The sequence below is a fragment of the Magnolia sinica genome, chromosome 1, assembly GCF_029962835.1.
Source record: "Magnolia sinica isolate HGM2019 chromosome 1, MsV1, whole genome shotgun sequence".
Classification (NCBI taxonomy): domain Eukaryota; kingdom Viridiplantae; phylum Streptophyta; class Magnoliopsida; order Magnoliales; family Magnoliaceae; genus Magnolia; species Magnolia sinica.
The window spans coordinates 139,370,990-139,433,167 of NC_080573.1; the positions used below are offsets into that span (position 1 = coordinate 139,370,990).

At 39.9% G+C, this 62,178-nt stretch overlaps 3 protein-coding genes across 4 annotated transcripts; 2 read left to right on the forward strand and 1 right to left on the reverse strand.

The window, feature by feature from the left end:
* Positions 1–16,322: 16,322 nt before the first annotated feature.
* On the reverse strand, positions 16,323–26,190 carry LOC131220976 (carboxyl-terminal-processing peptidase 3, chloroplastic). Its single transcript, XM_058216017.1, has 12 exons — positions 25,713–26,190; positions 25,524–25,605; positions 25,121–25,251; positions 22,545–22,631; positions 21,816–21,894; positions 21,617–21,705; positions 20,105–20,140; positions 19,768–19,887; positions 18,427–18,513; positions 18,187–18,336; positions 17,424–17,531; positions 16,323–16,733 (listed from the first exon to the last, which is right to left on the reverse strand). Exons 1-12 carry the CDS (start codon positions 26,088–26,090, stop codon positions 16,485–16,487), a joined length of 1,596 nt encoding a protein of 531 aa, XP_058072000.1. The 5' UTR covers positions 26,091–26,190; the 3' UTR covers positions 16,323–16,484.
* A 5,946-nt stretch (positions 26,191–32,136) lies between these two features.
* LOC131220981 (thylakoid lumenal 19 kDa protein, chloroplastic) lies at positions 32,137–33,109 on the forward strand. Its single transcript, XM_058216029.1, has one exon. The coding sequence runs from the start codon at positions 32,206–32,208 to the stop codon at positions 32,923–32,925; it is 720 nt and encodes a 239-aa protein (XP_058072012.1). The 5' UTR covers positions 32,137–32,205; the 3' UTR covers positions 32,926–33,109.
* Positions 33,110–38,521: 5,412 nt separating this feature from the next.
* LOC131220988 (zinc transporter ZTP29-like) lies at positions 38,522–58,952 on the forward strand. 2 transcript variants are annotated; one of them, XM_058216041.1, is made up of 12 exons: positions 38,522–38,671; positions 47,478–47,536; positions 47,612–47,704; positions 47,839–47,928; positions 48,051–48,132; positions 51,418–51,473; positions 54,494–54,550; positions 55,781–55,821; positions 56,045–56,112; positions 57,544–57,600; positions 57,716–57,833; positions 58,276–58,952. In XM_058216041.1, the coding sequence occupies exons 1-12, from the start codon at positions 38,608–38,610 to the stop codon at positions 58,319–58,321; spliced, it is 831 nt and encodes a 276-aa protein (XP_058072024.1). In that variant the 5' UTR covers positions 38,522–38,607; the 3' UTR covers positions 58,322–58,952. The 2 variants fall into 2 exon arrangements, with proteins under 2 accessions (XP_058072024.1, XP_058072030.1); XM_058216047.1 differs by having other exon boundaries at positions 38,580–38,688.
* Positions 58,953–62,178: the final 3,226 nt, after the last annotated feature.

Here is a 62,178-nt window from a genome sequence, read left to right on the forward strand (position 1 = left end):
GAAATGATCCGGACTATCGGACCTTAGATCAGGCGTATCTCGCAATCCGGAACGAGTTACCTGACGTAAAATATATGATTTTGGGGTAGAACGAGCTACTTTAGCCAACCAACCCTGCTACGCTGGGTTATGCAGCTCGAAATTGCGAAAAACTACTGGATCGACAATCGTTTCCTTGTTTTAATTTCGTTTTTACTATAAATAGTAAGTTTTAGTTTGATTATAACCCTTCATCTGTCGAGCTTTAGGAGTTGCGCCCAACATGAAAAGAGCTTAGAATAATTAGGAGAACAGTTTGGTGAAGCCAAATAGGACACTTACTATTTTTGGCCGAACACCTTGCGCACTAGTAGACATCACGACCGTCTATAAATAGTAATTTTACTATTTATAGTAAGTCATGGATTCTAGGAGTTTGAGTTGTAGTTTGATTCTGATTTCTTTTCCATTGCTTGGTACCCCTATTTAAAGGGTTGTAACTCGTTTTTATTCATCAATTAATTAATTTCGAATTTCTTAGAATTTATTTTTATTTTCTGCTTTCTTTCCTCGTGGATTCGAGAAGTCTCTGTGAGGAGTCCAGAAAAGCTCCATGGATTCGGAGTAGTTACCCTCATCATATTCATCCCTGCGTCATTCTTTGAAATTTCTTCCTCTATGCCTTGATCATACGGACGGTTGGAATTCAATGGACGGTCCGGAGCAGACGGTTGATCCGATATGGTGGCCCATCTGAGACATCCGTAATCCCTCTGTTTCTCTTTCACAGCGGGAACACCGGATTTTGAATTTCCTTTGAAATTGCGGATCAAATGGCGTTTGACCGATTTGTTGGCTCGGTACACAGCGAATGTACTACCGCTGTGTACACCGACCACGTCAATTGGGGCCAACCTTGATGTTTCAGGACAATCTGCTCCGTTCATTCACTTTCTCCTCTGATCTAAGTGGTTAGACCCAAAGTGGAAGCATATACAAAGATCAGGTGGCCCCAGATCAATGGTTCCTAGATGATCTTTACCATTAGGTCAGTTTTACGATAATCCAAGGGGTTTAAGTTTACATGTATAGTTAATTTATGATATAAGGATATGGTATAAAGTTCTAGATTAACAGGTTGTGGGAACCATGTGATCTTGAATTCAGGGATTTATGTCAATGGCAGTTTCGTAATTATCACTGATATAAGAGTTTTGTAAAATCTAATAGTTCTAAATGGTTGTAGGCATGTTTCCTAGTACTTCCTATAAAAGAACTTACATATAAATTCTTATGGATGAGGAGTTATTCACTGATTCATTTGAAGGCAGGTACGCATGTCTAACCACATGATGGATGGTCTTGTCTCCAAGATCAACGATCAGATGGCTTGATCTATGAATGGAGATCATCCCCAATGGTTAGGTTAGTGTCAGGGCAAGGATGTAAGGCTGGAGTAGCCAGATTGGTATCGTACACACGTTAAATCTTATGGTAATGCTCAAGGACTTTGGATGCTCGAGTATCGAAAAGTTTGGAGCATTACAACACGTGATTAAACGGAAAATCTTGAATTCGGAACAATGAACATAGGATATATAACATGTGCGTGTATAGAGAGAGAGAGTGTGTCTCAAGTCTAACTAGTTAGATGACAAGTTATGGTCCACCCAGCTAATAAATTCTAGCCTATTATGTGAATGTGACATCCAACCCATGCAATAAGTTGGCCCATCATGAGGAGCACAGTGAAAAAATCAGGCCACACTTACTCATCAGGTGGGCCACACCATAGAAAACAATGTCTAGCCATTGGTAAATGTAAAAATATAAGTGTTGTCTAGTCAATGAGCGGATGTGGCTGATTTGGTATAAGGCAATCATCATGGTGGGTTAAACCTATTGAACAGACTGGATATCTCACGCACACAAACAATTGGAAGTTATCCTCTGGCTGGACTGTGACATGTGGTCCAACAGGTTTGACTTGAGGCCTCTCAAACACACACATATATGTTGAATTTACCAAACTGTTTCAGAGTCATTCGATCGTGTCGACTCGGATTCTGTCCGACCCAATACAATTCAAATGCAAAAAGAGTCGGTCCAAGCCCCAGAGTCTTAATTAAATCCGTGGTTTTAAATTGTACATGAGCCACAGACAAACGGTAGATACTGTTGTATTTGATGCTTTTGGATTGCTATCATAGATTCATTGTGCTTCCCCCCAACAGATACATAAAAAATTTCCGCCTCAAACCCAAAATTGGGAGGCAGATCAAAAGATCACACATGGAACTCTACTGCAGGTTCTGTCGGAGGTACCTCAAAAAAAAAAAATTTAATAAATAAATAAAATAAAATCATGGGGCCCGAATAATCATCATAACTTGAGGAGTCGTGCGCATCAATACCCAGCTGCATTAGTAGACATGCCATCTCCAGTGTTAGGCTGGCATAACCTACATATTCATAGTAAGAATCCTCCAAATCCACTTAAAGAGATGTGAGAGAGAGTGGCAACTTGAACAGTATCTGAACACAGATGTAGACAAACACTCTACGATGAAGATGAGACAGAAGCCTGTGGATGAGAAGATTTAATGTGAACTACAAGAAGAGTACACCCGTTTCTGATATAAATGATGAGGACAAAAGCATTCTGATTAGAAGGAGGAACCCAATCTTTTTACTGTTTTCAAATGCACTAACACTCAAACATGGACAACCCATTTTAGTTAGTACACTCCACTGATAACTGATTGAATTTGTCGGGCCATTTGTTGTCCAGTCACACAGTGAAAATCGAATCAAGTAGGCTTGATTTTTTATGCCAGAGTTGAACTGATAACTCCAGCTCTGTCAAGCCAGGCCAGGCCAGACCTCCTTGAAATTTTTGAGAAATAACAGTCATCTTGGAATACAACAAAAGCTACGAGAATTTCTATAGGAGGTCTATAATACATGCTGCATTATCAATTTTGTAGTACGAAGTTGCTAGATTCAACTTTCAAAAAAATACAAATAAAATAATGTTGCTAGACTCAGGAAATTACCTTTTGTATCTTTCCGAGAACAAGGTGCCTATCCTTTTTCCTGAGTTGAAGTATTTCCTTTTAACTCTTAAAGAATGAGGCATCCAATTCAATTCACCCATCTTCATGCCCAATGTTGTCAAAATCGTTATCACAAATCGTAATAGGGGTTGAATTGTATTGTATCATAAATTGTATTGTAAATTGAAATATTTTTTTTGGATTTTCTTAAAATTATAAATAATATAAATAAATTAGAAAATTTTAAAACTTTAACATTATCATGAGATGGTATTAATTAAAAATTAAATAATTTTATCTTTTTTTTTTTTTCCTTTTGTCTTTCAAGAAAATTTTCTTTAAAAATTGTAAGAATTATTTAATAATATATGTTCTCATTACCTTTCTTGAATGTATTGAAAAGCAACATATTATTCCATAGACCAATGTAAATAGATATTTTGATTTCTAACCATCATTCCACAATATATATAAGTTAACATGATCATAACCATGCATAAAAATATTCCAGATAAGTCATACATCAACTTGGTATTCCGACTAGTTAAGAAGTAAAAAAGTATGGAAAAAGCTATACAATTTAACATTGAAGAGAATATATATTATTTAATCTCTTATAAAGAATAGAATTAAATAATTTACCTTTTCTAAATAATTCTTTTTATTGTAAAAGAATTTTCTTTTCTATAAAATTCTTAAAACCCCCGCTAATTTAAAATAAAATAAAATGAAAGACAAGTGAAGCTTAAAATATAAGAAAGTAATTATAATTTAAATCCTAAATTAGGATTTGAATCATAAATTGTAGTATTCAAATCACAAAATCATGGGATTCATATAAAAATAGATTCAAAGGTAAGATTCAAATCATTTTTTTAAAGATTCAACTCAAATCATGAATAGTAAATCGCAGGATTTTGACAACACTGTTCATGCCATTTATTATATTAATTTACTCTTAAGTGTTCAATAGAAATCTATGGCCCTATTTGGTTGCCACGTTAAAAATGATTTCATCTTACTTTAGTTTTTAGTAATAATTCATTAGAGACCATAGTTTATAGAAACTAGGGGACATGGCATGCGTAATGCATGTGAAGGGAGGAGTGTGCACTACACCCAGAGAGAGGCGCAGAATGTTTTAATCAGCAGGAGACCCATCCTTGATGTCCTATGCTATGGCCTGCTCGAATCTCCAAGCTACCTTCTTTTCAGCTGACAGCCTAACAGGAGCCGATGCAACAAATCTACGGTTTGGATGTCACACGTTCCTACCATTGGGTCTCACGGAGCCTTTATCTTACAGGTTTCCTAATGATACACATGGTGTGAGCTACAGGCAAAGATTTAGGGTGGGTGCGTACTTGCAAGAAGGAATTGAAAGAAAAACCAAAGCTTATGTTTCTTTGTATTTTACTATTGCAGCCGTAGAATTGGCCAAACCCTCCTAAACGGTACTGTATATTGGACACCAACCGCATTTTTCAGCTCTCGAATGTATCCCTAACTTCATTTGATATGTCATCCAATGTCTTTTGAATATTTAAAGTCCTCTGCCCTCGGGTAACTAACAGCTCACTACTCCCCTTATCTTAAGCGTAGATCATGGGTTACCAAGATTATATTTAAACTTCACCTAATCTCTGATACACAATTGCAGTTAACTAAAAGGAGATTAAAATATTTTAAATGGCCACCAAATTGCACCTAAATGAATCGTGTTTAGTGCCCGGTTTGATCATACGCAATGCATCTAATCCGTGAATAAGGTGCAACTCATAGGGGAAGATCATCTAGAGAACATATCACACTGATCTACTCATCAGGTAAACTATCCATGTATGAAACTAGTGGACGACTTAAAATAGGTAGCCAACGGTCCATATCAATGAACAGGTTCTAGAGTGTATTTCGACAGATCATTTTTTTTTTTTTGGCCAGGCAAAATTGGGGTCCACTTTATGAACGGTTTTGGACGTCCTGCTGAAGTACGACGTTGGAGGTACGTTGATCAGTTGCAGCATTTGTGTAGTTTCAAGCAGCAGAGATGCATCCTGACCGTCCAAATGAGAGCCAGCCCAACTACACGAATCAGCATGGGCATAGAGCATCTAAGAACCGTCCAGATGATTGTGCAGAGCCCTAACCTCCAAATGAACTCATTAGAAGAAGAGTCCTAACCTCCAAAAATTACCTGATTAGTGCACTAGAAAGTTGACAGAATAAACAGTTGATCTTTTGAACATTCGATCACGCACCGCTTCATCTTGACATCCGGTATCAGTAGCGGTCGGTTTGAATCAGGCTGCAAATTAGTTTTGACACGCTGGCAAATCTCACATGTACATCACGTGGGCAAATTTTATATCAACACCATTTTAACACGCCCGATGGGACACATGCAATTTTAATCTTTTGATTGGTAACAGGCAAGTAGATGGTTAAGAAACAAACTGTCCTACCATTAGCCATGATCCTCCAATTTTTTTGGATTTCACCATCCACCATTGGATTCAACAAATCAATGACTTAGATTATTGAAACCATGTTTGGATAGGGAGAATCCAAAGCAGAGAAATGAAAGCCCACCATGGAAAACTAAAACTCAAGTGGAAAGCTAGGTGGGCCGGGCTCACGACGATGTTTGTTACAATTGACTCTGTCCATCTGTTTTTATAAATCATGTCAGGACATGTGCCCAAAAATGTAGCAAATCCAAAACTCAGGTGAACTGGGCGGCAAAGGATTGAACATCCACCCTTGAAACATTGTAGAGTCACATAAGTAGTTTTCGATCAGGCTAAATTTTTTTATTTTTCAATTCATCCCAGCAGGACGTACCTTGTAAATGGTATGGATGGTATATAAACATCAGGGTGGACACCAAGAAGATTTGTTGGAAGGTATTTACCTACCTCGTTTTCCTGTCAGGCGGCCCACCTGAGTTTTGGGGCCATGTCATAATATATCTGAAAAAAATTAGATGTACAGGTGGATTTTCCACAAACATCACGGTGGACCCCACCTAGCTCCCCCCGAAGGAATCCTGCGAAGATTTGTCTTGTTTCGTTTTTCGATTTTTTTATTTTTAACTTTTTTTCAAGATCACGGGGGAAACGGATTGGCTACTCGCCTGCTCCCCTGCTACCAGCCAATGGCTAGCGGTCAGTGCAATGTGGACCAACATGATGTATGTGTATCATCTATGCGGTTCATCCAGTTTTTCAGATAATTCTATTTTATGAATCTAAAACTGTGGTAGATCAAAATCTCAAGTAGACCACACAATATTGATTGAACTCTCACTGTTAAAAACTTCATGGGGCTACAAAAGTTTTGGATGAAGGTGATATTTATTTTTTGCCTTCATCCAAGCGTTTATTACTTAATCTACAGTTTGGATGTCAAATAAATATTACAGTGGGCTTTAGGAAGTTTTTAATGGTACACATTCAATCACTACTGTTTCCCCATGGTGTGGTCCTTAGGAAGTTTTTAATGGTACACATTCAATCACTACTGTTTTCCCATGGTGTGGTCCACCTGAGATTTTTTTTTCTACCTCACTTTTGAAATAGATTATGAAAATGATGTGTAAAAATAGATGGATGATGTGGATAAAACACATAGATTATGGTGAGGCCCACATAGCAGCGACCACTAGCCACCTGGCTAGTGGCAGCGTCACTAGTCAAACCGAGTCGCCGTATCCACAATCATGTGTAGAATCCCAGGACGCGGTTTGACTAGTGACGCGGCCACTTGCCATGTTGCTACCATGATGTATGTGTTTTATCCACGCCGACCATCCATTTTGAAAGATAATTTTAGAGCTTGATCCCAAAAATGAGGCAGAAAAAAATATCATGTGGACCACATCATGGGAAAACAATAGTGATTGAATGTCTACCATTAAAAATATCTTAGGGCCAATGGTTATTTGACATCTAACCTGTTGATTAGGTCGTACAGATTTGGATGAAGGGAAAAAATATATATCAGTTTGATCCAAAACTATTATGGCCCCTAAGAAGTTTTAATGGTGGGCGTTCAATCAACACTGTGCGGTCCATTTGAGATTTGGATCAACCTCATTTTTGGGATCATACCATAAAATGATCTGGAAGAATGGGTGGATGGCATGGATGAAATACATACATTACGGTGGGCCCAAGAGCACCGACCACTAGCCAATTGCTTGTGGCAGGGAGAGTAGCCAATCCCTTTCCAGAATCCCAGGGCTTAAGTATGAACAAGTCGAGACCGTGAATCCGAGTAAACCATTCATCAGTTGGGAACCTCACATTTTTTTCCGATCCAATCGTTCATCTGGTCCACACCACCTTGTATGTGCCCTAGCCCATAGATCATCAGGAGGCGGCAACAGCTTGCACTGAATGTACACGTGTGACCCACCTAACCGACAAACGTACTTGATCTTTTAGCCACAGAGCATAACGAGTTGGCCCACCTGATAAACAGACTTTTAGCCGCACAGCATAATTAATTGGCCCACCTGATAAACAGCCCGAAATCACAATAATCAGATAATAACTGTCTTATTTGGACCATTGAATTTGGACTCAGTCACGTCCAAGAGGGATCCAATTTCTGATGATATTCAGCCCCTTCATGAAAATAAGGCCGATCCACTTATCGGGTAGGCCAGATCCGCATGTTGGGTCAGGTGTCCTTCCACTAATTTCATAGTCTAGCTTGCTACCTGACCATTTCTCTTTTCCTTTACTGTTTAACCACCATTTATTTGATCATAACTGGTTGGATGGTTGGGATCATCTAACTGGAGTTATTTCAGCCTCTGATCCATTACATTGCCATCCCCAATTTCTATAGTCGGAATTCACTGAATCATGGACCCCAAACGCAAGCATTTGCCATCCATTGGAAATGTTTCTTTCTTTTCTATCAGCTAAGTCATTTTTGTAGCTATCAATGTACCATTCCTCTTCCTCGCCAGGTTGGAAGACGAGATCAATTTTTAACGGTTTGAGATTTGGTGCCCTGTTCAAAAACCACTTAAGAGGTATTTTAAAATACCTTCTCTTTTTCCCTGATTAATTCCCAGGTCGGAAAAGAATGTTAGCAAAACCTATATTTGAAATTTATACTTATTGAATAATTTACTCTCACCAAACCATGTTTTATATATTGAATAAATCATATGTTTTAAATATTAGATATTAAATAAATATTTTCTAGGTAGATATTTCAGAAATTTCCAAGCCAAGAAAATGTCTGAGATTTTGTCAGAATACATATCACAAAGTTTCTCTTTATGTTTTTGACCTTTTATTTGAAGGCTACCCAGGAGGACAAGATCTACCAGCATCAGAAACAAGATTTAACAGCATTAAATTAATGATACGGATGCATCCATGTGGTAAACATGATATCTTTACGATGCGCCAAATATACAGATGACGGCTCATAAATAAGAAAATCTTCAAAGAGACTTGGCGCTCGAGTAACCTCTAACTAAGGGCAAGTAACCATTGGGACTCACCAAGGCATGTTTGATGATCTATCAATGTTATAAGGTCGTGTTTGACAAAGGTATGGCACACTCGAGTCAAGTCAACCGCCATCTTATAGTTGGCAAAATACAACATCGCCATGTAGATGGCGGTTATTCTCATGACGCCGCTACAGAACCTATAAATAGCAAATAAGATTATGAAGCAAAAGATCACTTAATCAATCCAAAACCTAACAATTAATCAATCCAACGCCTCATTGTTTATCCAGTCATCTAAAGGAAGATCATAGTATTAGAAACCATCTACTAATGCTCATATGTTGGGTTGACAATATCTTATAACATCGTCATTGCCCATTCCTTACTCATTAGTGCGTTGCTTGGTTATGTACTATGCTGCTCTCAGTCAGGTTGATGATCCCATGTTAATTGAAGTTTCATTTTTTCGCCTCCATCTTCAGTTTTTGCTTGACCACGCACTTGTTGCACCTTCGAAAGTTCTTAATTTTTTAATGCAAAATGAACTCATTAGAGGAAGAGCCCTAACCTTCACAAATTACCTAATTAGCGCACTAGAAAGTTGACAAAATAGACACTTGATCTTCCGATTATTCGATCACGCACCACTCTATCTTGACATCCGGTGTCAATAGCATTCGTTTTGAATCAAGCCACAAATCAATTTTGACACACCAAAAAATCTCACATGTATACCATGTATCCGAATTTCATATCAACACCATTTTAACACGCCCAATGGGATAGGTATGCAATTTTAATCTTTTGATTGGTAATAGGCAAGTAGATGGTTAAGAAGAAATATAGCGACAATCCGTGTTCAATTGAAAACTGTCCTATTATTAGCAGCTCAGAGCCTCCAATTTTTCAAGATTTCACCATCCACCATCAGATTCAACAAATCAATGACCTAGATTATTGAAACCATGTTTGGATAGGGAGAATCCAAAGCATAGAAATGAAACCCCACTATGAAAAACAAAAACTCAAGTACCGGAAAGCTAGGTGGGGTTCACTGCAATGTTTGTTGCAATTGGCTCTGTTCATCCATTTTTCCCCATCATGTTAGGGCATGCGCCCAAAAATGTTGCAAATCCAAAACTCAAGTAGGCTGGGTGACTGGGGATTGAACATCCACCATATTTTTGACCCGGATTAGCCCAGCCAAGATCCAATTTGGATTGAGTCAGGCCCACTAGACTCGGTCCTGAATCGGATCAAGTTCGGGTCAAAAGTATCACAATACCGGATCGAGTCAAGTGGGACCTGCGCACCTCTATCCACTATGATGTGTAGAATACCAGGGTTTCAAGTATGAATAAGTCGGGACCATGAATCCGAATAAACCATTCATCAGATGGGAACCTCGCATTTGTGCTAGATCCAAACGTTCATCTGGTCCGCACCACCTTTTATGTGCCCTACCCCAAAGATCATCAGAGGGGGCAACAGTTTGCACTGAATGTACACGTGTGACCCACCTAACCGTCAAACGTACTTGATCTTTTAGTCACCAAGCATACCTAATTGGCCCACCTGATAAACAGCCTTTTAGCCACAAAGCATACTTAATTGGCCCACTTGATAAACAGCCCAAAATCATAATGATCAGACAATAACTGTCTGATTTGGACCATTGAATTCGGACTCAGTCACGTCCAAGAGGGATCCAATTTGTGATAATATTCAGCCCCTTCATGAAAATCAGGCCGATCCACTGATCAGATATGCCAGATCTGCATGTTGAGTCTGGTGCCGTTTCACTAATTTCATAGTCTAGCTTGCTACCTGATCATTTCTCTGTTCCTTTACTGTTTAACCACTGTGTATTTGATTATAACTGTTTGGATGGTTAGGATCATCTCACTGGAGTTATTTCAGCCTATGGTCCATTACATTGCCAACCACAATTTCTATAGTCGAAATTCACTGAATCATGGACCCCATACGCAAGCATTTGGAAATGGTTTCTTTCTTTCAGCTTGCTTACTTTTTGTAGCTAATTAATTTACCCGTTCCCTACTTTGTCAGGTTGGTTGGCCTTATCAATTTCTAACCCATAAGTCTAATGTTTGAGCCTTGGTGCAACTCAAAACCAATATAAAAGTATTTTAAAATACCTTCTTTTTTCGTTTTTTTCCTCAAAACCAATATTAAAGGTGAGCATGCCCCTTTCTCTATGTATATAATAAATCTTATGTTTTAAATATTAGATGTTGATGCAAAAATCTGGTCTACCTTCTTTAGACCTTCGAATACCTGCAAAGGAAGAAGACAAAGGAGACCCTGGCTAAAGCAGGGGACTCTCCGATGCCAAAGTCAGGATAGGAATCTGAGTCTTACAGTATTAAAGGGTTAGGGGAGAGAGTTTTTGCGTACCTTTCACCCTTGAAGCATCTCCTATTTATAGGAGAGGGAGGATCCCGCTGTACAGGGATTCTCTCCTGATTTCTAGGAAATTTGATTTAGTTCTAATCTTCTTACGGATGTTTCTTGATCCTGAGATCCTTGGGATAGAAAATCCTTTCACAAGATTTTCGGAACGGTATTTAAGCTTACACTGTTTCTTCCTCGCTCGGCTTGGCCTTAACCGACTCAAGTAACAGACGAGTCTCGGCTAGCTACAAAGATAAAGTTTTTTGCCTCTTATTGAACGGAACAGGATCAACTTATGGCCGACGTTCTTCCTTAATCCGATAACCGATACTGTAACCGGCCTTGTATGGGTCGGCTTTATGGTCGTTCAGGTTGCTTTTAGCTTTAGGGCCCTTATCAGCCTCTTTAGACATTGTTGCCTCGTTAACCGAGTCAACTTTATGTGTCTTATTTTGCCTATGGCTCCTAACTATTAAGGTCTCAGTCGGAATTCGTTTCCCAGGAATCCGAGCTAAGTCTCTCCTTTAAGCTTTGTCTCGTCTCGGTCCAATATATTGTCTCGGACTCTCGGGCGGTGCCGATAGAGTTAGTCCATTCCATGACCAGGTCTCCAGACTTAGTTATTTTTCCTCAACATTAGATATTAAATAAATATTTTCAAGGTAGATATTATGGAAATTTCCAAGCCAAGAAATCGTATGAGATTTTGTCACAATGCTCGTGACAAAGTTTCTCTTTATGTTTTTGACCTTTTAAAGGCTACCCAAGAAGTAAGGCTTGTCCTATTGCTGTGGGATTTTTACCATAGGTTCATCCGAAGTAGCACTCTGTGTGTGGAGTGGACTGTCAGGATTCATCAATCATTATGGTTGCATGTAAGCTGGACGGTCAGGATGAACCTACTGAATGACCAACCGACTTGGAAGTAAAGAAATTCCATCATACGTGTTTTAAACTGTCGTCATGAGCAAGGGAATGTGGAATCTCAATCCCCTCCATCAAACATTCCCAGACCATCTACAATGTGGGTTTCATTGTAGATGGAGCAAACATCTATAAAATCATTCAATTAATGACTTCAAATTACTGTTAAGGAGGCATTTGGATGGTAAGTTACTTAAGTTGTTTATGCTGTAAGTAGTTTATCTTGATTTTTACTTATTAAATTAAAGTAATTAAGTAACTTTTAATAAACATAAAAACCACTTATAATTAATCATAAACCAAACTTACTTATCTTAAATAAGTTACTTATCTACTGCTGGAAGTAGAAAAAGTAACTTATTTGGTGGTATCCAAATGGGCCCTAAATGTAAGACTGAGCAGTCCATATTCAAAGGGGGAAAAAATCTGATGGTTAATATTAACATACAAGATAGTCCATCCTAAACCTAGGATAAGATTGATTTTACGTCACTACATTATTTCAAAGCACACCTGAGAGAGAGGGTGTCTCAAGTTAAACTTGAGACACCCTAGCTTGCTCCGTTGGTAGACTCTCAGAGTTTCAACACCCGGATCCATAGGTGGTGAGATCCCACCATGGCGTGAGTGCGTGGGGGCGTGTGTGCATGTGTTAAAATTTTAAAAAAATTAATAATAATTTTTTTTTTTTTTTTTAAAGGTCTATCTAGTTAGATGACAAGTTATGGTCCACCCAGCTGATAAATTCTAATGTATTAAGTGAATGTAACATCCAACCCTTACAATAAGTTGGCCCTTCATGAGGAGCATAGTGCAAAAATCAGGCCACACTTATATTGGTAAATAGCAAAATATAAGTGGTGTCTAGTCAATGAGTGGATGTGGCTGATTTTTGTATAAAATAATTATCATGATGGGTTAAACCTATTGAACAGACTGGATATCTTACCCACACAAACGATTGGAAGTTATCCGCTGGGTGGACTGTAGCGTGTGGTCCAACAGGTTTGACTTGAGGCCTCTCCAATACACACATATATATTGAATTCACCAAACTGTTTCAGACTCATCCCAGTAGACTAGGATTCTGTCAGACCCAATACAGTTCAAATGCAACAAGAGTCGGTCCAAGCCCCAGAGTCTTAATTAAATCCATGGTTTTAAATTGTACATGAACCACAGACAAAAGGTAGATACATATAAAACTTCCAGTCTCAAACCCAAAATTGGGAGGTGGATCAAAAGATCACACATGGAACTCCACTGCAGGTTCCATAGGAATGACCATAAGGACTCTGTGAGGTAGGCCTTATTAATCAATGGTCTGGATTGTCCTAAGAGTTGGATAATGTGATCAGGTGTACTAGTGAGCCCCACTAAGTCATGATGCATCCAAAAATTTATATAAGGGTAGGTTGCTAGAATTATAACACATATATAGTATTCAAGTGGAACTGAGCCTTTAGAGGGGAGTTTTGTTGGGTTTCAAACTTCTGTACCTTTTACAATTATAAAATAGTGCTATTTCCCCGGTCCAACACTGACAGAAGCTTCAGTCCCATCATGATCATAAAATCGTAGGATTTTGACAACATTGTTCATGTCATTTATTCTATTAATTTAGTCTAAGAGTTCAATAGAAATTATGGCAACCAATTGCCACTTTGAAAATGATTTCATCTCATTTTAGTTAATAGCAATAATATAGTAGAGACCATAGCTTGTAAAAACTAAGGGACATGGCAGGCACAATGCATGTGGAGAGAAAAGGAGGAGACTAGAAGGGTGTAACGTGAGTGTGCACTACACCTAGGGAGAGAAAGGCACAGAACATTTTAATCAGCAGGAGACCCATCCTTGATGTCCTATGCTATGGCCTGCTCCAATCTCTAACCTACCTATGTTTTCTTTTTTTTATTCTTTTCTGTTTTTCAGTTGACAGCATAAGCCGACGCAACAAATCTACAGTTTGGATGTCACACGTTCATACCATTGGGTTCCATGGAGCCTTTATCACACAGGTCTCTAATAATACATTTGGTGTGGGCTACACGGAAAGAGTTAGAGTGAGCACATACTCATAAGAAGGAATTGAAAGAATAGCCAAAGCTTACGTCGCTTTGTATTTTACTATTGGGAATAAAATTGGCCAAACCCTCCTCAACGGTACTGTACACTGGACACCAGCTACAATTTTCAGCTCTCAAAAGTACCCATAACTTCATTTCACATTTCAAATGTCATCCAATGTCTTTTGAATATTCAAAATCATTTACCCTCGGGTAACTAATAGTGGAGTAAAATTGGCCAAACACTACTTGTGCTATCTATATTATAGAGAGTGAGTTACCAAGATTATTTTTAAATTTATCAAATCTCTGATACACAATTGCAGTTAACTAAAAGGAGATAAAAACATTTTAAATGGCCACCAAATTGCACCTAAACGGATCGTGTTTAGTGCCTGGTTTGATCATACGTAATGCATCTAATCCGTGAATGAGGTGCGTCTCATAGGGAAGATCATCTAGAGAACATATCGCACTGATCTATTCCATGTATGAAAATAGTGGACGACTTAAAATAGGTCGCCAACCGTCCATATCAATGAACAGGTTCTAGAGTGTAATTTGACAGATCAGTTTTTTTTTTTTTCCAGGCAATATTGGGGTCCACTTTATGAACGGTTTTGGACGGCCGACGTTGGAGGTACGTTGAGTTGGAGCATTTGTGTAGTTTCAAGTAGCAGAGATGCATCCTGACCGTCCAAATGAGAGCCAGCTCAACCACACGAATAAGCACGGCATGGTGCATCTAAGACCGTCCAGATGATTGTGCAGATCCTGAAAGGCAAACGAGTCAAGAAACCGGGGGGCAACCGATTTTGCCAGTTGAGCCCATTGATTTCAGACGATTTCTTTTTCTTTTTTCTTTTTTTTTAATTTTTCAGACATTCATTTTATGACCACCAATTGGAGGGCTAGGATTGTCCAATAAGTGGGAAGTACAATGAAGCCCATGATCGTTTGCGCATGTAAATGGACGGCATATGCACCGTGGATGAGTTGCTGCTGTCTGATAAGGATTTATATAGTTATATAATGGTAGTTTTTTATATGGAATTTTTAGCAACTTGCTTTTCCCTGTGAGAGAAGCTTCCAAGCTCCACTCCCAATGCATGAGGTGGCTATAACATGATGATTGGACCCATTTGAAAGCAAATTCAATTCGTTTATTCTCTTAGAGGCCTACTATTTCAACAGGAATACATTAACTTTAGTTTGATATTAGCACCTACAATAATGGTGAATGTTCACTCTTAACTATTTTCTAGTAATGTGGTTTATCTGATCTATAAATGTAACTCATTTTTTTGGCTCATGGCTTTTTATGAAATGTTGACTCCAATGGATGGAGTGGATTCGGCACATACCCAACGGTGGGCACCACATATGATGTCCTTGGGGTGTTAAGGGTTAAGGTCCAGGGTTGTCATGTGTTGAGACCGCATCTGTTGGGCCAACCATGGGGTATGTGTCGAGTCTATTTTAATTGAAATTTCATGGAAGGCCATGATCCCAAGAATGAGCCACACCCGCCAATCAAGTAGACCATACGACAAGGAAAACAGTTGGCAATGAACAACCACTGTTATCGATTATCGAGTTTCGTGGGTCATAGAGAGCTTGTATTAGCGTGAGGTTAGGTTGGCATCTTCACAAAGAAATAGCAGGCCACGAAGAAAATGAACAGATTGTATCTGCCTTCCAGTACCTTCCAACACGCCCAATGATCAAGTGGTGGCCACAACAGGCCTTAAGCCACAAAGCTTTTCCCACACTCAATGCTATACCAAGGCTGGACTCGTAGTGGGAAAATCAGAAGGTTAAAAAAAAAAAAAGTATTGTCAAGGAAGGCCAAACACATGAAAAACCCATACCCTGGGATCAATTCAGTAAAAATCCCTTATATAATGCCACTTCTTTACACCACACGGATGGGTTTTCATCTTTGACATGGGGGTCCAATGTTCGGTGACCCGGATCACTGATCGGTTGAGTCCCACCATTGATGGAGAATGCACCAAAACAACCAACATTTGGCCCTTTTTCAGTTGAATGTGGATCATTTTTTAAACCGTCCATCTATAGGCCACCACAAATCCAAAGTTTAAGACTATTCGATCAACCATATTCGAGGCAGTCCACGGTGGGGGACAACAGACCAGTTGGATGGATTTGGAAACTATGGTCCTTGGACCCCCAGTACAAACTGCGCAGCCCAAGGCAACAGTCCTGTTATTGGGCTACAAAGCTGAACATAGACCGGTGGATGATTTTTGTTTGAACCATCTAATCTTTTGTCCCTTGGTGTAATCTTGCAAATTGGCCCATCTAGGGACCCACTCGATGAACACTGCAGGTCAGATCCATAACATTGAATCTGGGTAACTAAATACCCATTTTCCAATCTGCACAACATTTTTGCATTTATCTTACCCTGCTAATATAACTGCATCCATGCACGTATGCATAAGAATGTTACAGGGATTCTGTTATTTTTCTTTCTTCATATATAAATCTATACATCTGGTGGTATACAAACACAACAGAATCAGTACTGGCTAGCTACTTTCACGAAGCAGTTCCCTTGGATTCCTGAATCTCCAGCTCATGCTCCGCTACCATGATACAAGAATCTGCTTCTAAAGACGAGGGCGAGCTCTTTTCCTTCAAGAAGGAATCTTTGGGCAATGTCAGCATGTCAGGCGTGCACTGCACATCCGGGGTAATGCCAACCTGATCTATGTCATGCAGTGCAGGTGATAGATATTTAGCTACTGTGATAAACAGAGCTGACCCATCATGCAGCTCAGTAACACTCTGCATTTGGAACCAGAAGCAATCAAAACATTGAAGATCACATAACAACCTACATCTATAAGAGCCAAAAAGAAAGACTCAAGTGTCGCCCTCAGGGTTGCTGAGTTCAACTTGGCTTAGAATACACGTCCTGATCATTGAGTTTTAGACCACCTGCATGATTTGCAAAAAGACTCGAGGGACCTAGGAAGGAGGAGCAAAAAAGGAAGTATTATAAAGGATTGTGAAAATCTTTGGAGTTGTGTACTCTTCAACCATACTCCAATGACAGTTGCTTTTTTTACAAGTCGGCTAACATTGTTTAAAACCTCAATTAAGCACTTGTCAACTCAACTCAATCAAGACTAGGTCATGTTAAAGGGGTAATTCTTTATCTCTTTTTTTTTTTTTTTTGAAGGATAACTCTTCATCATTTTAAACTCAGGAAAAGCATGATTTCAGTACTTTAAACGGATGACTGCGCAAATATAAAAACAACACATTCAGTATTCCATCCACTTTCGAGTTGGTTTGGATTTGGCACCTCAAGGAGTCCAAGTCGACTGTTCTTAAACCATGTCTGTATTGGATAGTTAACACTTCAATATTAAGTATACACTGTATTCGTGAAAATTAATGCTGTACCCATGTGATATCCTCCTAACATACAGGTAAAAGAAAAATACGGTGGGATAAGGAATGGAAAAGAACCTGAATCTTTCCTTTTCCAAAGGTTCTGTGCCCCACAAGGATAGCACGGCCGTTATCATGCAATGCCCCTGCCAAAATCTCACTGGCACTTGCACTTCCTTCATTCACCTGTTTACAACAGCACGAAAGTAGGAAAATTAGCACTTGTGAGATGAGCATTGGAGCGGTGGGGCTTGATCAGTTCATCAAAAGATCTTCCAAGCTTAGTGAAGTTAATAAAGGCTGAAATTAATATATTGAAATCAATCATGCTCAGGAAAAAGTTCTTGGACAATTCACAGAAATGCATCACCAGTGATGAACTGGATCTACAAAACTATTGAGAAAGAACTCAAGAAAAATACAGGAAGGAAAAAAACAAAATCCCCCCAGTGGTTTGAATGAAAGTGACAAGTATTGGTTTTTACGTCTAACATCAGCTTACTAGGAAGAGCATGTTTTCTAGCAATGTCAAGATCAGAAGGCAGTAAAAGAATTAGAAGATTCTATTCTTTTTGTTATAAAGTATGACAGTGAAGAAAGTTACAATCAGTTCTATAATGTTGTTGTTTCAGGTATGGTAATTAAATATCTTCCGTTTTGAATCACAAGGCTGTACATGCATTCTTTTGAGATGAGAGACCATTTTATTTATTTTCTGAAGATCTCAATGGATGGGACTAGTAAAAGAGCTCTATAGCCCAAGCTTGCTTATTGAATCTCGACTCCCAAAGGTCACAAGAGCTTGTGAGAAGTTTAAAGAGGTACTGTTGTTAGAACTTACAAGCACAACAAGCGGATCGCGAGTTAAGGCATGCCCATTGACTATATTGATTGGTAACATATTCCCCTCCCGGTCTATCGTGTTGACAAGAGTTTCATCTCCATCTAACCATATTTGGGCAACATCCAATCCAGCTTTCACCAGACCACCCTGTTGAAAACAATTGAACAAAAATGCTACTAGCCAAGAAACAATGCTATTAAGGCCTCATTTTTCATACTTTAGAGGAATAAAACTGACCGGATTGTTTCGCAGATCCAGTATGTATGACTGCACGCCTTGATCTTCCATTTCTTGAATAGCATTTTCCATTTCGTCAGCAGCCGTCTGATCAAAAGTAAAAGCACAGAAGATTTTATTCATGATGAGCAATAGCCATGCATAATGTTTAAGAGAATTCTCGAAGTTGAATGGGAGAGGTGTGACTGGAGTGAAAATGGTTACAGAATCCCATATAACCTTTAAAGTTGTCCTAAACAAGGCGGCATGGTAACACAACAGTTGTCACGTTGTGGTTTACTGTCATGGGTTAAGGTGAACTCAATAGTAATATTTGCAAGCCTTCACAAATCCGATTGGACAATCTCATGAAGAAGACTTCCTCTCTTCTACTCTATCCTAGTTGCATATTCTCCACATATAACGACTTCCAGCTACTCGACAAGTATATTTTGCAAGTTCTGTTTGTTGTCCTTTTTACTGCACATAGTATCCTTTTCTTTTCTTTTCTTTTTGGTATGAAGACAATTTTTCTAGAAACACCAAAAGGTGGTATTAAATGCCTAGCTACATGAGTAACTTCACAAATTAGAGCACCACAATCCTGTGGACATGGAGCTGACGATTTATAAAGCAAATAACTCATAGATTAAATAACGAAAATGCATGTTGGATCAAGCATCCGCCTGCTCCCAATATCTCACACTTTAGAATGACAATGACACCTACATACTTGTATATGCTTATTGTTCACCAGTGCAAGTACTCAATACTTTATGGATACTTGTCAGATATAAATTAACAACGTCCTCTTTTATTTGGTATCTTATTCTTTTCATTCCAGAACTCCTCACCATTTCCTCGTAAAATAATCACGGCGGATGTCCTGGACTCTGAGAATGCAGGGCCATGTTTCCACTTACCATAAATACGTCCTTATCCATATCTGGGCATCATGGGTCACACTAAGAAGCATTCAAACATCTCCTTTGTCGTATTTGACCATATCATGTCACATGAACTAGATTGATACCCATTAATGGGTACTTAACAAAGCACTTTTTATTCAATACTAACTGAAATCTGATGTTTTGGAACTGTTAATACTTCTACGTTATTGTGGCATTGTTTAATATTTCTCAAATCAGACCTACCAGTAGATATCATTTTGTTTAAACTACATCTCTGTAAGTTCGATTTACAGCGAATGCTGTGAAAATTAACAAATCAAAAGGAATAACGACAAAGCTTCAAGAATACTTCAACATGAAAATAAACATTTGTAGCATTAAAATCTATCACAATATATTTACATAAATGTAGTCCAGACTTGAAAACCAAAAAAAGTTTAACCATAGGCACCTGAGAGAAGGAAGACAGCCTCACATATCCAGTCTTTGAGAGATGGCCATCAGGGGCTTTATGAGGGATGACAGCAATAGATATAGGGGAAATCCTAATAACTTCGCGAGATAGCTTGACCTTCAAACAGAAATTGCACGCATATCAGATTCTTCCATACAACCTTCAGATGAAACTCAAATAATCAATATCATCATAAAATCCATATATTTACAATGAACCACAATCCCTTGTTTTCTTGATGTGGGAAGAAATGTTTTCATGATGTCAATAAGAAACTGATTCATTCTAGATCTACAAATAGATGTTTGCATAGAAGAAGGTCATGAAAAGATACCTCTCTAGCACCAAAATCATTTCCAAAATCACTCACCTGGAAAATAAACATGTCAATCAGTCAGCTTATGAAAGTTTTCTGATGGAAGTGAAGTATGTAAAAGGATCAACATGGTAGCCTTATGGTGAGAATAAACATTGTCTCAGGTCTCAGCCCCAAGGTTCAACTTCAAATCCTAACTCGTGAAAAAAGTTGGCCGTGCAGGAAAAAAAAACAGTACTCCTAATTTAATTTTGTGACACCAGAAGAGAATTCTTCAGATCATATTATCCATTTATTTAAATCTTCTTCAAAAACGTAACAAAACAAGCCAGAAAATTCCAATTTTTCAATTTGGAAACTGGTTGTCAGATAATTTAGTGTCACCTTACCAAGTGGTGCATCAATAATTTGGAGTATGCGGACAAATTAGGGGGAAAAAAGGTTAAACAAAAAACAAGAAAAGAGAATATGCAACTAATCTTGCCAAATCAGGATCAAACATCAAATAAAAAAGAAGAAAAAAAAAGAGAGGATAAATTTGAATAAGAGAAGGATGAATTCAGATATATTGAAGGCTTAGTTTCTTTTGTAATTTTACATATGGTAGCACAAAGCATAAAGCGAAGTGGCAAAAGATTTGGGTGTGAGAGCAGGGATGCCTTTGTTTCAGTAGCAAGTATAAAGACTTAGGAAGCAGAACCAAGAGAGAGTTCGAAGCATGGTGTGCCATAAAGGTAATGGTGGCAACTGTTACACGTAATAGGGTCTTAACGGTCGTAACAGTTGCTATGCCAAAAATGACCTGTAACCACCACTAATGGCCCATTACGCCCCTTGTAAAGGCTGTAACAGCCTCGTAATGGTTTGTTACGGAGAAAATACAGGTTTGTTAGATTTTTTTCCAACATTAAGGGGCAGATACAGGTTTTTTTGGGTATTTTCTTTCAATTAAAAAAATAGACTGTAACGGCTGTTATGGGGGCTGTAACAGCCATTACGACCCGTATCATAAAGGTAATGGTGGTGGCCATTATAGCCACTGTTACCATTACGGAATACCTTGGTTCAAACCGTGATCCGACACGGTTGGTTGGCACCTTGTTGTGCAAGATCATGCAACCAAGGACTTCCAAGTCCCCTACAGTTTCAGTTTAGTATACAATGTGGAGAAAAGTACTCAATCCAGTGCTAAAGGCAACTACCATTGAACTCATCATGTGGAACATCTAATCCTTATGCTTCTGAAGATCACTCTCAACCTATTTTTCCACTTTGGAGGTAGAGAACATTGATTATTATTATTTTATTTTTTTATGAAACGTAGGTAGAGAACATTGATATATCAGAAAACAGAATAGAAGTTAACCAGAAACAAGGCATGCTTCAATTTAGAGCGATGTAGAACTTGGAAAAGCAAAATTAATAAATATTAGCAATGGATCAACGCTAAATTATGCAACCTTAAGGGGAGCAACTATTGGTGAACACCATTTTATCATAAAATGACGGGAAAAAAAAAAGGCTCATTACACTATGAAGTTTTACTGTAACTGCCGTCCCAACACGCCCTCGAAGCTTCTGTGCTGCAGCCTCAACATCAAGACCATCAAGCGTCTGCCCTGTAAATATTGAAGGCCAAACATGTTAGATGAATCTACTTCCAAATGCACCCATCTAGCAAGTAATGGATACAGTCAGAAAGGCCAAAAAAGTGCATTGTTTAGCTTACCATCAATCTCAATCAGCTCATCTCCTTCATGTATGCCAGCACGGGCAGCTGGACTTCCCTCAATACAAGACAGAACAACCTGTCACATTGTGAAAAAAGTGATTAATATGCATGCGAATGTATGACAATTATGTCAATAAAACATAAACTGGCATCCCAGCTGATTCCAAAACAAATTGAAGTTAACTGAAGGAACAAATATGCGGTTATTGATGGTCCATCAAATTGTAAACCATCCCGAGCTTCCAACAAGCAAAGTCCACTGGAGCCTACAGAAATGCCACCATTCTACTAGACTTTGGGAATACTAACTCTCAACATAAATTCTGGAAAATTACTAAAGAGAAAAGGATTAGCCTTGTGGGAAAAGCCATGACATACCATCCTAACCTGTTAAAGTGATATTGGCATATTACCGCTAGTGGTAAAATGACACTGATTAGTTTATGCTTTCAAGAATTTCAACAAATTAATGACAAAGTGTCGATAGATGTATATCATTAATTATATTACACTCATGTATAAAATAGTATAAGATGGATGAGTCACACACGAGAAATTAATGAAAATGGATGAGGGTTAAATGCAATTAGGAAAACCTACGTTGAATTCTGTTACTAATAAAAGCCAATTAACTTGTAGCACAAAAAGAACCAATGAAATGGTTCGAGTTCAGGAAGCCACAAGGAAAAACAAAGAGGATGAAGCTATTTCGAGTCTGTCACTAACCAAGTGGCCAGAGTTGGGTTCAGCATTTATATAGAGGCCAACTCCTTGCAAATTTCCATCACTTCCAATTCTGAAGCTTTGATATTCCTGCAGGTTCAAAACCAATGCTAGATAGATCATAATGAGTTAATGAAAATATCAGACTTAGACTAGGTAAATTGTCTGAGTAAGAGAACAATACATTATGGTGTGAGTAAAAATATGATGCGGACTCCCAGGCAATTAAATTATGATAAGAAATTTCAGTGGTAACGGTACTCAAGACAGTATTTGAGTGAAAGTTAGTGTTACCAAAGTCGATTGAGTAAAAAAAATGCAAGGAATAAGAAGATTGACTGGAAGATACAAAGAAAAAGAACGATGGCTTTATATGATTTCCAAAATCATGACTAAATGGTTATGGCTTGACAATATGAAATCAGCATGTCATTACGTGTTATCAACTCATCTTCATGTGTGGTTTGTGCATGTTGAGGTTGTTGTTCATTACCATGCTTATTATGCATCGTTGCATTACCTGGCCCTGCTATATAGAGGAGATAATTGACCGTTGTGTTATGACTTATAAAAACATCAACATACAAACAGAAGTCCCAAATATTAATAGACACTGTCATCATCATCATCAGAGCTGGACACGAGCCAAGCTAGCTCGTTTGGCTCGCTCGACTTGCTCATATCAAACCTTGGGTTCAAACCAAGTCAAGCCAAACAATTCCTGCTCACTAAGTCTCGATGACCAGCCCCTCTCGACCAAACAAGTTGTCTCGCCTCCGACCCTCTGCCCTCGACTCTCTCTCTTATTCTCTCGCCCGTCTACCTCGCTTGTCCCTGTTCTCTCTCTCTCTCTCTCTCTCTCTCTCTCTCTCTCTCTCTCTCTCTCTCTCTCGCCCGTCCGCCTCTAGCACCTTGCCCGATTGTCCATCTCGCTTATCGCCTCTGGCCCTTTGCTCTCAAGTCTTGACTGTCTCTCTCTCTCTCTCTCTCTCTCTCTCTCTCTCTCTCTCTCTCGCCCGTCCGCCTCTATACAGACTTGGCCGTAACTGTCCGGTCTCCCATTGTCCAGTCACCTTTTCCGAGCAAAACACGGTAACCCTCTGGTACGCCACTATCCGGTCACCTTAGTGAATTGATATGTATATTTGTGAATTTGTGAAATGATTAGTGAATTAATCTCGCTCATTCGCCTTTGGCCCCCTGCCTGGTCGTCTGCCTCCGCACAAACTCGACCCCCACAGTCCGGTCCGCCATTGTCTGGCCACCTTTAGCAAAACACGATAATCCTCATTCTGCCAATGTTCGGTCACCTTAGTGAATTGATTAGTATATTTGTGAATTTATTAGTATATTTGTGAATTCGTGAATTGATTAGTATATTTATGAATTTGGATTTTATGTACAAACTCGAAAGCTCAAGCTCGCATTAGGCTCGAAAGCTCGAGCTCGAACTCGGCTCAAGCTTGCTAGATCTGTGACCAAACCGAGCCAAGCTGGACTGCCCAGCTCAAGGACCAAAGCCAAGCCAAACTTGAGCTTAGGTAGTCTGCTGATTGAGCCAAGCCGAGCTGTGCCAAGCTCGATTTGGTTTGACTTGGTGTCCAGCTCTAATCATCATCTTGGGGTTGGCAACATAAATCCTGTTCCACCATTCCACACTATCAAGGACAATGTAATTACACAAAAAGAGCAAAATACAACAATGATTACTTCATAAATGGCCATAAGAAAAAAGAATTATGCAATCATCAAGTTCCATGCACCTTAAACTTTGCAAGAGATGACAGAACGGTTTGTATATTGGGCATGAATGTGTATGTATGGTCCTGACAAGTTTATCCTTTACTGGCATAGGAAGGGAAATGTTATCTTGCTGTTTCTTCTCTCAAATAAATCAATGGTCCACTAACTACTTCATGGAGAAGAAAAGGTTTGGGAACAGCCTGAATAGCAAAGGCAAATACCAGTGCCTACTAAAAGAGTTCAAAGTTCAAACAAACCAAACAGCACACCTAGTACATATGATTGTGATCTAGCAAAGAAGAATAGGTTAAAAGAAGATGATGCAAAGAATGGGTACAGCTCAAGTGAGCTACTAAAAGCTAGGGCTGTCAATAGGCAGGCCTGGAGCCAGCTTCGGCACAGATTTTGAACTATTCAGGCCAGGCTTGCGGCCGGGCTATTCAAAATTTTGATTTTGCTTAGCCTAGGACTACCCATTGACAACCATAAACATAAAAAAAAAAAAAAAATTAATAATAAAAATAAAAACATCAGTACAGTCCCTGATTTTGCCACTCGTTTAAGCAACCATCAGAGCTCAGCTATTCAATTTCAGTGACTATAGTGCTCTGTTGCCACAGGTCCTGAGAAATACCAACTAAGAGAATGCGCAATTTTCTGCTTTGCATGACTAACATAGGCACAGAAGTATGGTTAAAAAAAACAACATAAGCACAGATGTGAAGACATATGTAACATTCCTGGACAGACCTAGCACCAACTATTTGGTGGAGAAGGTGTTGAACAGTATATCCAATCATTATTGCAATAAGTAAAGGGGTCATCAGATTCAGAACCTTTGGGCTAATAATCCGAGTAAAGGGATCACCAAGTGTTGCAAGCATTCCACTGATTTTGTTATATGCTGCATCTGCCGATTGAAGTGGAAACATTTCCACCATTGTTTGTTGCAGCTTTAAGTCCCAGTCTGCATGCATAACATGAGTTCGTATCACAACAACAACAACAAAAAGGAAAAAATAAAATAAATTTTCTTATAGCTTCTTTGGTGCAAACATGAAACAAATTGAATTTTGATTAACCACCTGAAAGTATATTACACAATCCGAAGTTGGAAAGTAACAATGTTATCTACATCTTACAAAAAATATATGTCTCCTCACTAAGCTTCTTAATCGCAAGCACAGGTGCTTTCATGTTAATTAACATGCAGATTTCATAAACATAAATATTTGAAACCTTGATGATTAAAAGTTGGATCTATGAAGGTTTCACGGATCAAGCCCCAGGCCTCGACAAGAGTCCGCTGAACCGTGTTTACCTGAACAAGAAACAAGACATGAATGAATCATACATTAGGTAACAGAATGACATTCATCCAAATGAAGCAGGGAAAGCGGGGAAACCGAGCTGGAATGAGTCTCTCACCTCACGAGCTCGAGAAGCTGGGAAAGCTACCGTGAGAGATTCCGCGAGGACCGGGGAATCGCAGCTGATGGAAATCACAGTGGCAGCAGCAGCAGCAAAACCGAAAATGCTTCTGCCAACCAACTTGATCCAGCTTCCATCCCATCCATCCGTCTTAAATCCAACGGTTCTGAAGTTACTATCATCAGATCGGTTCTGCGAACGGACAACAAATCTGCATAATCCAGAAGAAGCAGGAGAGATCGATTTTCTCCATTTTACATTGATGCGGTGATTCGGACAGAGAGATCGACGGGTATCAGAAGCTCCCTGCGAGGGTTTCGGAGCTGAAGGGAAATGACGGAGATTGAATTTTGATTTAGGGCAAAGAGCTTCCATCTAGGGCGCGAAGATTTTTCGTCTGACAGGGTTTTTTGAAGTTCCAAAGGAAGAAAAAAACCTGACGGCAGTTACAGAGAGAGAAGATTCTGGTGGGGGCCGTTCGAATCTTTTTGTGGTTTCCGTCGCTCGCGTGTCTGAGTTGCCAAGGAGGGGAAGAGGAGTTATTTGATACTCTGGCAGAGTTTGATGGTTCATACGCATACACGTGGAATACAGGTAAACTCAAAAAAAAATATCCAAACTGTGATTTAATCTCACAATCCTGTTTCTTTGAGAATTATATAAGTTGATTAGTGGACATTTCTTTATTGGCTCTGGACCGTTGGATAGTTCTATTCTAGCCGTTCATTTTATTCCCAACAATCGGCTATATAGAACATAAATATAGTCCAATTTTTCAGCACATACAAATATCAACTAAATTCCACGATTTGAACGGTTTATTTTTGTCATATGTACGTAAATTTACAATTTCTAAGTGAATCCGTATGAATCATTGAGCTACCGGAGTATCTAAGGGTGTGTTTGCTTTTACAGTATACATATAAATTCTGATAAATAAGTAATCATTAATTTTTCAATTGATTTGAAAATGTAACAGTGATCCCTTAAAAAACCGATACAAAAGTGTTGACTTAAATGACTTAAATGTGTAGACACCACCATATGTGATATATCCGCTCGGTTCATCTATTTTATCATAACATTCTGCGGATTCGATTCATTCACACGCAGCCGCATGTATCATCGTCGTATGCATGCATCAGATACATTTCCCTTAAATTGAAGGGTCCAAACCGCAGTGCACCATATGGGTGGGTCATCTTCTAATTACTAAAAATGAATGGATCCATGTTAAGTGAAAGGTTGGTGGGTATGTAACCAACTGTTCGAATTCAACCAATAAATGTCAAAAAATTGGAATCGAAGATCAGGATTTTTATTTTTTTAATTCCTTTTTGACATTTTGAGTACGTTCCATCTAAATTGGGCCACACTGTCTCGACGGTTTAGATTTATAGTTACATGCATTTCATGGTACGACCGATAAATGAGTACACAAACCTTAATACTCTGCCAGCGTACCAAATAATTGGTATTTCAATGATTTCATGCTTCAAATATACTCCACGTCACACGTCACTAGTGGAAGAGCAATATTTTATGGATCATTGTTCATTTTTTGGGAAAAAACTGATACTCTGGAAGACTATTACCGTTTATACAGAGGCATTAAAAAATCGCAACTTGGCATAAACTAAACTGTTCAGATCATAGGTCCCAGTTCCAATGGCCTGCAAGCCGAAAATTCAATCTATTGAATTTCGTAACTGGTTGATTGGTGGACATTAAATGGACCGCTGAATTGAAAATAATGACTGGTTTGGAATCAACGGCAAATGCATATTATTAAGAGATTAAGATCATTCGGTTAATCTGAGCTTTGCAAATTCTGTGGGTCCCCTCATGAGGTATGTGTTATATCCGAATTGTCCATACATTTGGCGAGCTCATCTTAAGTCTTGAGCCGAAAAATAAGACAGATGTAATGATCAAATGGACCACGCTACAAAAACCAGTGTGGATTGATCGTTTATCATTGAAACCCTTTTGGGGCCATAGAAGTTTTGGATCAGTATGATATTGTTTTTTTACTCTTCATTCAGGCCTTTGATACCTTATTAACAAATTGTATGGAAAATGAATGTTATTGAAGACATTCGTATGAATGTTTTAATGGTGAAAATCATTATCCTGCTACTATTTGTGGTGTGGTCAATTTGAGCTTTGTATATGACCTACTTTTTTTAGTACATGATCTAAAATGTTCTTAAAAAATAGATGAACGATGTGGATATAATAAATACATCATTTTGGGCGCATGTAACATTAATATCCTTTGAATTGTTTGTGCAACTCAGCTCAAGCAACGTAAGCGTTCGTTTTCGCACAATACATGCCAACCCCGGCTATATATATAAAATGAGTCAAATCCAAAGATCATTTGGATCACATTATAAATAGCAACAGTGATAATGTTTTTCACTGTTAAAAATTTTGTAGGGCTCACCACAATGTTTATTTTCCATCTAATTTGTTCATAAGATCACAAAAACATGAATGAAGAGGAAAAAGAAAAAAAACTTCTTATGTCACCCCAAAAAGGATTTCAATGGTAGATGTTCAATCCCCTAGGGCCTATTTGGCCGGATTGATCCCACGGTATTAGGAGGGATGGAATCGCGATATCTCAAATATGCATGATGAGCCAAACAAACTCGATGAACTTGTCCCATGATATAAGCAATCTCATGGATATTAAAACAATCCATTGACATCATTATCATTACTTTATAATTAATTCCATCTCTTGGTTGGACAGATTGGAAGGTAAAATCTTGAGATACATCGGGCGTGCCAAACAAACCCAAAGAACTTACCTCGAGGTATAGCAATCCCATAGATCTTAAACCAATCCACTGACACCACCACCATTACCTTAAAATCCATCCCATCCCTTTTAATCCCATGGGATTCGCCGAGCCAAAGAGGCTGGTTTCTTGCAATGTGGTCCACTTGATGGTTATATCTACCTAGTGATATGTCTTAGTTTTTTTCTCAAGCTCTAAGATAAACTAGCCAAATGAATGTGTGGTTTGGATATAAAACATACCTCATGATCAAACCCAACTTACTAACGTCAATACAGCATTTATGTAACTGGTGTGAGGCACACTAGCCAAATCCCCTTCCGTAGGACTCCAGTCAATCCGCTTTGGTCTACTGGGAGCGGATTAGGTAAGACCCCGGTTCACTGAGGTGGGCGAGACCCCTAACTGTTGGGCTCACGGTGATCTATTTTCCTTAAATCCACACTGTCCAACCATTTTGAAAGATCAATTTATGCATGATCCCAAATATTAAGCTGACTCAAATCTTAAGTGGACCACACCAATGGAAACAGGCGTGATTGAATCCCTCCCATTAAAAACTTCATCGATTCCGCCGAAATGTTTATTTGCCATCCAACCTGTTGATATAAAACACGCGGATGACAAGACCACACAAAGCTTTTGTGGCCCACAGAAATTTTTTAACGGTCAATCACTACTATTTCCTGTAATATGGTCCATCTTGGATTAGGAACTGCTTTCATGCCCTAAAATGAGCTTTTAATACGGATGGACGGCATTGATGTAGTCACATATATCATAGTGGCCCCACAGTCAGGGGTCCCACGGCGGGATCTCACCTAATCCGCTCCCCAATCAACCGTGACCTGCTGTCTAGCGGACCCAACTAGGGATGGGCCTTAACTTGAAAATGCCAGCTGTCAGACAATCCCAGCCCTCATTTTTCATCAGTCTCTGAAAAATGGATCCAGACTTGGTAATCAGGACCATTGGTCTATTGAATCTCACCATGCACGGAGCATTCATCCAAATATATGCAATATTGGAAGGTCCAAACGACCTCTAACGGGACCCCTTTTTCACTCGGTTGTGGACCCGGTGTCGTATTTCTCTTCCCAACCGTTTACTTTAGGCCACAAATTGAAAGGATAAGATTATCTTAATGTCTTATCGACTATTCTTTTAAGCTGCAGTCCACCAATGGCCTTGAGGACGCCGTGTGTTCGCGTGTATGCGGTGGAAAGAAGGAGGTCGCTTATATGTTACCGGTGGTACCGGGACGCAGTGGGGCCCACATCAATTGCGAATCCGATCCACCCGGCTCATCGTGTTCTCCTCCTCGTGACCGTCAGATAAAGTTTTAAAAAAGGGCTATCCAAAACTTAGGTGGGCCACAACGCAGGGAAAAAATGTAACACCATGCTTAATACCTCTAAATTCATGTGTTATGGCCCACCTGGGTCTTGGAATTTCCTGACTTTTTTCTTTTTGTCTCCCTTCATCCTATCGGGTCTCACCTGATGAATGGACTAGATGGCTTATGGACAATATTGTAGAGCCTACAAAACAGTGGGGAAGGTTTTATTCATGGAGTATCCGTTCCCAGGATCCCAACTGTTCCTTGTAGTTTGGCCCACCCGAGATTTCTTGGGGCTGATTTTCGGTCCCACATGGGAATATCGAAGGTCGGATCTATTGGACGGGGTGGATCGGATGGACAGTTGACGTGGGACCCACAGCATCCCGGTGCAGGTACCATATGAGTGCACCTGGGAAAGAAAAGTCTTCCAAGTGATCCAAACCGTTGTGATATCAAGGGCCACTGTGAATGGTGTACATATAATCCAAATATTTTTCTAGCTAGGATTTTCTTATTTTCAAAGGCAATCCGCAGTTACTCTCGTCGTATCAACGTTCTGGATGATTTTATCATGGGCCCCACATGTACAAACTCGGAACCCGAACATTTGTGCACTGTATTTGTAACTAAGTCTGCAATGGGCCGGGCCTGGGCCCAGCAAAATCAATAACTTAAAAGGCCGGTTTCCAGTTCAAAATGTAGGCCCAGGTCGAGCCCATTGCCACTCATTATAAATGGGGCACGCTCTAGTGGAACCGCTGCACGCTTTAGGGTGGTACCAGGCAGATGTGGGCCTAGTGACATGATCACGGAATCTAACCCGTCCATACTATGTATCACCTCATAAGGCGAATGGGATCTATGAAATCAGCCCGATCCAAAATCAGATGGGCATTCGCACCATGAACGTACTAAGAGGGAGCACCCGCCATTCATTAGAGTGGGGACTCACCATGTTGTTTATATTACAATCAAGGCCGTTTATGCATCCCTGTCATGGCTTTTCTTTTCTTCTTCTTCTTCTTCTTCTTCTTCTTTTTTCACATGCACACATCTCACACGTGTTTGCACACTCACACGACCACAATAGGTGCTCAAACTTAGAGTTGGGTAGAATCTGTCCTGATCCGGCGAATCCGACCCGATCTGAACTGAATCGAAGGCCTGGATCGGTGCAGATCGAGTAGGACCACTGAGATCTAATTGTACATCGGATCGAGTTCAGATTGTGGTCAATCCTCACCGATTCGATCCGAAATCTGAATGAACCCTAACCCCCATTTCTCTACCCGAAGGAGGCGCCGCACCCACCCATCGCTCCCTCTTTCTCTCTCGATTTCCGTCATCTCCTTCTTTCTCTCCTCCTTTATCTCCTTTCTCTCTCGGTTTCCCACCCCACCCCCCCAGACTCAACTCGATCCGACTCGATTTGATTTCCCAAACGGAGTCGGACTCGGTTTGAGTCAGGCTAACAAGGGTTCGGATCGGATCGAGTTCAGATCAAGTTCTTGAAAAATTAGATTGAGTCGAGTTAGACCCCATGTAGTTCGACTCGACTCGATGCCCACCTCTACTCAAACCCATGACTTCCCGTTGAAACTCTTCAGTCTACCACTTAGCCACAGGGTCACAGGCAACGGCTATATGGTCTAAAAAACACCCAAGCTCTTTGAGGCCGGGGATATTATGTGAAATCCACTCCGTTCATCAAGCGAAAACCTTTTATGTTTACTGCACTCCTGGAGATCAGCCCCACTGAAAACTCAGATAGGCCACAGAAACGGAGTCAATGTAAATTTGCACTTAGAATCTCTTTTAAGTTCACGTGTTGTGGCCCGCCTGAGTTTTGGATCAGGATGTTTTCGTACCTTACCTTCATCCTGATGAGTTACACCAAAAAGATACACACCATGGTGGCCCCACACAAAAACCTATGGTAGGCATCCCCCATCGTCCCATGTTGGTGGTCCACCTGACTTGTGGATCTGAATGATTTATGGGCCCAGGGGCTTGGACGGATAGGATTAGGCTCAGCCCGAGCCCGACCCGTCTTCTAAAAGTGGGCCCACTTGCGTAGTATCCTGTTCGCAGTACATCCCCGGACCCCAGCCATCAGGTTGCGAATTCCCCTCCCACCATTTCCATCACATGCATTTTCTACCTTCTTCTTGACGGATGCCATTTCTTTCCACTTCAACAGCCCATCTTTATCTGTGAAATTACAAAAACACCCCTAATCCATGTCACAGATAGTAGATATGGATAACAACAAAATCAACACCAGCCATAAAACAAGCATTGCAGAAGAAGAAAAAAAAAAGGAGGTCCACCAATTCCCATGGCCACCATCTTCTCTCCTTCAGCCATCTTCTCTTCTCCAACTCCAAAAACACCTTCAAATCCAACTACAACTAAATCACAACCCGCTCTCCCACCAACCACTACAGCCAAATCCTCAATTGCTGCCACTGCCGCCGCAGCCGCAGCTGCCATCATCCTATCCACCACACCTCCCTCTCTAGCAGACCCATCCACCTCCTTCCAAGTGTACTACGGCACCGCTGCTAGTGCGGCCAACTACGGTGGCTATGGCGGCAATTCAATCAAGAAAGACTCTGCCGAGTACATCTACGATGTCCCCGACGGATGGAAGGAGCGTCTCGTCTCCAAAGTCGAGAAGGGAACCAACGGCACCGACAGCGAGTTCTACAACCCGAAGAAGAAGACCGAGAAAGAGTACTTGACCTTCCTCGCCGGCTTCCGCCAGCTGGCACCGATGGATGTTGTGCTGAACAACCTCGCTCTGTCAGACGTTGAGCTTCAGGATCTCATCTCCAGCGCCGACAGCGTGAAATCGGAGGAAAGGAAGGACGACAAGGGACAGGTCTACTATATCTACGAGATTGATGGGGCCGGCGCACATAGCTTGATCTCTGTTACGTGCACCAAGAACAAGCTCTATGCGCACTTCGTCAACGCGCCGAATTCCGAATGGAACAGGGATCAGGAGACATTGAAGCACATTCATGAGAGCTTCAAGACCGTTGGATCTTTTTAGCCACTGCCTTTGGATGCCATTTCACTGAATTGCTGATAGAAAGTCAATATATATACTTGTGATATCCATCTGCTTTTTGTGGAGTTGTAATGAGAATTGATGGTATGAGTGCTTGTGGGGGATTTTGATTTTGTGGTAATTTCGGAGGTTCTAATTAATGATATTCTTGCATGAATTCCTTGAACTTGGATACATGAAAATCAGGTTTATTGTATGTCAAGCTTAGACTAGTTTTTTTTTCCCCTTCTTTTTTAAGGGTGTGTTTGGTTGCACTGAATATCATGATATTTCATAACTATTCAGTCTAGTTTTGTGCAAAATATCGAGAAATTTTGTGCAACCAAACGCACCCAAAATTAGGGGTAATTAAGAGTTTAGTGGGTATGGCCTAGAATTTCTTTTACACTCCAAATCACCATCGAATGATTGGAAATATGGGGTTAGAGAAAAGGTCTAATACAAGTGGATTGCATGACTATGCAAGCTTCTTTCCTATTTTAATCAAAACAAGCCCATGAAATCCCACACACAAACATTTCAGCAAGTTGAATGATACTGATCTTGAATGACCTCTCTGTAGCTTCAAAACATACAATTATAAAAGAAACCCCCCAAACCCAAGGAATAGCAAATGGCAGATGTTACAAATGATCCCAATGAAGCAAGGGAGCGTTTAATACAGATCAGGAGACCTCCCCAAATGAGGAGACTTTGTTCCACAGGAAAAAAAAAAAAAAACAAAAAGAACCACTGCAATCATAGTATGTATTGAGTAATGTCAACTATATATGTTCAATGAAGAAATTGTTAGATTTAAACCACCCCACCTCGTGGGAATGTGTTTTATAAGATGGCTATAAAATCAACCGTGCTCTATGGAACAGTGCAGTTAGGTAACAACATGTTCATAGAATGAGTGTAGCTAAAATGAGGATGTTGAGATGGATGAGTTGCAAGTCAAGCAAGGATAGATTTAGAAATGGCTGCATGCGAGGGAATTCAAGGGAAAGTAGACTTACATGGTTTGGTCATGTGTAACTGAGACCAAGAACAGTACCAGTTAGGAGTGAGTGAGCACGAGTTGAAGTCTCTAAAGGCAAGGAAACGCCCAAATGGACATGGGTATATGTAGTAAGAAAAGAGTTGATGACCTGAAGTTATGGCCCTTGATAGAGTAGAATGGCAGAAAAGAATTCATGTAGCCAACAACAATTGATTGGGATAATTAAGGCTTAGATGGTCATAATGATGATGTAATTAACCCCCATGTCGGGGCGGACAATACAAGCCAGAAAAGCGTGAACAACTGATGCGCTGAGTACCAGACCAAGTCCATTAACTCATGGGCAAGCTTGGGCTGTGCTTGCATGAAATTCCTAAGCTCATGACCAATGGGTCAGGCATGGGCATAGTTCAGCCTAGCCCAGACCAGTTGCAACCCTATCACCAAAGAGAATATCCATTAAGATATATGTGTATGTGTGAACTGAAAATTTAGACTGGACGGATTCCCTCTTATGTTCTATCAATGTTGCTGATATACCATACAAGGAGGATCTTCTTCTTGTTTTTGAAGAGTTGTGTGATAGTGGAAGGATGTGTAAGCCTCCTAGAGCCTCTTTGTCACCATAACCCCAAAAAAGGTGCTGAACATGTGATAGACTATAGGCCAATCAGTTAAATTGGGAGCTGTTAGAAAATTCTCTACCAACTGCTGGCAAGGAGACTGCAAAAAGTAAGAAAGTATACCATCTCGGATTCGCAAAGCGCTTTTTGTGCAGATGGACCGATCGTTGCTGTCAACGAACTGATACACAAACACAAAAGAAAAGGTAGAAAAGGATTTGCATTTAAGGTTGAGCTAGAAAAAAGCATATTTATTATATCTTAGATTGAATGAGGTTCGGTAGCAGGTGGAAGATGTGATTTAAAGCATTTGTTGGATCTCCATGGTTTTCCATCCTTATTAGTGGATGAGAAAAAAGTTTGTTGCTCTTGCAGATGCGATGAATGATATATGTAGGACCTTAGAAATTACTTAAGAAATTGTACAAATGGCATACAAAGGTTCAACTAGAGAAGTCAGAACATTCAAAGACATTGCTTTCGGATGAGAAAATTAGATTTTGAGAGGACAGGTGGTGAATGGAAACCCCTTTATGATAGGGTGGTGCTTGACTTCCAAAAGGAACCTTAAGGACGAAGAAATGCAGAACCTTTCAAGTTTGCTGAAGTTATGGACTGTGTCTGTCCTTGTCACACAACACATGGTGTTGATAGATGAATAACTCTCATGTTCCACACTTTATGTAGGGGTAAAGTTTCTGCCCAGCTCCCTTCAAGATTAGAACTTCATATGATTAGCTCGCCGGGTGAAAATATGAAGGGGTCATCTAGCAGCATAGACATAAAAATGCATGGAATCCGAATTGAGAAGATTTTTCAAATCAGCTTCGACTTGGGAATGCAAAAAGGGCCTCTTTTGAAGGATTTTGGAAGAATCAAGATATCCTTGCTAGCAAACGTCCTGAAATTTTCAAATCCCCACACATCCCTTGGAAACCATACTGTCAAACAACTTCTCACAGTTGATAATCTAAAAAAAGAAGGCATGTTTATTCCCAATGGATGCCCAATATGTTGCCCAGATGAAGAGTTGGTGAGCCGCATGCATCTCAATTCTAGCATTTACACAGAGATTTGGACAGCCATCATGGTCAAACTAAGTATTATTAGGATCGTTTGGATTCCGTAAATGGGGCTACATGTAAATGGTTTACACTTTGTGTTTGAATGCTGAAAAATGCCTGTAAATCATTTATAGCTTTTAGCCCCATTGGATTTACGGGCAAAAAGTTGTGATTTCATTCACAGACTCTTCATTTACAGCCTAAAGGCTATATTTTCAAAGATTAGTTCTTCATTTACACGACCTAAATAATTTATAGGCTATCCAAACACAAACTGTCATTTACTTATAAATCATTTACAGCTTCCAGCCAAATTGAACAGGACGTAAATGATTTACAGTTGTAAATTATTTCCCACTTAAGCCATTTACAGGCATTCGAAAGACCCCTTAACAGGATCTTCCAAAACATGAAAAAAGTTTAATATCGGCCTGGGCTTCATCTACATGGGATGAGATTGCCATATTGCTCCTAATGCAACACAGGTGAGATGCTTGATATTTGGGATCAAGGACTAACAAGGGGTGGTGTACTTGATGGACATGATGGGTTTCATGCGCGTTAAGTGGTTTCCACCATGTTTGAGAATGTAACCGGGGTGGGTGCCCAGGCATGGTGTGCTAATGCTTTCCTTATCTGCAGAATGGTATCTTGATGTTTTAAAAATCAGGTCGGCACTGATTAAAGCTATTTGCCAAAGAACCCGAGGAAACTGACATTTGCACCATCTGGTTTAATTAAAACATGCTCTTTACTTCTTCTTCTTCTTTTCTCGTTTTTTGAAAAACGTTTAGTAACCAGCCATTTTGCACTGCAGTAAAAGTAGGGCGCATGGGAGCATCCATTGTTCAGGCTGGGGTTGTAAATAGTGTTTCTCATGGCAAAATATCCTGTTTACTAGTGAATAAATCTAGGCTGTTGATCAGCCTGGAAATACTACTCCCAAGTGTGCAATGCCCCAAGCTGAGACTCCATGATTATGAGGTCTTGCAAGCATAGATATTGGAACGTAAGTTACTTAAGATGAGCTACTTGTGTCTTAAGTAACTTATCTTGATTTCTACTCATTAAATTGAAGTAATTAAGTAACTTTAAATAAAAGAGTTACTTATAATTGATCGTAAACCAAACTTACTCATCTCAAATAAGTTACTTATCTACTGTTGTAAGTTAAAAAAGTAACTTATTTCGGGTAAGTTTGGTTTATGATTAGTTATAAGTAACTTAAAGTTACTTAATCACTTCAGCTAATATTTTTAGCTTTTCTACTCTTCATAAGTTATTAAAGAGATAATCAAGAGAGACCAGAGAGAGAAGCAGCTGATAAGTACGTTGTTTACCAAACATACTTACCTATTTAATAAGTAAAAACCAAGATAAGTTACTTGAGCCATAAGTAACTTATCTTTAGTAACTTAAGATCCAAACGCCCCCTAAGAGTCACGACAGCATAATCAAGAGTACAACCGTAAGAAAAAGAAGAAGAAGAATAAGAAAATGAATCCAAAGAAATTTAGCTTACTCTTTTTTAACCATGCTTGGTTATGCAATCAAAAGTGTAGAAGTTGTCCTCGTTGAAATAGGATTTTTTAATCTCCTATTATTAGTTTTTCTTTTTAACCAGTTTCTCATCTCTACCCCCTAGCTTAAATTCACAATTAGAGGTGGCAATATGTCAGGTTCCAGCTGGACACAGCCTAGCCAGACACTTATGGCCTTAGATCAGGCTTGGCAATGCTTGGCATGGGCACAGTACAAAAGACCCAAGCCCATGCACGGGAAAAGTTAGCGAGGCATGGGCTCACCCACGCTTGGTTCAGAAATTAATAAAATCTATATTTCTCACGTGATATGCCTAGCCTGTTCATTGATCAAGTGGGCCACCAGTGTTAAAAACACTTGAAAAATATAAAAATAATGGTCTACCTTTAAGATGCTCTTGTTAAAAAAAGTTGAATCCGGATCCTCTATTTGCTACAAATATATTTTTTCTGTTTTGCTGCATTGTGATTGGCCCACGTCATCATCACCATGGTTGTTAGCTTTGATGTAGTATGTGATGATGTGGTCTAATCACATGGCAAAAAATAATTTTTTCTATTTGTAACAAGCAAATGATACAGAAATAATCCAGCACTTAACTAGAAGCAGGCCCAAGCGGTATGAGGATGAAAAACTTTGGGCAGTTTTTTCCAAGCTGTATGAATCGTAACCCACCAGCAATGTGAGCCCGATTGATATCCAAGTCACGGATCTACATGGTGGGACCCACGTCAAGAACGGCTTGGATCTCATGCGCCTCGCTGGTACAAGTGTTGTAGGGTACATGAACTGCCTTGTACGCACATGTGGACCACATATGCACGTGAAATTCTGATCGTTGGCGTTCTTTATCAAACCGTTCATTTCTTCATTATATGGATGGTTGCCTACCGGCATGACTTTTGCTATGATCATCCTCGCTGATGGCCCACCTTATGCACGTTCTCGCACGCTTCACTTCTATCTTGGCTGCATTTGAAGGAATTATATGATAAGCATACTCCGACTTTGCATGATATACGTTGGCTTTAAATTCTGACAAGTAAGGCCCCTTGCTTGAATATCCAGATCATTGGTTGGTCGCTTACTCGCTTCCCACCATGGATGGAATACTCCCCAGAACAGATTCTCAATGAAAAATTTTTCAGTACTCGGCTCATGGCCCACTTTCAACTGAAACGTGCTGAGATTGATTGATGACGTTTACCTATCTATCATTTTCTGATTCATGGTCCATCCTTTAGCGACCGCAACAGATCAACGGCCTAGATCTCCGAACTACGGGCCCCACTTCTCAGAACTGAAACCCGCGTACACCGTACAAAGATGCTCCCGCAAATGATACAATGCCGCGCTTTGAATTTCACATTTCCTTATTTTCTTCGTTTTTCCAGGCCTAGTAAGAAATTGCTCGGGGATCTCTCTCTCGGGGGAGAATTCCGCCGCAGGGATGGATTCTCAGGTCTTAGTCGCTCTCGCTCTCTCCCTCGTCGGGGGACTGAGCACGTCGATAGGTACGGACAGAGAACGAGTACGCTATGCTCATACACCTCTTTCTATATTTGTTTTTTCCCCTTCATACATGTATTCTTTCTTCCAGTTTTTTTCCCCCCTTTTCATCCATTACAGTTAAATGCTGCGATTGAAGTGACGATCCACTATTTACTCTACTTTTCGTAATACAGTCGTAGAAAGTTGTACCGTTGAGTCAACAAAAAGTAAAAAAGAAGGGTCGCACTGTTGATTAGGTTGGGTGTAGATGTCAATTCCCGTAAGGTTTCGTTTGGCAACCTGGAAATTTGGGAATTACTTAAGAATTCAATTCCAGGACACATATTACTCAGAATTTGATTCTGTTGGAATCCAGAAAGTAAAACTGTGTCCGGATACTGGAAAAGGAGTTTTGTTTTGCCTCTGTTGCCGCTCAGGATTGAGCGTATCTCTGCCCACTGGGGCCCACATGCTGAGTGTTCCAATGATTGGAACCATACACGTTTTGGAACCTATCCTGTGGAGGCCACCACAAGAAACTCATGCTCGACAGATGATTGTGACAAACAAAAGGATTTTAGTAAGTGTCCAAACAACCTCTTAGAACATGGAAAGAAAAAATTTCAATGTCTTTCATTCAACTCTAAAAATGAAAGATGAGGATCATCACTTAAGCATGTATATTTGATAATATCTTAGTCATGGTGCTAGCTAAAATATGGATGGTTGAAATCATTAGACCATATCGGCATGTCAGCCTCAGTGGGAGGTGACAAATGATGGATTGAGACTCACAACAAGGCAAAACAAACTCCTAGAAAAGAATAACGAGGAATTCTACTATGTATATTCATGGGGGAGGGAGCTTGGAGAGGTAAATAATATCAACTGCACCAAAATGACACATGTGCGCCGTATAGGACAATCGTTGTTCTTGGCCTGCACTAAGATAGCCTTGGCCCCAAAATTAGGGAATTCCAATGATCATGTGGCCCGCTAATTTCAGCCTCATTGTTATTATTGTTGGAACTATGTGGTCAATCAAACAATCCTCGTGACCATGTAAAATGCTAGAAGGATGACTTTTCTATTAGATATGTCATTTCTCATAAACATGACTAGGTACGCTATGGGTGAGTGTTGCATGTGCATGGTCATTGGTGAATGTCAGAATTGACGTTGGTTAGGTGGCGGTTTAATGTTTAATTCTCATCCCAACTATCAGTAGAGCTGGGCATGTCTGACCGGATCCGAATCGAACCGACGGCCTGGATCGGTGTGGATCGAGTAAGGTCATTCAGATCCGATAGTTTTTTGGATCGAGTTCGGATCGTGGTTGATCTGGACCGATCTGAACTGAAATCCGAACCGAATGGATTCGATCCGGACCGATTCAGAGTGATTCTTATGAATATTTATCACATATATTTATCTTATGAACAAGTTGGATGACAAATAAGGGCCTTATAAATTTTTCAATGGAGGAAATCAATACTTCTACTTTTTCTTGTGGTATGGTCCACTTGAGCTTTGGATATCCATCAATTGTGGGTTCAACCACTAAAATGATTTGGAAAAACGAATGGACAGCGTGGATAAACCATATGCATTCATGGTGGGCCCCAATAGAGTTTACTCAGTACGATAAGATATCCTGCAATGCAATTTCGTGGGAAGCGGATTGCGTACTGAGTAAACTCTGTGGGGTCCACCGTGATTTATATATTTTATCTACTCCTTCCATCCATTTTATAAGATAATTTTAGGGCTTAAGCCCAAAAACGAAGCATATCCAAATCTCAAATGAACCACACCTTGGGAAACAGTGTGAATTGAAAGTCTACCATTGAAAAATTCTTGGGGCCACAGAAGTTTTGGATCAAGCTTATATTTTTATTTTTCCTTCATCCATGTCGGTATAATCTTATGAACAGGTTAGATGACAAATAAACATCACTGTGGGGCCTAGCAGGGTTTCTACGGTGGAAATCATTATTCCCACTGTTTCTTGTGGTAGGATACACTTGAGCCTTTTGTATGCTTCAATTTTGGGCCCAACCCCTTAAATGAGGTGTAAAAACGGATGGACGGCGTGGATAGACCACATACATTCACGGTGGGCCCAACTGAGTTTACTCAGTATGATAAGAGCACTGTGTAGATATAGCTGTAGTCGTGTAGATACGTGCCGTTCACGGCACGTCAATAGACTCAACACAACACTACAGCAGCTCACAGCTGTAGATACGTGTCGTGCAAAGAGGAGTAGAGACGCGCCTCGAGCTCCGAGTTGTACGAACGGCTCAAATGAGATCAAGATTACATGGGCCCCACAATGATGTATTTATTATATCCATACCGTTTATCCATTTTTCCTGATCATTTTGGAGCATTTGAAAAAAAAAAATGACCCACAGATCCAACCCGATCCAAACCGTACCCAACCCGATCCGACTCGATTTCCCGGACTGAGTCGGACTCGGTTCGGGTCAGGCCAACCGTGCATCGGATCGGTTCAAGTCAGATGTCTCGGACTCGATCTCGGATTGGATCGAGTTCGGGTTAGCCCATGTAGATTTCAGACCAAATCGAGTTGGACCCAATCCAATCTGACTTGGTCCGATGCCCAACTCTAACTATCAGTGCATGCATGCTTGTATACATGCAGAGACCTATAGTTAGTGGAAGGGCTTTCTGGATAGATGAAATATAGTCGCATGAAGCTTGAAACGAAGCAGCGATAGATCGGGTGTAGGAGTGGGTAAGCTTTTGTTTCAAAATGTAAACAAGTATAAATAAGTAGGAAGCAGGAGTAGGAGTGAGAGTTTGAAGTGCGATCCGAAGTGGGAGCAACACCCAGTAAGAAGGATCCCGCAATGAGCCCGTAACTCAATGGTAAATAGGCACACTTCAACATAGAGGCCTTGTGTTCAAGCCCAACTTATCGATAAAAGAAGAAGAAGAAGAAGAAGAAGAGTATTTTATATTTAAGGGATTTAGGATTTAGGGTTTCTAGAATTGCCAATATGGGTTTTAGTGGGAATTAGCGATTTATGATTTGGTCAAGGGATTTTCAGATTTTGGAGATTTGGGTTTGGAAAAATTGGGGAATTTGGGAATTTGGGTTTGGGTTAGGGATAAGGTTAGGGGTTTGAAGAGGGAAGCTAAGGGAAGGGAAGAGCATTCGTGTTGAAACAAGGGGATCACTGTACAAGGCTGTCCATACGGACATCCATATGTACGTGCGTCTGTACAAACAACAAAGGATGGCCGACTGTGGTCGGTTTTGGCTTGGGATGGGTCGATTTAGGTTTTGAATGGTAACAAAGAAAAAAATAAAGGAAGAGATGAAGAAGGAAAAAAAAGAAAAAGATGAGAAAAGATGATACTTTGTTGAGAAGAGAGAAAAGTAGGAATGATAACTAGGGAATCGCTTGGGTCAAGTGGGCCCCATGTAATAGTTGCTGGCCATAAGGAGACTAGTTCAACCCTCCTCTAGTATGGTGCTCGGATTTCCTCATCATATAACCTACAAAACACTTATGGGATAAAGTTGTGGAAATGGTTGAAAGGAAATTATCAAGATGGAAGAGTCAATATTTGTCTTTTGATGGTTGGCTAATTCTTTTAAAAGCATCACTATCAAATATGCTATTGTTACTATATGTCCCTCTTCAGATTGCATCTCCTAGGTTGGAAGCTGGTACTAGGGACTAGGAGAAGATGAAGCTTGCGCTTTCGAGTAAATGATTTAGATCGGAAGAAGATTTTTGTGGAGTGAGACTGTTGCAAACAAGTATGGGTGTTAAGGAGGTTGGTGGGTAAGGTATTCTTCCTTATACAAGGTGTTAGGGATATGGAAAGGTTGTCTCAAGTTTGAAGTCCAAGTTTAAGAATGAATTGGTTTCTCCCTGGGTAATGGAGTAGAGATTAAATTTTGGGAGTATGTGTGGATATGTGAGACTCCACTTCATGTTGTGTTTCCAAGATTAGCATGCCTTTCTCCGAAAAGCAATATTCTGGTATCTGGGTGCTTTTCCTTTGGTGGAGATGTACTTGTTTTGTCTCCTCATCATATGAATTTGCTCGACGTGTAAGCGGAGTTTGCAATGCTTCAGGGACGTCACCAATGCTACTTTCCATTGATGCGGTAATAGGATAGGATATTACGATGATATGGACTAACGACAAATCAGGTCGTTTCTCAGTCCCCTCCTATAAGGTGCTTCGGTCTCCTTTGGGGGAGGAAGACACGCATATGTCATGTGTGTGGTGCTATGGTGCTCCCTTGGAAGTAGCTAGGTTTTTTTTTGGGTGAGTTGGGAGAGAGGGTTTTGACTATTGACAATCTTTTTTTTTTTTTTTAAAAGGTCAATGTTGATCCCCAATGTGTGGGGATGTGCATGGCAGACGCTGAATTAGTTGCTCACCTTTTTATTCACTGCATGCTAAAAGAGGCGTGGATTAGCTTCCTCAGGATTTTCAAAATGTTGTGGGTGATGCTGGAATCAACTGGTGATTTTCTCTTGGCTTGGCACAGTGTTGGGCTTGGGAAACAAGAAAGGGTTATTTGGAGACTCGTTTTGATGGCTGCCCTGTGGGCACTTTGGGGGGAAAGGAATAAAAGATTTTTTTGTAATGTGAATAGCTTGGCAATGGAGGTCTTTAGCAAGGCTAAACTCTATGGAGTGGAATGGGCTCTTTCTTTTTTGGGTTGTATCTTTTGCACCTTGGCGCTTCTCTTTAATAAATTACTGTTACCTTTCAAAAAATGAGGAAAAGTTTGTACGAGAGCGTGTCTCCCACCATCCAATGTTGGTGTGCTGAATCAAACCAACATGTATTTCAAAATGGATTTTTGAAATCATATTTTGTGTCGCATGAGGGTTCATGCCACTGTATTTGGACAGAAGGAGATGTGTGCACTGAAATCCTGCCCCTGATATTACCATATCTGTAATATTTTCTTGTTTTATGTAGTTAAAGATTTGATTTGAGAGAATTGGAGGTTTGTTTGCTTAGAGGATTGCTAAACTTCATAACTTACTTTCGCTACAAAGGTGAACAAAGCACATGCATGAGAAGATCTGGCCGCTTATCTTGTGGGTCCCACCATGGATGTGACCATATAGAAAATCAGGCAGTGGGACAATCCTAACTTGCTGATATTGGGCTTTGAATGTGGACCCTTGATCAACTTTTTTTTAACCATCCATCTTTCCCCTCAGATCCTGCAACCGTGTTGCATTCGGCTCAGACCATGAGAAAAATAATTTGCAAATTGTGGGATTTTCCTAAGGCTGACAGTTGGGCGGGTTGGGTCGCGTTGGTGCTCAACCCTAGCCCAACCCAAGGTTCCTATACCTCAACCCTAAACCAACCCAACCCAACCTCGGGTTGGGAATTCTCAACCCAAGTGGGCTTGGCTGGGTTGGCTGAGTTGGTCGGGTAGATATATGCTAATATTTTCATTCTTACATTAGTCTATTATATTTTCAATGCACACCTTTTTTTTTTTGTACCTATAATTTTATTAATTATATATGTAGTTATTTATCATAAAGAAGTTCATTTTTTCTAAACAAATAAGTTAAAATATAGGACAACTACACTTTTAAAAGTCACATGGTGTATCAAGCAATCTATTTGGGAGAGAAATCTGGCGTATCTTGTTAGCTTGAGTCATTGGAAACGACGTGGACGAATGAAACCCGACAGGATTAGAATTTACTGTGCCTTCAACACAGACGATCGGCACTCAATTATAATTAATTTATAAGGAACTTTTATATTGATCGGGTTTGGGTTGGGTCGGGCAACCCCAGACCTCAGCCCGAGCCCAACCCAAGTTTTATTGGGTTGGTGTTTGTATGGCCCAAGACCAAGACCAAGACCAAACCCGATACATCCTGCCCAAGCCCAACCCAATGTCAGGTCGGTCACGGGTCGGTCGGGTTGAACCCGCCCAACTTTCAGCCCTAGATTTTCCACCTCAAAAACCCATTACCTGCAAAGACAATCAATCCTGCCTTTTCTGTAATGGTGGAAGCAGGACCAATATGTCCTGAGTTGTATAAACACCACGCTTATGGAAAGCATTTTGTTTTGGCACAAGTTCTTGGTCCCTCCACTTCAAGGAATTGTGGAATTCTCTCAGAACCATTTTGAAACAACAATCTCAGGGCTGGTTATTGTATCTTGGAGGCTAACTTCTCTACTCTTAATAGAATTTGAAAAGATCATGCAACACAACTCACCTGTATGCCAAGGAGCTCTCTTCTCAATACAACAGGAACTCTTTTCTCAATACAACAGAAGAGCTCCATTTTGTGATTTTTGGAAATTCTATTTAGAGTAGGAATTCCAAAATCTTGAATTACATTTTGCTGTTCCCAAGATGGTCATGAGCGAAAGGCAGCTTTAGGGACGTCCGCCTGTTGTTGGATGGGTCACATCCATGAGGGGTCTACCTGATGAGTGGTTGGATGCTGCCTCCATGCATGGTTGTGTCGCATAGTGAGCAGCTCAGTTCCTGTATATGTTCTGCATGTGACTTGTGCAAGAAAGGATGCATGAGAAGGATCCCCAGCCTTTTATTTGCTTATTGTTTGTGATTTTTTTGTAATGAATCGTGACTGCTAGCTTCAAGAAAAGCAGCATATTGGGTTTTGGAATGATTTCAGGCCTTTTTTTATTTTTTCCTCATGATTTGTTTAATTAAGAAAAACAGAAAGCAAGGTTTGCTAACCAGTTTCAGAGTTATGTATTGGCCACCACTGATATGGGGTCGCATTGCCCGTATTGCACCTGTTTCGGGTTGTTATGGGCCGATGCAGCCGTATCATTCATGGGCAATACTGGTATTATTGGGCAATACTTACCGGTTTTGGACTATATGTCAAACCAAATTTGAAAGAACTTCGTTAATCCAACATGTTCCTCTCACATGCACCTCTACATGTGCCAAACTGTCATGCAGGAAATCTGAGGTGCATCACTGTGTAGCTGACCCGGATTCTATGAGTCTGCAGGATGCACCTCAGATGTCCCACATGCATGACAGGATAATACAAGCCGTCCGATGTGTACTTGCCAGCCTGTCATGCATGTGGGACATCTGAGGTTTCCAATTCCCTTCCTAAACAATGTTGATGTCCATGATTGTTTGAGTCCTAGATGTAAATAGTTACATCATAACTAGCCAACATCCCTTCAATTATTTTAGAGAAATGGTTCAAAGAAAGACACTACTGCTTGGTGCTAACCAATACAAAGCGTGGTGTTTCCTCTCATTTATAGGATCAAAGGCCCACATTTGAGCATCAAGTATGTATTGGAGGGCTGGTATTGACGTGTCATCAGGGTATCATAATATGCTAGCAGAAAGTTTCTTAAAAGATGTTCTTAAGAACATGTCTTTTACTTTTGTACTTCTTACTAGCTACTTGCGATGCACAGGCACTCTTTAACTAGTAAATGGAAGGGTGGATATCAAAGTTCTGTGAGACTTTTGAAAGTAATACTTTTGAAAGTAAGAAATTAAACTATGTTATCCAAGTACAGGTATGGGTATTGAGTATAGGCAAGGATTGGATATGACAAATCCTTTAAATCCAAATTCTCAGGATATGGGTATGTGGCAAGGATTAGTTGCTGTTGATAAGTATAGTTATATTAAAATATTTCCCTAACAACATTACAAGTCCAATTTGTAGCTCAATAGGTTTGCTTCACTATAAATTATAAACAACTAACAACTTTATAGTCTGAAATTCCTATAGATCAGGATCTCAAGTCGTGGACTCATGGGGAAGGAGGAACTCTCATCTGTACCCTGATCCACGTATCTGACTTGGGTACCACAGTTTCTGAAAGATCTGAGTATTGTAGGATTACAGCTTATAATCTATCATAGTGTTCTTAGAGAGTTACACTTCCGAAGTTTAATTATCTTGGATTCCCTTAATCTAAGGTGGGGCGGACAGTTGAAGTTGCATGCTGATTCACGACTTCCTAATTGTCACTTGCTCGCATGCTGTTGCATGAAACTATTCACCAGTTAATTTATTTCGGGAGTCACTGTTCTCACCCATCTGCCTGCTAAATGCACCCATCCTTGTCTACCTTTTATGCACAACTTTCTACTATTGTTGTACACTTATGTGTAACAAAGGTAGAAGGGAAGGGTACAGAAGTTTCCTTTAACCCCTGTTACAGGGATCCTCTGTAACTCAAAAGCTATGTGAGGCCCATCATGATGTCCTTGTGACATCCACTCTGTCCATCAGTTTTGGCAGCTCATTTTGGTACGTGAGCCCAAAATGAGGTGATTTGAAACTCAAGTGGGCCATACTACAAGAAACACTAGGGACGGAAACGCCCACTGTTGAAAACTTCCTAGGTTCCACCATGATGTTTATATGCCATCCAACCTGTTAATAAGGTGATTCCCACCAGGGTTAAGGGAAAACACATATATTAGTACAATCCAAAACTTTGGGGGGGCCCCAAGAAGGTTTCAATGGTGGCCATTCAATACCCACTGTTTCTTGTGGTGTGCCACACTTGAGTTTTGGATCTTTCTCATTTTTGGGCTCATATCCTAACATGAGCTGGTGAAATTGATGGATGAAGTGGATGTCACACGGACCTCGTGGTGGGCCCCATAAAACTTTGGGTTACAGGGGCTCCCCTACAACAAGGGTTTCATGAAGCGCGTATACAAAACTTTGGGTTACAGGAAGGGTGTATTTAGCAGCCAGAGTGGGTGGCAATAGCATTCCATTTTAGTTCTGGATTCAAACTATTAGTCTGTGGCATCTGAAACAGGTGCACTATTCGTGGTCCTGAGTCGCACTCCCAATCTGAAGATGCTTGGGCTTTTACAGGTGATGCATTTGTCTCTCAGTCTTCTTTTTATAGTGCAGTAATTTTCACTAAACTGCTTTAGGTTCTTTTTACAGGGTTTTGCTGCTGGTCTTATGCTGAGCATATCTTTCTTAGACTTGGCACATAATGCTCTGAATTCCATTGGCTTCTTAAAAGGCAACCTCTGGGTGAGCTATCATTTCTGAGGGTTGATAGTTTTATGGAGGCATGATTCGATCATATTTTTATCTTGTTGCTGAGTCTTCAGTTGAGCAGCTTTCTTTCCCTCTTCTTTCATCTGACTGTTCGTATTCTTTTGCAGTTCTTTGCAGGTGTCATTTTTTTTGCTTTCATTGTGAATTTCATCCCAGAACCAACACTTGTTCCCACTAAAGATGCAAGAAAAAAGCAGGTTTGGGCCCAGTTCTTCCTTCTGTAGAACGTCCAAATATATATGTGTGCACATCGGGCACTTCTCTTTTTTATTAGAATCTATAAAGTTTTATTTTCCTTCATTGTGCTGGAGAACGATAGAAGGATGATGATGGAGCAGGTAAGGACCTGATGAAAAAGCACCGACGCCAAGTTTTGTTTAGTGGAATTATCACAGCAATAGGTATGCATGTGTGTGGACTTCTTTCATCATTTAAACTTCTCTGTGTTTGAAGTTAATGGATCAAAATTTCACATCAGGAATTTATGGAGAACAACATCTATCTGACCAATTTATGATAGTTTTTCCAACGTAGCTGATAATCGAACATATTTCCTTTGAGAAAGTATCTGGTGTTAGAAACTTGTATCGTAGTTATCAGGCACCATATCTCCGTGCATGCGGCACACATGTAAGAGGTCACATCATTCATCTATTGGTTCCTACCATGGATTACCCATACCAGAAATACCACACTTGGATGATCCTAGCCTCTGATTGGAGAACTTTCTTCCAACCATCCATTTAATGGTAACAGTTGGTTCAATTTTCTTCCAACCATCCATTTATTATCACCAAAGTCCTCCAACTGGCAGCTAGGATAATTCAAAAGATGACTTTTGGGAAGGCTATTAGTAAAATGGGTAAATGTCAAGATGGCAGCAATGGGGAAATCTTGCGCAAAGTAGTGAAGGAATTTAGTAGAAGTACTCGGTTTTTGGTTGGAAAGGTGACAGAGTGCTGTTTTGGAAGGATTTTTGGCTGGATGATGAAGCTTTTGAATAATTTAAAACGAGTTTGAGCTTGTGATGAATAGGGAAGAAAATGTCCAGGATTGTTATGATTGAGAGGGGGCAGGTGTAGCTTGGAACAAAAGATTACAAAGAAATTTTATATGTGATGGGCTGGGACTCCTTGATAATTTGTTAAGCAGGTTTTGCGACATGCATATTCATCTCCTCTAAAGATAGGAAAGAATGGAAATGGCTGCCAAGTGGAGAGTCTTCGGCCAATTTTTTGATGAGGTGCTAATGAGTGTGAGAGTGGTTTTCCTCTGTGCACAAAAGTATAGATCTTGTTTCCTGCAAGAATTTTAAGCTTTTGCTTGGCCAGCTAGGATCCACAATACTCTAACATTGGATAAGTTAAACAAACAAAACACGTCCTTCCCCAACATGTTCCTCATGTGTAGAAATGAGGAAGAACCGGTTAACCACCTATTCATTCATTTTGTGGTGGCGAGAAAGGTGTGGGTAGCCCGTCTTTCTTGGTTGGGGTTATTGTGGATTTTCAGTTACTCTAATGGTGATATGTTGTTGGAATGGCATGTTAGGCTATTCAATGGCTGAAAGGAGGCCTTATGGAATATGTATTTCTTCATAATCTAATGGGGTTTGTTGAAAGAGTGAAATAGCAAAATCTGCAAGGGCAAGGTTCCATCCGTTGAATCTATTAAGGGGGCATTTGGCGCATTGACTGCAGAGGTTTTAAGTGGTATTGGCACACAAATCCTGCGTGTGGCGTGTAAAAAAGCGTTTGGAAACACTTGCACTCATCAAAGGTTTCTAGCTTTGGAAACCGAGCCTTTCTCCGCCAGCTGTACCAAGGGTTTCTGGCAATCCTATCTTGGGTCAGGAACCCAAATCTTCGCAGCCCCCAAATCCAACTGTTGGCTTGAAGTTCCATCCCTCGGGATTTCATGGGATTGCAAGCAACCCTTGAGACGGATACGTCTCTCTCCTCAATCCATTAGTTGGATTCAGGGGCTACGGAGATCTAGGTTCTTGACCCGAGATGGCATTGCCATAATCCCTTGGTAGAGTTGGTGGAGAAAGGCTCGGTGATGCAGGACATGAAAATTAAATATGATATACTGAAAATTCCAACGGTGCAATACATTACGAGATAAAGATACGGAAAACATTGCTCCTGATTTTAGCTAACTTATGTCATGAGCATCTTTTCCGTTTACTACCAACATTCTGTCCCATAAAGCATGGAGGTTTCATAGCTACCCTATAAAATCTTCCCTTCAGTTTGATTGGTATTGTTTTTCTTTACTAAAATTAAAAATGTCAATTTAGAAAAAAGCAGAAGATTTTTTGGGGTATTGGTCATCCACAATAGGACCGATTTTGCTCTTGCCACTTGTTAGAATATAGGGTGTTTGATAAGTAAGTTATAAGTGATAATACCTGATACTCTGTTCTTTTAATTGATGAACTGAAAGTTTGTTAGAAAAGAAAGAAAACTCATTAATGAGGAGAGCATCCTTCCTCTATTTCCATATACATGTGCCATTGAAGTGTGATGCATTTTGGATGGTTTAAATTACTGTTGTTGCACCCAGTATAGAAAGAAAAAGATGTCTTTATTGTAATTTTATTGAATTATACTTGTAAAATGGGCTCTCATATAAGTTGAATTTTCTGTTTTTCCATGCATGTATCATTGATCTTTCTAAGCCATACCATGTTTCCTTTAGATGATTCGTTTTGTACATAATTCGTAATCAGTCTTTTTGAAGTATTGTTCATAACATGCTCTCCAAAATTGCAACTAGAATTTAGAATTCGTGGATGACTTTAACTAGAAAATTCTCTTTCTAATCTGCTAGTGGTTTTCTATAATACCCAATCAACAAGTAGTTTTCTAGAATACATATTCTTTTGCCCTTCCAGAAACTTTGATGGTATTGATATAAATTTGCTTGTGTTTTCATGGTTAATAAGATATTAAGTGAAATCCACATCAATACAATGCAAGTTCTTTCTAACTGTTTTTTAAAATTATTTTATTATTTTTTATTTTTGTGTTGGGAACAAATTATTTACATTATCATTGTCGTCATCATCTATGTCTTACCCCAACTAATTGGGATTGGCTACATGAATCCTATTTTACCATTCCACTCTATAAAGGGCGATAACTTCATTTAGAACATAGGTGTTCAAGGCTTTTCTTACTACCTCCACCCACGTCCTTTTGGGCCTTCCCCTTGCCCTTTTGGAGCCTTCGACTTGCACCCATTCACTCCTAATAGGCGCAGTTCTTGGTGTCCGTTGCACATGACCAACAACCATCTAAGTCTACTTTCCTTCATCTTATTAGCCATTGATGGTACCCAAAAGTTCCCTCAAATGCATTCATTTCTAATTCTATCCTTCCTCATCTTGCTGCTCATCCATTATCAACATCGTCATTTTAGCTTCTCTCATCCTATCAACTTGTTGTTCCTTAATTGCCCTACATTCTGTCCCATAACGAATTATTTACATGCTCCGTTGGTAAATTTTACTTATATTTCATTTGAAGATTAACAAATCCAAATAAAGTGGGTTTCCTTGAATTTGTGATTTATCTTATATGCCTTTGGACTGTCCAGAAAAAGGGAAAAAAAAAATCTGCCTAATGCAATCCAGTATTGGCTTGTCCTAGCTTAACATTCTGTCTTCTTGTAACTTGCAGGCATAAGTTTGCACAATTTTCCAGAGGGAATGGCAGTGTTTCTTGGATCGATGAAGGTGCTCCTAAATTCTGTTTCACTTTGTGGGATGTATGAAGTTAATTGTTTTAGAGAAATGATGCCTATTCTTATACCCAATTAGAATATTATATTATTTGGTTAGAAACAGTTGATGAATGAAGCTGCCTTTGTCTTTGTAAATATATGATTGAGTTTTATTTTTATCAAATATTTGAGTACAATGATGCCTATCCCTATTCTTGATTAGACATAGTTGCCATTGAACCCATGTACATAGAGAGAAGCTTTCTTACGCTATAGTGCATGGATGTCTCGTCCAAGCAAAAATCTCTCCCGTTGATTACATTCTATGGTGGAGAGAGCCTAAAGGCTCTTTGCTTTTCAATAGAGAGGGAGGGAGACTTGCATGTTCCTCCCTTCCTCTCTCTCTCTCTCTCTCTCTCTCTCTCTCTCTCTCTCCATGCATTTTGAACTCTCAGTCTCTCTCCTCCTAGCTTTCATCTCTCTCCACTCTCTTCCTCTAGTGGTAGCTGGTAGCAGCCTACACTGTAGTGGACAGATTTGATGCATCTCTCCTCTAGTGGAGAAGAAATGAGATAGGGCATGCTATCCTTGACTTCACTATGGCATACAATCTAGCTCTAGCAAATATATACTTTGAAAAGAGAGATGAATATTTAATAACTTTAAGAAGTCAATAATATGTAGGCCAAGTGGATTTCTTTCCACTTTGGAAGAGAAAATTGTCGATATGAGGCATGGAAAGGGCTATTAAACACTTTTCCATGTGTTACTGCACCTAGGTTTTTTTTTTTTTTTCCCGCATCTTCTGCAGGATGTGTCAAATACAAAACTTATGGAACGTTCTTAGAAATATAACTGTAATTGCATTAGTAATAGTTGGATCTTGATATGTTATTGTTGCCTTTGGTGGGTATCCTAGCATAAACTCAAGCTATCTCTTAACAGCTAAATGAGGGATTCAGTCGTTTTGTTATGTATGGAACCACCCCACAATGTAAGTGACTGGCTATGATGATTTGTGCCTGTGAATGGAGAAAATATCAACTCATAATTGTTTGTATTGTACACTGTCAAATACAACAACATCGCCAAAGTGACTGTGATTCTTGCGGCGCAATTCTGTCAACCCAAAAACCATGGATTATTCTATGCTTCTTGTCAACCTACACCTCATACGCAAATAATTGATTCAACTCCTGCATTTCTCTAAAATGCTCATAGAACATTTGTGCATCATGGCCCTTGCTCTCATTCATTTTGTTCGTCTCATAATTGCTTTCATATTTCTCTGTGCATTCAATATTTTCAGCCCCCTGATTCGATATCCAATATTGTCATTGTTATCTCCCAAATTCTTCTTCGCCTTAGACATTCCTTGATGCGATTTTAGAAGGTGTTTCTTACAAGAGTCGCTAACTCATGAGAGTTCTCCTCAACAAATCTTTGCACCATGTATGGTTCTGAATCCCAATCCTGCCTCTTAACGGCCATCAATGCTGGACAACCCGACAACCCTCTCCCGTTTCACATTGTAGCCTACTTCCCCACACTTTACTCATACCTTGTTATCTGCCTGACCCTCCGAGTAAATGTCTTGTTTCCAAATCACCTCACAGTCCTCACCGAGTTTATTGGAGCTTTTATGGATGCTAAACCCTGCAACTCTTGCATAATGCTTGTAAAACTTGTAACACTCATCCAATAAGGTAAAAAATGTTCTCCCGACTATTGGTTTCCGGTCCTCTTCCACCCTCAGAATCCTGGGGCCAAAACGATAATATAAAAGCCGAGGGAGGAAGGGAGTCGATTCATAATAAAAACCCTCAATTTCAAAACCCCAAAACGATAATATAAAATCCCCAATTGAAGAACCCCAAAATAATGAGGGAGGGAGGAGTCAATTCATAATAAAAACCCTCAATTTCTAAACCCCAAAATGATAATATAAATTCCCCAATTCAAGAACCCCAAAATAAAATCAATCATAAAAAGAGAATTTACTGGGAAAATAACCCACACACCCATGCTTCCTGATGGTAACTGATGCTTTATGTGGACTGCTATTGGTAGTGGAGATGACAGAATGAGGGACAATTGCGAAGCAACCGTCTCTTCGATGTGCGGTTGACAATGCAATGTTCTCGCTACAAGGCATAAATGTTGCTCAAATCAGACCATCCAAATCATGGGCTTCTCTTCAGATTTGGCATATCTGAAAAAACAGATTGGTTCAATCAACAGCCCAGATCACTGAGTTGGGCTGTTGATTATGAAACCCCAATTGAGAGCTCAAATTGACGGCCTAAATCGTTGATTCGGGCCGTTGATTAGAAGCACCCAAATTGGGAACTTAATCAACTTCAATGTGAAGGAGAGGGAGGGATTCATTGTTTTATCTCTTGATGTACCAAAGACATGTATGAGTTGCCCTTCTTTATTTGAAAAGCAAAGAGCCTGTGGACTGTATCTTCACCATTGGATGTAATTGACGGGCGAGATTTTTTACTTGCACAATTTGTTTGTGTAGTATATGGTTCCACAGGCCGGGTAAAGGAAGGTTGATGTCTGGTGGGAAGCTGATCATAAAACTTCTGAAAATTAAAACTTAGAGCAGAGGATTGTATTTCTTGCTTGCATGGCATACATTGTGCATCAAGGTCTGTTTCGCTCTTTATCGTACATATGTTTCTTTCTTTCTTGGGTGCGAGGGTCTGCCTTCTGGAGGATACCCCAGTGCCAGACACATTAAACTAAGAGAAATCTTTAGGACGAGTCTTTTTCCTACTTAATTCCCAATAATGGACGTAATTTGATAAATGATCATATTTCATTGTGTGATATATGTGGTGAAGTGTTGTAAACCTTTAAGATGAATCTTTTTCCTACTCCTAAATTCCCAATGAACCATCATATTGGTCTAACTCCAGGGGCATGCTTGGGATATGATAGAAACACACTTCTTTCTAGCTTTGATTATTTATGAAGATCTGTTAATGCTGTTTGCATTCTTGTTTCTTAAATGTTCTGTTGTAGGGGCTTCGGGTTGGCCTTAACTTGGCTTTGGCTATTGCTCTGCATAACATTCCAGAGGTACACTGTTCAGATACTTCCATTTTTGTTGAATTGTAAGTCTCTTTTGGAAGTTTTTCCATGCATTAAACATGCTCTTTTAGTGATAATTTTGATATTCCATGTGGTCATACATTCATGAAAACCCTACAGAATTTAACAAAATACCACAAAAATATGATCAGCAATGAGTAAGCGATGTTCCAATTGACTTGCAATACAATTATGAGAACCTCTTCTTCTCTGGTCTCTAAACTACGAAAATGAGAAACTACGTGGAAATGTTTTACATTTTTAGTATTTATTGCAAGTCATTCTGATATCGATATCCGCACCATAATCTCCTTGTTTCTCAAAAAATCGAAGAGTGGGGGATGGACGAGACGTCCTGGCCTCGATTCTTTTGCAGAGTCCAGGGGCTGGCCGCAGCAGAGCAGTGGGGCACAGCAGCGCCATTCCTGCCTTTTTCGCATAACAAATAAAGGCCAAGTTGAAGGGGGCAGTCAGTTGGCTGCTTCTTGGCCATTTTCTTCACTAGCTTAATAGCACCTAGGGAATTCTCAAGATGTATTTCTTTATTCATCATTCTTAAAAAAGGAAGGATAAAGCCACAACCGTCGAATCCTTCCTGGCTTTGAATCCCATAACTAAACTGTTCCTGGCTTTTAGTCTGAAGGTCCCTTGGCTCACGGCTTCTTCTTGGGTCCTGTCACAGCTTTAGTCATCCTGCCTGAAGGAAGAGTGTTCTCCTTACGTCACTTTAAGGAGTCTTTATGTTTTCATTCTTAAGCCTGAATGCGGTGGATTCAAATGATCAAGATAGGCAGTTGACTTTGTCTGTTCATGGATGGAATTGATCCCTAGAAAGAAAATCAGACTGGTCTTTTCAATTGAGGGAGCCCCTAAACGGATGGCTTTTGCGGAATCCTCTGGTCAAACAAGTAGGGACAATGCTCAAACCAAAATAGCTACATTATTGAAGGGTTGAAATAATCCTATTGAGAGGTTTTATTTGTTGTCTTTCCACTGTACAAAGTGAGACTTTTCATATAAACGGTTTGGATCATTAGAAGATGACCCAAATTCAAAGGCTAAAGTCCGGACGTATCACATTGAATTATGTCAAGACGTATTTGAGCAAACCTCCACATCTTATTCCATATCTGTAAAAGGTGAATAATCTATCTGTAAAAATGTGTATGCCCTCTGTTATGGTTATCCGCCAATAACTTTCTGAAGTTTCTTCTGTAGGGTGTTGCTGTAGCACTTCCTATCTACTTTGCAACAGAAAGGTAATGCCATCTGTAATTGAATGTTATTAGAATATATCATAATGGGTATATTTCATAGGAATCATAATAATGGTTCATCACTAGAGTAAATGTTGTACTGCATGTTTCACTGACTAGCAAACCCAAAGAGCAAATAAAACTAATAATAATATCTTATGTACTGTTTTCTTCAGAAAAAGCTCTCTAATGCGTGCATTGGTGTTACTTTATCTGCAAAACACAGTAAATGGCAGGCATTCAAACTGGCAACACTTTCTGGTTTTGCTGAGCCCCTAGGTGTGATTATTGTAGGTATGTCAATTGCTTGTTAATGTGTATTCTGTTTATGGAAATATTTTCCCACTATGCTCTAATATTTCCAGTTTGTGATTATATGTTTGAATTCCAATATGTCTGTTCATATTTGACATTGACTTTCCCTTGCTAACCCTAATAGAGATAATATGCAATGTTCAATCTAGCTTTTGCTAGGCCCACCAAACTGTATGCAGGTCCCATCTTTTGGAGGTTCAAATTGTTCATATGGAGGGGTGCGCCCTCATTGTGGGTGGCAGATACCCAAAATTCTCTGCTGTGAGATGATCTTAACCATCATATTGGCCCCATAAAAGATGTGGACAGATCATCTGGTAGGGGAGATCGAGGCATGGCTCATCCCATGATGGGGGCCAACCAGGCTAACATATTAGATTACCAGATGCGGGCCCACTTACCATTGATAGGTAAAACTAAAAATGCTATCTATCGAGCATCATGTAATGAAAATTGCCAACCCTCCTTCAGAGGTCACACATCTGTCTGTCTGCACATCTGATGCTTCTGATAGCCCACCTGTCTGTTCTTCTTTAGAAACAAAATCATTTGCTTCCTAGGTTGAGAACACCTATAAAAAATGCAAGTTTGGGAGAGCCTCTGTTTCCATTTTGAGATGTATCTAATTTAGGGTGTGTTTGGTTGCACCAAATATCTTGAAGTTCATGAGATTTTACATAACTAATTTAGGGTGTGTTTGGTTGCACCAAATATCATGAAATTTCATGATTTATCTGTCTGATTCGATGCAAATTTCATGAAATCTGGTGCAACCAAACACGCCTTCAATAATAATAATAATAAAGAAACAATCAATGGCTAACTTTTATGTTTTGTGGTTTAGAAACTTGGAACTACTTAGCATAACTTCAGTTCATCTTATGATGGAAAGTTTATATTTATTTGTACTGCTATATGCTATTTCTCCAGTCCTGCATGAATTAGAGCATAAGTGCATAACTGAAATCTGATACTCCTGTTTACTTTCTCTTGGTTAATGCACCTGTGACTCTATTGAGGGGGGGGGGGGGGGGGGGGGGGGGTGGTTGTGGGTTTCGGTTTGGTTTTTTCCACCTTTGTTACCTCCTGTGGCTAACCTCAGGTTTGCCAGAAACAGAGACTATGTCTTCTGAAACCACCCTCATCCTGAGGTTAGGTACTGGGAGGTTAAGCTTCATTTGCACCTGTTTCTCCAGTCCTGCATGAATTAGAGCATTACTGTCTCTTGGTTAATGCACCTATGATTCTACATGTACAATGAATAAATAAATAACTTGTATAGCTATGAACAGCTACAAATATTGGTTCTTCTATAGAATATATAGCTATAGTCATGAGTTGGGTTATAGTTCTAGCACGATTTCTAAACAGATTTTTGAAGTTTCAATCTAAATTTTGTGTCTCATGCAGCTTACCTGTTCCCGAGCAGTCTAAACCCTGAAATTCTTGAGGGCTTACTTGGATCAGGTTCTCCGTACTATCCATGTCAGATTGCTTCATTGCATAAATCAAGTGACACACACACACATACATGCACACAGGTTTTTGACTTGCATTTTATGTATTTGTTTTTCCACTGCAGTTGGGGGAGTAATGGCTTTTCTCACCTTGCATGAAATGCTACCCCTGGCATTTGATTATGCTGGGCAGAAACAAGCCGTCAAGGCTGTCTTCCTAGGCATGGCTTTCATGTCGGCAAGGTAATTAATAGAAGAGGAAACTTTCTTAAAAGCTACTGTTCTGACATAAAATCCTATGTTCTAAACATATAAAAAAGTAGAACCCTGGTTGTGGAATGGTAAAAAATGTCCCAGGCTCTGTTTCCATTTGCATGCTTGCAATGATGGTCATTGAAAGTTGACAATTCCAATGAGGGAGCCCACTATTTTGACCTGTGACTTCCAACTATCTCGTGGCTGTTGTAGGGAGTCGTACTGCAAAAACTAACAAAAAATATTTTGTGGTGATCTGATTTAATGGGCACAGCAGGACCCATATGGAAGAAAACCTACAAGACATCCGCAGTTTTGATTGCTGGTGGGTGGGCCCTGCTGTATGGGGCCAAAGACTTCCACAGAATTTTTTTTTTTTTTTTTTTCTTTTACGGATGCTTAAATCACATCTGTTTTGCTCTATTGGCAGCCTTTACTTTTTAGAGGTGAGCTTGCCGAAGGAGATGAGCTTGTAGCTTTGGAATTGATATGGGAGGCAACCATTATACCCGTTTCAGATTCTTGTGTCATACTGTCAACTTCTTTCAAAGAAATGCAGCTGTTATCATGAATATGAGGAAATTGCAACTCTTGTATCCTTTAGAAAGCTCCTTGCCAATTTTTCTCAATATTCGCTCACGATTTTATGAATCATTATGATTTTGTGTTGGCCCAAAATGTTCATGACCAAGCCACTAAAGGCGCTCCTGGATCATTGCATTGGCCAATCCATGTATTTTCAATTAAGTTTTTGCACCAGTCCAGTTTAACATTCATGTATTGCCCAATCTCGGATGGACAAATACAATGGTCCCAACGCATCTCCCCTCCCCGTCTTCAAAAAAAAAAAAAAAGAAAAAGAAAAAGAAAGAAAGCAGAGATTGGTTGTATATTCATGCTTTATGGCAGCCAACAAAGAAAGAACCATTGGTTGTTTAAGAAAAAAAAGAGAACAAAAGCTATATGGTCCCCGCCATTATAAAAGTCTTCCTGAGACGTCTGATCAGCTGATATTTTGTTAATGAAATGTGAAAACGGAAGGTGGCGTTTTGAACCTGCGGATCAACTCTTTAACCAGCACAACACATGCTGTGAATGTGTCTTTTTTTTTTTTTTAAAGGTAATTTATAATATTTACACAAATCATGACTATTATATATCCCTAGTCCTGATATAAAAGTTTTTTACATAATTATTTAACATTGAGTCAATCTGAATCTACTCAGTTGAGTCTTCGAGTCAACCTGACCTTGCTGGCATTAAGCCGAGTCAAGTTTAGTTTCTGGGTTTTTAAAACTATAGCTCACATTGAACTTCCAACCAGTGGGAGGAGAAATCTATGACTGCATGCCTGTTGAAGAATGAACTAGCAACTCATGGGCTCTGACTTGGTTAAGGGGATCCACTAATTGTCACTACTCATGGACTCAAACCTGGGTGATCTATCCATTACCAGGATGAATCTTGGGTGAAACTAACCAGAGGTTTGAACAGTTAGGGCTGAAACCAATTGTGCCATCAGGTCCATGCAATCTTGCTGAATTTGAGTGTGTGAACACTGGCTTGCTGAATTTGAGGGCCAGATTTGCTGACAAGGTCCTCATAGCAAGCCCCTACGGATGCTGAGGACCCGAACCCTTCGGGTCCTGGTGGAATGCTGAACCCTTGGGGCCCCTACCAATGAAGGAAATTTTACAGCTCTATTCTCTCTTTGGGAGAACTGGTGAGATTCCATAGTGAACTCTATTGTGGAAGCCTCCTCTACAAAGTCAGTTTTCTCTGGTTTTACTTGCTTGGTGCGTCTCTTCTGCTTGCAGTAAGTTTCTCTGGTTTCCTTGCATGGTCAGCCTCGCTGGGGAATAGCTTTGGGTTAACTGCCATTTGGGTTTCTAATTTCTGTATAGACATACAAAATGTGGATATTGAAGTGCTTGTAGATATAATAAGCTCTTGTAGGTTACTGAAGTAGGATGAGACCCTAGGTGGGCCCCTCAATATATGTGCCCTGTCCCAAAAAAGAAGAGAAAAGATCCGCATTCTATGAACTGACCTATTTTTGGGTCTGGACACATTCATGATGAGGCCAGTGATGAACGGCCAAGATCTTGCACACAAGCCTACAGGTATATCTAGTACCACTTGAATGAGTAATCTTATTAGCATTCTTGCTTATACAGCTCACATAAGCATGAGATGAAGGGAAGGACAGATACTAGTCATGTTTCCTAGTATTTGTAATGAGAAAGTAGCCATAACATTGACGTTGTATTTCCTTCAAGTGGGGCTGAAGGTATCCTCACTGCAGTTTGGAGTTGGACGCTCGGTATGAATCCTAGTGAGGAATTTACAGTTTGTTTATTTCCAATTTTATTTGACTAATGAATGGAATTCAATTCCAAATTGCATCCAAACACACCCTTAGATGATTATAAATAAACTGCTTCTCTCCCTCTAAAAGCATATTTCTATGCATACTGCACTGGCTTGAGAAGATTGTGGATGAGCCATGGCAGGCAACTTTGTGGACCATGTTTAAATGAACCCATGGAAACTAGAGAGTAGCCATGTCATGACACATTGCAACATGCCTATGGCTTAAAAAGTATTGTCGGATACCTGTAAATGTCATCTGTTATGTACTCGTATCGTCCATGAACGATATGGCCGTATTGGTCCGAAAGGTGAACAATAAGATACCCGATGCACCGATTTTAAACCTTGGGCATGGCCCAGAGCACAGCGGCACGATTCAACTGGCACCTGAACATGCAAAATGCTATTTCAAACTTGGCATTTATGAGATTTTAAGTTCATACCATTGTCAATACTTAAATGCTGATATTTATTACAGTTTGTTATTGGAAAATGGATCACATTCACGACTTGTGGTCACAAGCAATTCAATGGCTGTGAATGCATATCTTTCAAACATGTGACATGTGAGATATGGATTTCATATGAGGGGCAATCGGATAGAAAGCTGTTGAGCCCTTCCTTTTCTACATTGAGAAAAGAGAGCTTTTGATAGGATTCTTCAAGATTCAATGAGAGAATGGAAGCTTTAGGTGCCCAAAAGAAAAACATCTCTTCCATACACCATCATACATCTCTCCCTTACGTTTTAATCTTTCCTCAAATAAAGACTCCTCTTTTTGTAGCAAAAGGAAATAAAAGCCTTTCATCAGCTAAAGGAGAAAGAAGAAATAATTTCTGTAGAACTTTATTGGGAGGAGGAAACCGTGTGCCATTTAGACCAGGTTACCCTGGATTATAGGCCCTTGAAAAAGCTAGGCCACACGAGTAAAAGAGGATTTGTGGGGTCCTTATGCATTGGGAACCGTTCATACGATCAGGTCCCACATTTTGGCGATCCAGATGGTTGATCTGATTCGCCATGGTATAGATGGAGGATACCCCAAAAATCTTCCAGGTTTGGTGATTCTAGCCTTTTGATCGGCAGGATGCAAAGATGATCAAGAAAAAAAAGAGTCGGAGATTTGATGGCTAGGATATGGTAATCACTGAGATTATTAGGGCATCCTATTTTGGGCCCACCATATGAGTGGACTAGATCATTGAACATTGGTCCCTAATTCTGGAGATGGATGCTTGGGATGATGCATTGGGTTTCAATAATTCCACCCAAAAGAAATGTGGATGAAGATTGAAGAAATGCAATAAAAGGCCATGCGACCATAAATGGTGGTGAACTCAAGAGATCCAGTGATCAGGCCCATCTGAATGATATCAGCATGATCTTGACTTTTCATCTGATGGGGCCCAATCTGGAGATGCCATAGCCTAGATTCCGTCTTTTCTGATTGATTGGTCGCTTTCATTTGGATGATTGGAAGAAATAATGCAACCTTCCGCGTCCAGTTAGCAGTGTTCTCTGATAAGACAATTCGGACCATTCTATCATCGGCCATACCCATTCCGCAATGGACCACACCAGGTGAACGGTCAGGATCAGGTCGGCCCCAAGTTCAATCAGAGTATTTCATGATGCGTGCGTACGTAAACGCGTACACCTCTGCATAATTACGAACAAAAGGAATGTGAAAAAACCGGTAAAGAAGCCTCTTTTGTTCGTTCAACGGCCACTAATTACATTTCCAACGTAGTCACAGAGTTTCTGTGCATCGCTGTCAAAAGGGTGCGTGTAAACAGAGGAAAGATCTCACGTCACACGTGGAAGCGACGCACGTGTGTAGGAGATCGGAGCCTCTTGTTAGGTGAAACCGCAACAATTTATATGATATGTATATGGGCAGGCTTATATGGCCATCAGGTGGGCCAAACCTGTACAACAATAAAGAGATCGACACCAAAT

What these genes read in the sequence shown, in the direction of transcription:
- LOC131220981 (XM_058216029.1), top strand. Translation starts at nt 32,206, where the DNA reads ATGGCCACCATCTTCTCTCCTTCAGCCATCTTCTCTTCTCCAACTCCA.
- LOC131220976 (XM_058216017.1), bottom strand. Translation starts at nt 26,090, where the DNA reads ATGGAAGCTCTTTGCCCTAAATCAAAATTCAATCTCCGTCATTTCCCT. An exon ending in TGAGCTGATTGAGATTGATG is followed by an intron (nt 21,706 to 21,815) that starts GTAAGCTAAACA and finishes CAATATTTACAG; the next exon opens with GGCAGACGCTTGATGGTCTT. An exon ending in GGCTGTCTTCCTTCTCTCAG is followed by an intron (nt 18,514 to 19,767) that starts GTGCCTATGGTT and finishes ACTTTTGATCAG; the next exon opens with ACGGCTGCTGACGAAATGGA.
- LOC131220988 (XM_058216041.1), top strand. Translation starts at nt 38,608, where the DNA reads ATGGATTCTCAGGTCTTAGTCGCTCTCGCTCTCTCCCTCGTCGGGGGA. An exon ending in CCTAGGTGTGATTATTGTAG is followed by an intron (nt 56,113 to 57,543) that starts GTATGTCAATTG and finishes TGTCTCATGCAG; the next exon opens with CTTACCTGTTCCCGAGCAGT. An exon ending in ATGGCTTTCATGTCGGCAAG is followed by an intron (nt 57,834 to 58,275) that starts GTAATTAATAGA and finishes CTCTATTGGCAG; the next exon opens with CCTTTACTTTTTAGAGGTGA.